The 62,175-nt window shown below is 38.8% G+C and overlaps 2 protein-coding genes across 2 annotated transcripts; both read left to right on the top strand.

The window, feature by feature from the left end:
- Nucleotides 1-4,272: 4,272 nt before the first annotated feature.
- LOC138307655 (uncharacterized) lies at nucleotides 4,273-17,752 on the top strand (the record flags this gene model as incomplete). The annotated part of the gene is given in 5 exon segments (XM_069248471.1): nucleotides 4,273-5,192; nucleotides 10,552-10,656; nucleotides 11,616-11,802; nucleotides 14,479-14,702; nucleotides 15,421-17,752. Coding segments are annotated over 5 exon segments (792 nt in total). The 3' UTR covers nucleotides 15,568-17,752.
- A 15,797-nt stretch (nucleotides 17,753-33,549) lies between these two features.
- Nucleotides 33,550-35,516, top strand: LOC138306896 (mid1-interacting protein 1-B-like). Its single transcript, XM_069247445.1, has one exon. It carries the CDS (start codon nucleotides 33,676-33,678, stop codon nucleotides 34,189-34,191), a length of 516 nt encoding a protein of 171 aa, XP_069103546.1. The 5' UTR covers nucleotides 33,550-33,675; the 3' UTR covers nucleotides 34,192-35,516.
- Nucleotides 35,517-62,175: the final 26,659 nt, after the last annotated feature.

Below are 62,175 nucleotides of genomic sequence, written 5' to 3'. Positions count from 1 at the left end.
TTCTGTACCATTACTATTACAATATATTTTTGCAGTGTTACCATTTGAATAACCTTAAATTGTCACAATCTCACTGAAGCCACGCTCTATATATAGTGCCACAATGGTGGAGGAACATAGTGTACATGGCTTCTGTATATATTAGAAAGTCCCATTCAATCATTTTACAGTATTTTGAAACATTTCTGCTGATTATCTATATATAATTATAATATTAATTGCCAGTACCAAGAGAACAAACAAACTGATATTTTTTTTCTATTTATTGAATCTACCACTACAGAACCTTTTCTCTGATCACTGATCATCAAACAGTCCACCCCCCCCCCCCCCCCCCCCCCGCGTCTAAGTAAATCTATATCAGGAGACAAAAGAGTTCCATCAAGTGTATTTGTGTCGCTTTGTTTTTCGCAGTTGAGTGGCTCTCAGGGGATTTGGTGCCATCAATATTTGATATCTTCAGGGCTATTGGAGATGATACAGGAAATATAGATAGGGATGGTGGGTTTGATCTCTGTGTAGAAATTGATTCCATTCGACAGCTTTAGCGAGATGTTGTCTGGTCCAATCATTGTACATTTGGTATTACAGGTGCGCAGGTCCCAGGTAAGTTGTGGGGATAAGTGTGAAATCAGACAGGTAAAAATGATGAGTGGAGAGAAAAGTTTATATGACAATAACTAGTTATCTATAAAAAGGATGTGTGGATGGTCACAGGTAATTAGATAAGACAGGTAATTTCTAGACAGGTGAGTTCATATATATTGGTGGTTGTGTAGACCGGTATGTTGATGGAGACAGTTTTGTTTGTTGGAGACAGGTATGTTGTTGGAGACAGGTAATGTTGATGGAGACAGGTATGTTGATGGGAGACAGGGTATGTTGTATGGGAGACTCTAGGTATGTTGTTGGAGACATGTATGTTGCTAGGAGACAGGTATGTTGATGGAGACAGTTATGTTGTTGGAGACAGGTATGTTGTTGGAGAACAGGTATGTTGATTGGAGACAGTTAATGATTGTTGGAGACAGGTATGTGTTGGAGACAGTATGTGTAGTAACAGAGACAGGACCTATGTTGTTGGAGACACAGTTATGTTGTTGGAGACAGGTATGTTGTTGGAGACAGGTATGTTGTTGGAGACAGGTATGTTGTTGGAGACAGGTATGTTTGTTGGAGACAGATATGTTGTTGGAGACAGTGTTATGTTTGTTGGAGACAGGTATGTTGTTGGAGACAGGTATGTTGTTGAGACAGAATATGTTGTTGGAGACACAGGATATAATTGTTGTGGCAGACCCGTGTATTTTGTTAGGCGACCGGAACTGTTGTATGGAGACAGGTATGTTTGATGGAGACAGGTAATGTTATGTTGGAGACCAGTTATGTTGATTGGAGACAGGTCATGTTGTTGGAGACAGATATGTCTGAGGAGACAGGTATGTTGTTGGAGACAGGTATAGTTTGATGGAGACAGGTATGTTGTTGGGAGACAGGTATGTTTGTTGGAGACAGCTTATGTTGTTGGGAGACAGGTATTTGTTATGTAGGAGACAGATAATGTTGTTGGAGACAGGTATGTTGTTGGAGACAGGTATGTTGTTGGAGACAGGAGCCTGTTTGTTGGACAGACAGGTATGTTGTTGATGGAGACAGGTATTTTGTTGGAGACTGTATGTTGATGGAGACAGGTACTTTTGTATGGAGGACAGTATGTTTTGGAGACAGTTTATTGTTGGAGCCAGTAAGTTGGAGAACAGGTTGTATGTTGGAGACAGGTATGTTGTTGGAGGACAGGTATGTTGTTGGAGACAGGTATGTTGTTGGAGACAGGTATGTTGTTGGAGACAGGTATGTTGTTGGAGACAGGTATGTTGATGGAGACAGGTATGTTGTTGGAGACAGGTATGTTGTTGGAGACAGGTATGTTGTTGGAGACAGGTATGTTGTTGGAGACAGGTATGTTGTTTGGAGAAAGGTAATGATTGTTGGAAGACAGGTAATGTTGTTGGAGACAAGGTATGTTGTTGGAGACAGGTATGTTGTTGAATGGAGACAGGTATGTTGTTGAGAGACAGGTATGTTGTTGGAGACAGGTATGTTGTTGGAGAACAGGTAATGTTGATGGAGACAGGTATGTTGTTGGAGACAGGTATGTTGTTGGAGACAGGTATGTTGATGGAGACAGGTATGTTGTTGGAGACAGGTATGTTGTTGGAGACAGGTATGTTGATGGAGACAGGTATGTTGTTGGAGACAGGTATGTTGATGGAGACAGGTATGTTGTTGGAGACAGGTATGTTGTTGATGGAGACAGGTATGTTGATGGAGACAGGTATGTTGTTGGAGACAGGTATGTTGTTGGAGACAGGTATGTTGTTGGAGACAGGTATGTTGATGGAGACAGGTATGTTGATGGAGACAGGTATGTTGATGGAGACAGGTATGTTGTTGGAGACAGGTATGTTGATGGAGACAGGTATGTTGTTGGAGACAGGTATGTTGTTGGAGACAGGTATGTTGATTGGAGACAGGTATGTTGTTGGAGACAGGTATGTTGTTGGAGACAGGTATGTTGTTGGAGACAGGTATGTTGTTGGAGACAGGTATGTTGATTGGAGACAGGTATGTTGTGGAGACAGGTTATGTTGATGGAGACAGGTATGTTGTTGGAGACAGGTATGTTGATGGAGACAGGTATGTTGTTGGAGAGACAGGTATGTTGTTGGAGACAGGTATGTTGATGGAGACAGGTATGTTGTAGACAGGTTGTTGTTGGAGACAGGTATGTTGTTGGAGACAGGTATGTTGTTGGAGACAGGTATGTTGTTGGAGACAGGTATGTTGTTGGAGACAGGTATGTTGTGAAGACAGGTATGTTGTTGAAGACAGGTATGTTGTTGGAGACAGGTACTTTGATGGAGACAGGTATGTTGTTGGAGACAGGTATGTTGTTGGAGACAGCTTATGTTGATGGAGACAGGTATGTTGTTGGAGACAGGTATGTTTGTTGGAGACAGGTATGTTGATGGAGACAGGTATATGTTGTTGGAGACAGATATGTTGTTGAGAGACAGGTATGTTGTTGGAGACAGGTATGTTGTTGGAGACAGGTATGTTGATGGAGACAGGTATTTGTTGGAGACAGATATGTTGTTGGAGACAGGTATGTTGTTGGAGACAGGTATGTTGATGGAGACAGGTATGTTGTTGGAGACAGGTATGTTGATGGAGACAGGTATGTTGTTGGAGACAGGTATGTTGTTGGAGACAGGTATGTTGTTGGAGACAGGTATGTTGATGGAGACAGGTATATTGTTGGAGACAGGTATGTTGATGGAGACAGGTATGTTGTTGGAGACAGGTATGTTGATGGAGACAGGTATGTTGTTGGAGACAGGTATGTTGATGGAGACAGGTATGTTGTTGGAGACAGGTATGTTGATGGAGACAGGTATGTTGTTGGAGACAGGTATGTTGTTGGAGACAGGTATGTTGTTGGAGACAGGTATGTTGTTGGAAGACAGGTATGTTGTTGGAGACAGTTGTTTGGAGACAGTTACAGGTATGTTGTTGGAGACAGTTATGTTGTTGGAGACAGGTATGTTGTTTGAGATAGATATGTTGTTGGAGACAGGTATGTTGTTTGAGATAGATATGTTGTTGAAGACAGGTATGTTGTTGAAGACAGGTTTGTCTGGTATAGAAAAAATATAAAATATGATTTAAAAAAGAAAAAACTATTGAAAAAAACCTCAACATACATTTTTAGTTATATTTTACAAATTGAAATTCATTTCACCTCTTGTGTAATGTTCAGTGTCATGTATACGTATTTGTAAACCAAGTTTGCTTCAGATATCTTACTATAATATGATACTTTAATAATACGTTTCCCCCAGTTTTGGTACTTTGTAGGTCTGTTCAGTTGTAGGTTCATGTACATATATATATGTGAGTTATAGAAATACAAATATTGCAATATAATACAATTGATGTATTTCACATATATATGATCTTTTTTTTTCTTCAAATAATCTTTGGTGCCATATTGAATGTCTTTGAAATATAATTAATGAATGTTTAAAAAAAGTAAGATGAGAGAGTTTGAGGCCCAGCCAGAATTATAATGATCGTACAGTTTAAAGAGTATATAATGTAACTGATTCAATCATAGCCTGATAAGTAGGCTTTAGTACAACAGGTCTACTCTCAGGACTTTAAATGTCGTCTCTGTCACACTGTTTTAAAGTTTACATATTCATATTTCAGAAGTCTTTATCCGTTTGGAGTAAGGTTGATTCAGCCGTGTTCTGTTGCGACACAAAAAGATGGGTGCTTTAACGAATTAAAGGTAGCCAATAGTCTAGTAATGGATACCCCAGATGATGGTGTTGACTCAATTCTTTAAAGTTTCTGCTGCATAACGATTCACATACACAAAGAAAGTGTAGACATTGGGAATGAAAAAACTTAGTTCAATACAAAATAGTGTCGACTCTTGGAATGAAAAAATGCCTGATATATTTGAACACAACAGGTGTATTTTTGAAACACCTGTTGTTGAACAAACAGAATGGGCATCATGAGTAAACATGATTGGTATATACTTGTATGTTATCAGGTAGATCAGCTGTATAAAACACTGAAATATTGACAAATATTTACAGAAGGACAGATTTGTGTTTTTGACTTTTTCATGATTCATAATTTGGAATATTCAGCATGACAGGGTTAGCTGTAACTCCGATACAGTGATTTACAGCGACAGCTCTAGTGCCATGTTCAGTGTTTCTGTTGATTAAGGATAAATACGCCAAAACAACAAATGTGTTTGGATGTTCGTATACCTTGAGGACATTCATAGGATATCATCACCATTGTTTAAGCCTTGGAGATATAAATCCAGGGTATTCATACCTGAGCAGAATTTGGAAAGTATCTGTGCCGAGGTCTGTGTGGATATTCGTTACAGGATGTACTGGATTTAATACTTGTGGGTGAATATTTTAGATGATTTCTGTTACGGAGCACATTTATTGTGTGAAATAATACAGTATAATATGAGTGCCAGATCAAGACTAGTTCCAAATCGCCGGTGTAAAACTGCGGCCGCCTACAGGCCACGGCGATCAAACTGTGACTCGTATTATACTAACTATGTACGTCAGACCTGCGGCAGAAACTTTGAGGTAAGTATGTAAATACAGCCATTTGATTTGCCAGTGTCACAGTTATATCACCATTAGCTTCCCAGAACTACACTTTGATTGGCTCACTGTCACAAGTTCAAGATTAATGATTGTCACAAATTTGAGGACTTTGATTGGCTGATTATCATTAATTCATGCCTTTAGATTGGTGAATTGTCACCTGAGTGTAAACATTTTTGTATTGCCACCAGTTGTATCATTTCAATGGGACAATTCTTCAATAGGTCACCATAATCAGTCAATAATCAGAGGTAACATAATAAAAAGCCATTGTGTCATGATTATAAAGCTAAATTTATTTCATGTTTTTTAGTTATAGTGGATGATAAAGATCTTTATTAAACAATAATGTATATGTCAACTCCCCCACCCCCAAAATTTATATAATGCACCCCCCCCCCCTCCCTGCAATCAAGTTAAGAGGGGTATACTTGATTCGGGGGTTGTCCGTCTGTCTGTTTGTAGACACAACTTTGTCCAGCAAACTCCTCCTAAACTACTTGACAGATTTTGATAAAATTTGATACACTGAACCCTGACATAAAGGGGAGTTGAGTAAACCTAGTGGAGCATTGCCTCAGAAAATCACAAGGGCACAATTTTCTATACTTTTTTGTAGGTTTCCAATCAATTTTAAGGTCGTATACATGCATTTATATATTATTTTTTGTCCAAAACAAACATAACAGCCATTCTTAATATCTACGGTACCGCTCACAGGACGTCAGGTTCACAATTTGTAGACTAATGTTGTATAAATGTCCATATAATATGAAGACCTTCATATGTATATGTAAAAAAAATAATGTCTCGCTGAGAATTTGATATGTTATACGGTTCACTTTTATTGCCTAGTAGGTAAGCGATATAAACAAGTACGATAAAAAGTGCAAAGAAACGTTTTATAAATGTTTGCATAACCATTACTTTGCTCCATTAGCAGTAATAGGCACCAATTGTAGCTCTAAAAAGATGACACCATATCCTTTGTCCTAAAAGTCTTTTGAGCTACAATTAGACTTTAGACCCCATCAAAGTGGTGATAATATTTTAAGGATAGGTCCAAGTTTTGAAAACCGCGCCAGTTCATATGACGCGAAACCGGAAGCTGCCGCCGAAGTTGTTTTGAATTCCAGAATAGTTTTCCCATATGTTAGGACATTCCACTTGGATATTTTTTCAACAGATAAAAAATTATCTACATAAAATATTGAATGTTTAAAATCATTAAAATATTTTTTTAATCAGATAAAAGCAATCAAGTGAATATGAGATGCTATCTCTCAGGTTTTTTACGGTTCCCTGTCGTAAATGGGAACGGATTTTCAAACACCGGATGTAACATTCGTCACTATAAATGATAAGAGGGGACTCGTCCAGATCGAAATTCCGGAATTCTGAAAAAATCGCCTACGGATTACATGAAAACTCAAAATTTTGAGAAAATCATAAAAAATAACAGACATAAACTACATACAATATCACACAAAAACAATATGAAACTAATGTGGAATGTTTTTTGTAGCATGATTTTCAAAAAATATTCAAAATATGACCAATCTTATCCCTGGATGAAACGGGGGGTAGGATCATGTGAGTTACAAACTAAAAGCTTTCAAAATTGTGAAATATGATCAAGATTCCCACACGTTTTTATATGATATTTGAAAAAAATATATTACCTTGCATGGGCATATCATATACAAAAATTGTGAAATTGAAATGGATTTTCATTTCCTTTTTTGGGCCTATATTTTTTTTTAAGGGCGAAAATATGGATAAACATGATAATTATGTATAGAAACGGTCCCCTTGGAAATAACGAAAATTACTTAAGCATTTGTTAAAACTACAATAGTTTTGTTTATTTCTTCTATCGTTAGAAAATTAAGGACATAAAATAAACAAGATTGAGACTATACATTCACCATAATATTACAGGAAAAACACATTTTTGAAAATTGTTTTGTTATTTTTGGCCAGCAGACTGTGTTACAGATGGTATATTTCAAGCTCAAATATTTCAAAAGTGGTTTGAATGCAAGAAAATAAGACCTGTTAAATAAAAGACATGGTGTTTTAAGGAGCTATCCTTAATGCAAGTCTTTTAAACAGGTGGTCCACAGTCAAACCTGTCTATATAATGACCACATAAGCGGGGGACAGTCACATACCTGTCTATAAAGACCCACCCAAGGGCCAGTCAAACCTGTCTTTAAAGACCACCCATGAGGGACAGTCAAACCTGTCTAAAAAAGACCACATAAAGGTACAGTCAAAAACCTTGTCTATAAAGGACCACAGTAAGGGACAGCCCCGAAGCCTGTCTATTAAAGATCACCCAAGGGACAGTCAAACCTGTCTATAAAGACCACCTAAGGGACAGCCAAACCTGTCTATAAAGACCACCCAAGCGACAGTCAAACCTGTCTATAAAGAACCACCTAAGGGACAGTCAAACCTGTCTATAAACAAGAACCACCCAAAGGGACAGTCCAAACCTGTCTATTAAAGAACACCACCTAAGGGACAGACAAAGACCAAAAACCTGTCTATAAAGACCACCTAAGGGACAGTCAAACCTGTCTAAAAAGACCACCATAAGACCTCCCAAGGACATTCAAACCTGTCTATAAAGACCAACATAAGGGACAGCCAAACCTGTCTATAAAAAACCACACAAGGGACTCAGTCAAACCTGTCTATAAAGACCACCCAAGGGACCAGTCAAACCTGTTCTATAAAGACCACCCAAGGGCCAGTCAAACCTGTCTATAAAGACCACCCAGGGGACAGTCAAACCTGTCTATAAAGAACACCCAAGGGCCAGTCATACCTGTCTATAAAGAACACCGCAAGGGACAGCCAAACCTGTCTATAAAGACCACACAAGGGACCAGTCAAAAACCTGTCTATTTAAGCAAGTCAAACACCCAAGGGACAGTCAAACCCTGTCTATAAAGAACACCCAAGGGATCAGCCAAACCTGTCTATAAAGACCACCCCAAGGGACAGTCAAACCTTCTATAAAGCACCACCACAAGGGACAGTTAAACCTATCTATAAATAAACACCCAATACGACAGCCAAACAATGTCTATAAAGACCACATACCAAGGGGTACAGTCAAATACTGTCTATAAATACCACCCAAGACAGGACAATCAAAACCTGTATATAAAGACCACACACAGGTTACAGTCAAACCTGTCTATAAAGGGCCATCCAATGGACAGTCAAACATGTCTATAAAAAGTACTACCCAAGGGACAGTCAAACATGTCTATAAAGACTACACAGAGGGGAAATCGGTGGTCTCGAATAGCCAAGTGGTCTTATAACACCACTACCAGAGGTACAGTCAAACCTGTCTATAAATACCATCCAGAGGGTACAGTCAAACATGTCTAAAAATACCACCCAAGGGACAAACAAACTTGTTCTTTTACAACCACTCAAGGGGTCTAAAGACCTGGTCTAACGTCTGTAAAGATCCAAAGTGATCGAGTCTTAAATACAACTCAAAGGAGGTACAGTCAAAACATTGTCTATAAATACCACCCAAGGGAACAGTCAAACCTGTCTATTAAGACCCCCAAGATACAGTTCAAACATGTCTATAAAAGACCACCCAAGGGACAATCTATCAACCTGTCTATAGCTAAACCACTCAAGGGGAATGTGGTCTCAATACCCAAACCTGGTCTATAATAACCACCAGACATACAGTCAAACCTGTCTATAAACATTCTACTACCCAAGGACAATCAAAAAGGCCTGTCTATTAAGGACCCAACCAAGATACAGTCAAACATGTCTATAACGACCACCCAAGGGACAATCAAACCTGTCTATTTACGACCCACCAAGATACAGTCAAACCTGTCTATACAACCACTACCACCAAGTGGACAATACAAACCTGTTTATAAACGACCACCCAAGGGGGTCAAAACATGTCTGCCTCTATAGGGATGTGTCAAAAGTGGTCTTAACACACAGACACACAGAGGATACAGATAATAACCTGTCTATAAATACCACCCAAGAGGACAGTCAAACCTGTCTATAAACACACAGAGGTACAATTCAAACATGTCTATAACGACCACCCAGGGACAATCAAAACCTGTCTGTAACGACCACTCAAGGGACATGTTGCACCTATAGCATAGTGGTCTTAATACACACAGATAGATACAGTCTAACCTGTCAGTTAGGATCACCCTAATGGCCAATCAAATCTGTCTGTAAAGACGACCACCCAAAGGGGACAGTCAAACCTGTCTGTCCAATCCCAAGGACCAAACCTGGGGAAACGACCATTCAAGGCTCAATCAAACCTGTCCAGTAATACGACCATCTCAAGGTTACAGTCAAACATGTCTGTAATTGAGACCACCCAAGGGACAGTCAAACCTGTCTGTAACGACCACCCAAGGGTCAAACCTGTCAGTCACAAAATGGACCAAACTGTCTATAACGACCACCCGAGATACAGTCATAAACAGTCTGTAACGACCACCCAATTGGACAGTCAAACCTGTCTATAACTACGACACCCAAGGGACAGTCAAACCTTGTCTGTAACGGCCACTCCAAGGACAGCTCAACCTGTCCTAATAAGACCCACCAGGATACAACAGTCAAACATGTCTTGTAAAGACCACCCAAGTGACAGTCTAACCTGTCTGTAACGACCACCCCAAGGGATCAATTCGGTAAACCTGTCTATATACACGACCACGTCAAGGGGAATGTCTGGTAATGACCTCAAATTTCTAAACCTGTCTGTAACGACCTCCCAATACACACAGAACGTACCCAAAGACAGTCAAACATGTCTGTAAATACCACCTAAGGTACAGTCATAACCTGTCTGTAACGACCACCCAAGGGGACAATCAAACCTGTCTATAACGACCACCCAAGGGACCCAAAACAAGTCAAAACCTGTCTATAAACGACCAAAAGGGATCAAACCTGCTGTAATGACCAAAAGGGACAGTCAAACCTGTCTCCAATACACACAGAGGGACAGTCAAACATGTCTATAAATAACCACCAAAGGTTACAGTACAAACCACCCAAGTTTTCTTAATGTTTGTTAACGACCACCCAAGGGCCAGTCCAAACCTATCTTTAAAGACCATCAAAGGTACAGTAAACCTGTCTATAAAGACCATTAATTGGATAAAGGAGAGTTGGTTGCTTAAGTCACATGGAGTTTATTGTGTTATAAATAGTCATTTGTGACAAAGTGGTTTCACTCATTAAGCAAGTTGAAGGTTTTACTGTTATATATGTTATATATACTGTTACATATGACATGTTTCAGGCCAATGGGATGCAGAATGCCGTGATGGTGTTGGGGATCCACCGCTCCAAATCTGAAGTGGACATCAACAGTGTGATATCTAACGATTCCACGACCTCAGTAAAGGTAAGATACTCTGTAAAACAACTTTCTTTTGTGTACAATTAACTTTCCCGATCAGAGTAAATAAGCAAAAGTTTTGCTCTCCAAATATAATAGAAACCTCTCTTAAATTTTGATATATTGATATTTCCATTTAGTTTTTTACATTCTTGAAAGTAACTATTCCCAACTTTGGTTTTCAAAATGAAATTGCAAATTTTAATATGGCACGAAAGAAAATTTTTCAAAAAGTAGGCCAGTGGGTTTTCATTGTTATCAGCAGTCTAAATACCATATACAATGTATCATGTAATCAATGTGTATACGTGATGTCTCATGTCTCCACCGGAAGATGTCACCGACCAGCCAATTTTGCGGTTTAGCGAGGGTTGTCAGATTATTCAGGCTTTATAGTTGATCTATATACTAAGAAGGAAAATGTCATACTTATTTCACCAGAATATATAGATGTCCAGATTACACAAGTGCCAGTTTAGACAAGTTATACTGTAATACATGTAAATAAAGTAAAATTGTAATTAATATGTATAATAAACATTTAGCCTTCATCGTCCAAAATAGTGATCGATCGATCAAGTTGTAGTTAACTTTTAACTCAGTAATTTGATAAATGAGGATTTTACAATTTGAGTTAATATTGAAAAATCATCATGGAAATATGTATACGTCATTATATCTTTACCTATGTCCTGATGTTTATTGGTGAATGGGTGGTGAAGTCGTTCAGCTGCTCGCCTTTCACCTAGCTGGCCATTCAGCGTTCGATCCCTGGCAAAGACGTGAAAAGGTTAGGGGTCATCTACCCAATCACTCGGGTTTTTTTCCGGGCGCTCCAGTTTCCTCCCACACTATTAAGACCCCTCGTGAACTTACATCCAGTCTATTGAGAGTGATTTATATAAGAGTTATAACTTGTTTCTCAAGCAATGTAAAATAAAGAAAGTTTATACTGATGTTGACAGCGATCACAGACCCACTTGTTTGTGTCAACAAAGCTTGGTGACCAAATCAAGCCGGACATGATCTCTCTCACCCGAGAGGAAGCCCGCGTAGCTACAACAACTGTACCCAAAAAAGGACTCATCAAACTGACTGCTCTGGAAAATGAACTGGATGGAACTTTTAACTTCGGATTACATGAGCGTGATGGTAAGAACTCAAAAAATAATTAAATAGACTTTAAGTGAGTGAGCTGATTTTTAACTCACCTGGCCCTAATAAGGGCCGGTGAGCTTATGTCATGGTGCGGCGTCCGTCCGTCAACATTTAATTTAAATCGCTACTAGTCATAGAGTTCCGCATGGATTGTGACCAAATTTTGCCACAAACATCCTTGGGAGAAGGGGAACAGAACTTGTATAAATTTTGGCTCTGACCCCCTGGGGGCAGGAGGGTTGGGGCCCAATAGGGGAAATAGAGGTAAATCCTATAAATTGCTACTTGTCCTAGAGTTCTGCATGGATTGTAACTAACTTTGGCCACAAACATCCTTGGGGGAAGGGGAACAGAACTTGTATAAATTTTGGCTCTCCCCCCCCCCCCCCCCCCCGGGGCAGGAGGGGCGGGGCCCAATAGGGGTAATAGAGGTAAATCCTATAAATCGCTACTCATCCTAGAGTTCTGCATGGATTGTAACCAAATTTGGCCACAAACATCCTTGGGAGAAGAGGTAACAGAACTTTTATGAATTTTGGCTCTGACCCCCTCGGGGGCAGGAGGGTTGGAGGCCCAATAGGGGAAATAGAGGTAAATCCTATAAATACGCTACTTGTCATAGAGTTCTGCATGGATTGTAAACCAAATCTGGCCACAAACATCCTGGGAGGAAGGGGGAACAGAACTTTTATGAATTTTGGCTCTGACCCCTCCCCAGGGGGGCCTAGGAGTGGCGGAGCCCAATAGGGGAAATAGAGGTAAATCCCTATAAATTACTACCCTAACAGAAATTATAAGGCCTCTGGCAACTCAGTTGCAGCAATTTAAGCAGCAATATAGTAGCAATATTTGCTGCAATACAACATACTTTTGTATGGGAAATGAGTTTGCCGCACACAGTAGCTGCAACCAGTACGTGCACATACTTTGTCTCACCACAGCAGCAGGGCACACTTGCCGCAATAAGCCGCAACATAGTAGCATGCAATATTGCCTAGCAATCGCATACTTTTCCGTACTTTCGAAGAGTTTTCCATTGCCTCTGTCCTTCACAACCTCTTGAATCAGGTAGCAAACCAGAGAAGAACAGCCTGGCCACGGTCTATATTTTTATTAAGTGGGGAGCCCCTGTTTTGAGCCATGCATAAACAATTAAAAATCAAATATATTCTGAAATTGGTACATCCAATATGGAGGGTTTGATATAAGTTTCTTTTTTTCAAAAATAAACATAACAAAAATGGGTTAGAGATTACAATTCTGGGCTCCTCCGGAAGTGCGTCTTGACCGGAAATGCTAGCTTTACTTGAAGGAAAATCTATGGCGCGGGTTTAGGCAAAAATATTGAAAAATTCACCTAATCGACCTATGAAATAAATTAGCTTATTTTGCCATTGTGAGAGAAGTGCTCAATTTAAGGTAGGTCTTAAGAAAAAAATTATGTACAATTTTCTGCAATTTTGGGCTAAAAATCATGATATTTTGCAATTTTTCAGGTATTTTTTTGTTGTTACCATGGCATTCACATGCATGAATAAGCGCAGAATATGGCAAAATCTGTATCAAAATATCAAATTGTAATTGCAAAAGTTGTGCTGATTAATTATATATATACTTTTGTACAGGTATTTTTTACAGTTAAATGACTATATCTATATCTCTAAGGCATGCGCCTTAATTTCATAGATTGTCCAAATCTACTGTTTTCTGCTACCTCAATGTTTGAATTAAAGGTCAACTGATTTTAACCTTTAGCAAAGGATTATGGGAGTACCCATAATTCCTTGTTATACTGCGGCAATATAGCAGCAATATTGCCGCAACATTGCCGCAACCTTCCTAAAGTTTTCTGTGTAGGATGCTTCTAGTACATTTTGCGGCACTATTCCTGCACACAGGTTTTTAAATAAAAGTTTCTTGCACAAAAGCCGCAATATTGCGGCAATATAGCTGCAACAAAGTATTAGTGCGGCAATAGTGCCAGAACGGTGCGGCTAGCCGCACTAACCTGCTCAATTGCTGCAGTAACTTGCTGCACACAGATCAGTGTGCTGCAATATAGCTACACACTTTAGCTTTCTGTAAGGGTACTTGTCCTAGAGTTCTGCATGGATTGTAACCAAATTTGGCCACAAACATCTGTGGGGGAAGGGGAACAGAACTTGTATAAATTTTGGCTCTGACCCCTCAGGGGCAGGAATGGCGGGGCCCAATAAGGGAAATAGAGGCAAATCCTATAAATCGCTACTTGTCCTAGAGTTCTGCATGGATTGTAACAAATTTTGGTCACAAATATCCTTGGGGGAAGGGGAACAGACTTGTATAAATTTTGGCTCTGACCCCCAAGGGGCAGAAAGAAATAATGAACCTGTATTCAGAACATGACTTGACATTACAAACCAGGTGAGCGATACAGACCCTCTGGGCCTCTTGTTCTGATAGATGTCAGTGTTATCTTGTTTTCCATTGTGATACCATACTACATGGTTATTACATACTGGTATATTTGATAAATGAAACAGAATAATGTCTAAAGCTATGAGAGAAATGAGCAATGCAGATTTTATAAATAACAGTGGTTTGTGGATAAAATCTAAATTTGCAATTGTGTCTTAGAGAATACCCAAACTTAACTATTACACACTCTTTCACCATGTATAAATTTTTTAGACACCTCCGATTTAGAAGAAATTGAACGCCAAAGACGTAAATTCAGTATGAATCAAGGAAAACAGAAAATGTTGATCCGACGCAAAGAGATCCAGGAACAAATACTAGCGGGGAAACAGATCTTGGAGGAAGAGGAAAAACAGAAGGAAGAACAAGTGGACCTGGAGAAAGCTTTGGAGGAATACACTGTGGGAGAACTCTCACAAAACATCACAAAATATGTCGTAAGTAAGGGGCTCACCATGGGGAAACTCTCCCAAAACATCAAAAAATATGTCGTAAGTAAGGGGCTCACCATGGGGAAACTCCAAAACATCACAAAATATGTCGTAAGTAAGGGGCTCACCATGGGGAAACTCTCCCAAAACATCACAAAATATGTCGTAAGTAAGTGGCTCACCATGGGGGGAACTCTTGCAAAACATCATAAAATATGTCATAAGTAAGGGGCTCACCATGGGGAAGCTCTCCCAAAACATCACACAATATGTCATAAATATAGGGGCTCAACATAGGGGAACTCTCACAAAACATCACAAAATATGTAGTAAGTATAGGGTCTCACCATGGGGAAACTCTCACAAAACATCACACAATATGTCATAAGTAAGGGGCTCCCCATGGGGGAACTCTCGCAAAACATCACAAAGTATGTAGAAAGTATAGGGGCTCACCAATGGGGAACTCTCACAAAACATCTCACAATATGTGGTAAGTAGGGGCTCACCATGGGGGAACTCACCAAAATATCACTCATATATGTTGTACAGTAAGTAGGGGGCTCTCTGGATTTAAATGTTATACATGTAGATAAACATGGAATCATTTTCAACAAATTTTATTTTTAAAAAAGCTTTTTGAAAAAGGATTGAATAACAGGCGTAGACTATATGAGTTCTATGTATAAACTTGGATTGATCATTTTGTCTTATCTATTTACAGGGTACCCATAAAAAGAAAACAAGGTCAGGTGTTCTAGAGGAAAAATCAAAGACCAAGGTGTATGAAGCAGAAGAAGAGCCCAAACAACAAAGGACAATAACTCTACCAGCAATCAACACCCTGAACATCAATGTTTTTGGTAGCTAGGACCAGGAATACTTTGGTGTTCAAAGGGTGATAACTCTACTTACAATCAACACCCTGTACAGGTCTTTGGTACATCAACTGAGACTAGATACATTTTGATGTTCAAGGACGATAACTCTACCTGCAATCAACACCCTTACTATCAACACTTGAGTATTCAATGGGCAATGAACATAGTCATGGTGTGTTTGGAACTAGGGTGTAAAAGACTCAGGTGTTCAAAGGGCAATAACTGTGCTGGTGGCCAACACCCAGAACATTTTGTTTGGTAGAGTTTATAAGTTGCATTGGTACAGTGGTGTTAAAAGGGAGATAATTATGTGATGAACATGCACTCTTCAGAGCTTGGCACTAGATGTGCGTCGTCATATTTAGGGCAAATTATTATACGCAATATTTAATAATGCCCATAATAGGGCACTTTTGAATTATGAAATAATTTGTTGGAACATTTGATTCTTTATCATAAATGACATTGATTTTCAATATTGCAGTATTCCTTTTTAAACATTTTTCTCCTGCCTTTGGTTGAGATAATTGTCACCCTTAATACATTATGCTCAAGCTGTTACAGTGATCAAGTTTCCGTCATTATTCTAATGTCTTCATTATTTCCATTTAGATACATGCATAATAACTAAATTGTGATGATCGAGGCTTCATGATCACAGGTCAAATAATTAGGTCACCATTTCATGATCAATGAAAAGGGAGGTCAAATAAACCAAGGTTATTTAGCCAAAGGTTAGTTTTTCAGACAAAGGTAACAGTCAGAGGTGAAGGTCGTTTAAGCACAACTCTGTCAGTGATCATGTGACTGAGTGCAAAGGTCACAAACTAAGGTCACTTGAGAGTCTTAGGTCACAAGGTCATATTACACATAAAGGTACATGTAATTTACAAGAGATCACTTTATCGGGAGTCAAGTTGTCAATAATCAAGGGTCACCATACGAGTTCGATCAGTATTCATTGACTTTAAAGAACAATTTTTGGTTTCATATCACAATATGATGAATTAGAATCAATTAATAGTGATCTTCAATTGGGCATAATATTTAGAAATTTAAAATTGAAAGATCACCAGTTTTGATAACGTGCATAAAAATACAAATTGTTCATGTCATTCAAATCTTGTGAATTATAGAGGGGTTGTTTTATCATTGAGGCCACCGTTAATATTAACATTACTTTGGTTATTACTTTAGTTGGAGTCTGAGTGGCAATAACTGTAAGATATCCGCTATATTTACTCTCCCATGCTATGAATGTGTTTTACAGTCAGAGTTTGTAAGTGAGTAGTTGTGATGTTCTGGTAAAGTACAGAAAATATTAGGAGTAGAAGATAGGCAAGTTTTTGTTTTTTGTGAGGTTTTTTTTTTTTTTTTTTTTATTTTTTTTTTTTTTCTGGATTTGGATTGGTGAAATGAGGCAGGTTAAAAGTCAAGAAATTTTGTGGTCAACTCATGATTGTCAGATTTTATTAAGTATCTCTTGGAAATTTTGGGGGAATTGCAACTATATCTGGAAAATATATACAATTGTAGGGTCTTTAAAAACAAGCAGCAAGTGTTTTTAGGTTTTTTTTATGCATAATTTTTTCAGCAATATTTGTAAGATTTTCATTATCACAAAGTTTTTAATTTTTTTGTCTTTTTTAATTATTATTATTTATTTGTTAATTTTTTTGAGGGAGGGGGTAATTTTAAGGGTTTGAGGGGTTAACATGATTTTCCATTGTGAGGATGGCTGATTTGATTCTAAATCAATGGGTGTAACTTAATGTACATCACCCACTTTTTAATTGTGTTTGGGTTTGTTAGTTTGTTTGTTTATTTTTATTTTATTTTTTTTTGTGAGAGAGGAATTATTTTTGTTATAAATGTGGATATGAATGTGTTATGTAAGGCCTAATGGGATCCGTATGGTGTGAAAGATGTCAATGAATACATGTAGTCTATACAGAATATATTCTGTTACTTAGCAAGCCAGAGAATGGGTATATACATGAGGCTGCACACAGTTTTTTACAGAATATTCATAAATCGATTATCTCCCCTTTGATACTTCCAGATTGCCTCATCGCCCCACATTATATGATTTATTGCCTCCCTTTGTACTCTAATCGGCCTCACTTTGTAAGATTCCTTTAATTGGCCTTCACTTTGTACTGTAATTGGCCTCACTTTGTACTGTAATCCTGTAATTGGCCTTCACTTTGTAAAGAATTCCTGTAATTGGCCTTCACTTTGTAAGATTCCTTTAATTGGCCTTCACTTTGTAAGTCATTTGTGTACCTAATTGGCCTTCACTTTGTAAGATTCCTTTATTTGGCCTTCACTTTGTACTCTAATTGGCCTTCACTTTGTAACATTCCTTTAATTGGCCTTCACTTTGTAACATTCCTTTAGTTGGCCTTCACTTTGTACTGTAATTGGCCTCACTTTGTAACATTCCTTTAGTTGGCCTTCACTTTGTACTGTAATTGGCCTCACTTTAGTTTGGCCTTCACTTTGTACTGTAATTGGCCTTCACTTTGTAACATTCCTTTAGTTGGCCTTCACTTTGTACTGTAATTGGCCTCACTTTGTAACATTCCTTTAATTGGCCTTCACTTTGTACTGTAATTGGCCTCACTTTGTAACATTCCTTTAGTTGGCCTTCACTTTGTAACATTCCTTTAGTTGGCCTTCACTTTGTACTGTAATTGGCCTTCACTTTGTAACATTCCTTTAGTTGGCCTTCACTTTGTAACATTCCTTTAGTTGGCCTTCACTTTGTACTGTAATTGGCCTCACTTTGTAACATTCCTTTAATTGGCCTTCACTTTGTACTGTAATTCCTTTACTTTGTAAGCTATTGGCCTTCACTTTGTTACTGTAATTGGCCTTCACTTTGTAACATTCCTTTAGTTGGCCTTCACTTTGTAACATTCCTTTAAGTTGGCCTTCACTTTGTACTGTAATTGGCCTCACTTTGTAAGATTCCTTTAATTGGCCTTCACTTTGTACTGTAATTGGCCTCACTTTGTAACATTCCTTTAGTTGGCCTTCACTTTGTCAATTCCCTTTAAGTTGCCTTCACTTTGTACTGTAATTGGCCTCACTTTGTAACATTCCTTTAATTTGGCCTTCACTTTGTACTGTAATTGGCCTTCACTTTGTAACATTCCTTTAATTGGCCTTCACTTTGTACTGTAATTGGCCCATCACTTTGTAAGATTCCTTTAGTAGGGCCTTCACTTTGTAAACTGTAATTGGCCTTCACTTTGTAACATTCCTTAATTGGCCTTCACTTTGTAAAATGCTAATCCTTTAGTAATTGGCCTTCACTTTGTACTGTAATTGGCCTTCACTTTGTAACATTCCTTTAATTGGCCTTCACTTTGTACTGTAATTGGCCTCACTTTGTAACATTCCTTTAATTGGCCTTCACTTTGTACTGTAATTGGCCTCACTTTGTAACATTCCTTTAATTGGCCTTCACTTTGTACTGTAATTGGCCTCACTTTGTAACATTCCTTTAGTTGGCCTTCACTTTGTACTGTAATTGGCCTCACTTTGTAACAATTCCTTAATTGGCCTTCACTTTGTACTGCTAATTGGCCTTCACTTTGTACTTCCATTAATTGGCCTTCACACCTTCACTTTGTAACATTCCTTTAGTTGGCCTTCACTTTGTACTGTAATTGGCCTTCACTTTGTAACATTCCTTTAATTGGCCTTCACTTTGTAACATTCCTTTAATTGGCCTTCACTTTGTAACATTCCTTTAATTGGCCTTCACTTTGTAACATTCCTTTAGTTGGCCTTCACTTTGTACTGTAATTGGCCTCACTTTGTAACATTCCTTTAGTTGGCCTTCACTTTGTAACATTCCTTTAGTTGGCCTTCACTTTGTACTCTAATTGGCCTTCACTTTGTAACATTCCTTTAATTGGCCTTCACTTTGTAACATTCCTTTAATTGGCCTTCACTTTGTAACATTCCTTTAATTGGCCTTCACTTTGTAACATTCCTTTAATTGGCCTTCACTTTGTAACATTCCTTTAGTTGGCCTTCACTTTGTACTGTAATTGGCCTTCACTTTGTAACATTCCTTTAGTTGGCCTTCACTTTGTACTGTAATTGGCCTCACTTTGTACTGTAATTGGCCTTCACTTTGTCACTTTGTAATTGGCTCTTCTTTGTAACATTCCTTATTTGGCCTTCACTTTGTACTGTAATTGGCCTTCAGTCCTTCACTTTGTAACATTCCTTTAAAATTGGCCTTCACTTTTGTACTGTAATTGGCCTTCACTTTGTAACATTCCTTTAATTGGCCTTCACTTTGTACTGTAATTGGCCTTCACTTTGTAACATTCCTTTAATTGCCGTGTCACTTTGGCATTCTTTAAGTTGGCCTTCACTTTGTACTGTAATTGGCCTTCACTTACTAAGATTGTCCTTTAATTGGGCCTTCACTTTGTACTGTACTTGGCCTTCACTTTGTAACATTCCTTTTGTAATTGGCCTTCACTTTGTACTGTAATTGGCCTTCACTTTGTACATGAAATTGGCCTTCACTTTGTACTATTAATTGGCCTTCACTTTGTAAGAATTCCTTTAATTGGCCTTCACTTTGTAAGATTCCTTTAGTTGGCCTTCACTTTGTTACTGTAATTGGCCTCACCGTTCACTTTGTAACGATTCCTTTAATTGGCCTTCCCTTCACTTTGTGTACTGTAATTGGCCTTCACTTTGTACTGTAATTGGCCTCGTCTTTGTAACATTCCTTTAATTGGCCTTCACTTTGTACTGTAATTGGCCTTTACTGGCCTCACTTTGTACTGTAATTTAATTGGCCTTCACTTTGTAAGATTCCTTTAATTGGCCTTCACTTTGTAACTGTAATTGGCCTTCACTTTGTAACATTCCTTTAGTTGGCCTTCACTTTGTACTGTAATTTGGCCTCACTTTGTAACATTCCTTTATTGGCCTTCACTTTGTACTGTAATTGGCCTTCACTTTGTAACTTCCTTTTAGTTGGCCTTCACTTTGTAACATTCCTTTAATTGGCCTTCACTTTGTACTGTAATTGCCACACAACATTTGTTAAAGATTCCTTTGTAATTCCTTTAATTGGCCTTCACTTTGTACTGTAATTGGCCTCACTTTGTAACATTCCTTTAATTGGCCTTCACTTTGTACTGTAATTGGCCTTCACTTTGTACTGTAATTGGCCTTTAATTTGGCCTTCACTTTTTGTACTTGTAATTGGCCTTTCAATTGTTCTCTTATTGCCTTCACTTTGTAACATTCCTGTAGTTGGCCTTCACTTTGTACTGTAATTGGCCTCACTTTGTAACATTCCTTTAATTGGCCTTCACTTTGTACTGTAATTGGCCTCACTTTGTAACATTTCCTTTAATTGCCTTCACTTTGTACTGTAATTGGCCTTCACTGGTGTAACATTCCTTTAACTGGCTTCACCTTTACTGTAATTGCGCTTCACATGTTGTACTGTGTAATTGGCCTTCACTTTGTAAGATTCCTTTAATTGGCCTTCACTTTGTACTGTAATTGCCTCACTTTGTAACATTCCTTTAGCTTGGGCCTTCACTTTGTACTGTAATTGGCCTTCACTTTGTACTGTAATTGGCCTCACTTTGCTAAGATTCCTTTGGCCTTCAAGTAATTGGCCTCACTTTGTAACATTCTTTAATTGGCCTTCACTTTGTGTACTGTAATGTGGCCTTCACTTTGTACTTTAATTGGCCTTCACTTTGTACTGTAATTGGCCTCACTTTGTAACATTCCTTTAATTGGCCTTCACTTTGTAACATTCCTTTAGTTGGCCTTCACTTTGTACTGTAATTGGCCTCACTTTGTAACATTCCTTTAGTTGGCCTTCACTTTGTACTGTAATTGGCCTCACTTTGTAACATTCCTTTAATTGGCCTTCACTTTGTACTGTAATTGGCCTCACTTTGTAACATTCCTTTAATTGGCCTTCACTTTGTACTGTAATTGGCCTCAATTTGTAAGATTCCTTTAATTGGCCTCATTTTGTAAGATTCCTTATTCATTAAATTATTAATTGACTTAATCTTATTGTTAGAGCTGGTTAATCAATTAAATACTGTATAACATTAATGAACATATCACCCCAGGTTAATGTATTTCAAAGTCTTGTTATTGCAATTATTATTTCATGCATCAATTCTATACAATAGAACAATTCTATTTACCCCTTTTATGACAATGTTCATACAACATTATTTTTGTATATTGATCATTTCTATATTATGATTATTTTAACACAAAGTAAATACATGCCATAGTGCTGTGATATTCACATTAATAATTTGTTTATTGACTAGCTTGTTATTTGTTGATGATTTCTTCTGTAACCGTATATCTGCTGTACATACATGTATATGTAAAGGAGTTCTGTATATAAACTGTATCATGTGTGACACACGATTCTCCTTAAAGGCATCAGATGCGTTGTGTCATGGTCATATGACCATTTATTTTTATCTGAATCTAATTCACCATTTATGCATACCTATTAAAATTTTGAAGAAAAAAAACTATATATCGGTTTTGTTATTTATGTTGGTTATATACATGAACGATAGAATCGTGCAAAGGGAGGTAACTCTGTTAGTGTTGTTAGCACAAACCCTGATGGGCAATATCCCCCGAGGTATGGCTGGTCGTCGGCTGCTGCCTAGTAATCTATCAAGCCTAACCGATGCCAACGCACCTGATTTTTTTTCTTGCACTAAATATTCCCTAAGGCTGAATTTCATACTCTTTCAAATACATAAAACTTTTGCAAATATAAGTTAGAGAGATCCACAACATTATACTCTTTCAATTGCTATTTGAAGTTAGAGATGCTCCACCGCCGACAGAACATGAATGATATTTATTATTTTATTTCCGCCGAATGAAATGTTCTAAAAATGCACATTTGAAAGAAAAAAGGGTCCCACACAGGGGCGGCGGGGGGGGGGGGGGGGGGGGGGGTGTTTGGCCCCCCCCTTTACGCCGAATGAAATGTTCTAAATCCTCCTGCACATTTTTTGTACTACGTTTTAGACAATTTTACGCTGCGCGGCGTGTTCCCTCAAACGTTCTGGCAGGTAATGTTCAAATCTTTAATAATTAAAATTCAATACACACGAACTAGACTAAAATGGCCATCAAGAAAATCAATTTATTATTATTTTGAGTTACACACAACAGTGTGTCGATGTTGTGAATCCGGTATGTTCAGATCGAGCTGGGTTGCATAATGGTATGACGACACTCACAATTATCATTTCTCAATGCAGGTAACTTTAAATCGGAAAAAAAATTATCGTGTAAAGAGCGCTTTAAAATCATCAAAATACATTGTTAAACTCATCTCAGCCACTCCAAATCGTAATATTTTTTCTCAATCAGATGCCCTGTATACGCATCCGGTGATGTTTTGTAAACCAAATGATGGTACATGTATAACAACAATTCTCTTTTGCATTTCTATATATTTTTGTTGTTTTTACCGATTGATAAGAGGTCAAATAACTGATTACGAATAATAATTTGTTGTTGGGAAACAATTTTGCTGCGTCAAGCCAAATATGAAAAAAAAAATGATGAAAAATTACCATTTTTGAACTTAAAATCTTTTTTTTTTTCATTTCATGCGTTCAAATCACTATATATAGTTGATAATTTGGTTCTGACATGTATTTGTTGTTCTATTGTGGTCATTTTGATACCTCTTTCGTCTGCTTCGGTTGAAAAATGTCAATGTATGACTATTTTTTTCAATTTTAAGTGAAATTCGAGATGGCGGCCATCTTGATGACGTCATAACCGGAAGTTCATCCCAACTTATACAATGTTAACATTTTGATTTGTGATCATTGGGTCACAAGGGTTCAGAAAAATATTGGTTCGGAGGTTTTGGGTGGTGCATGTGGGACCCTCCTAGCCCATGGCCTAATTGTACTCCGTAAAGTCTCCAGGGGTTCCGATCACTTACCGTCTCTTAGATAATAAGTGATCGGAACCCCTGTAGAATCGAGAATGACCCACGGGATGTCTGCAAATAATTAAATAATTTAATGATGATTTATCTTTAAATTATTCTGAGGAATATCTGTTTGCTAAAATATATCGACAGTCACCAGAGACCTCATACATCTCCTTGTCAAAAAGTATATATTTAGATAAAAAATATATTCGGCGGGGTTTAGTCTTTGGTTCAGATATACGTATACGTAAATTGGTGCATGGTTCTGTTGTTTTTAACTGTTTTTTTCTTGTTGTTGATTTTTTTCTCTCTTCGTTAATCATATTTGTATGTTTAACGTCAATGCTAATGCCTTACGCATGCTTTATAAGGTTTAAACCACCCTATTCTGTAGATGGACAATAGCTAGTACATGTGTATATGCACTCTACCGAATATATCTGTGTAGGCTGCGATTATATATATCTACCAACGTTTGATCCGTATCCAAGGTCAAGTTCACAGGGTGGAGAGTCAACAACGATAACCGCGACCTTCAGTGTGCTGTTACCCCTTATCTCGACTATTTATAGTGCTGTTAAAACGAGATCAAGTTCATCCTTCAACGAGGTGTATCTAATGTTGTCATTGCCCTCTGACTATATTGAATATCAAACCTGAAGTAGACACTACCTACTGCCACCTGTTTAAAACTATACAACCAAATCTGTCTTATAGAGAGGACCTCTCTAAAACTACAGCCAACCCTGTCTTAAAGAGCACCTGTCTATAGTACAGTCAAACCTGTCTTAAAGAGCACCTGTCTATAACTGTAGTCAAACCTGTCTTAGATACCACCTGTCTATAACTACAGTCAAACCTGCCTTATAGAGACCGCCTGTCTATAACTACAGCCAAATATGTCTTAAATACCACCTGTCTAAAACTACAATCAAACCTGCCTTATGGAGACCACCTGTCTATAACTACAGCCAAATCTGTCTTAAAGAGCACCTGTCTACAACTACAGTCAAACCTGCCATAGAGACCACCTGTCTATAGCTACAACCTAAACTGTTTTAGAGACCATCTGTCTATAACTACAGCAAAACCTGCCTTAGAGACCACCTGTCTATAACTACAGTCAAACCTGCCTTAGAGACCACCTGTCTATAACTACAGTCAAACCTGCCTTAGAGACCACCTGTCTATAACTACAGTCAAACCTGCCTTAGAGACCATCTGTCTATAACTACAGTCAAACCTGTCTTAGAGATCACCTGTCTATAGCTACAGCGTAAACAGTTTTAGAGACCACGTGTCTATAACTACAGCTAAACAGTTTTGGAGACCACCTGTCTATACCTACAGTTAAACCTACCTTATAGAGACCATATGTCTATAACTACAGTCAAACCTGCCTAAGAGACCACCTGTCTATAACTAGGCAATCTGCCTTAGAGACCACATGTCTATAATTACAGTTAAACCTGCTTTAGAGACCATCTGTCTGTAACTAGTCAAATCTGCATTAGAGACCACCTGTCTATAAATACAGTCAAACCTGTCTTAGATACCACCTGTCTATAAATACAGTCAAACCTGCCTTATAGAGATCCTCTGTCTATAACTACAGCCAAACCTGCCTTAGAGACCACCTGTCTATAACTACAGTCAAACCTGCCTTAGAGACCACTTGTCTATAACTACAGTCAAACCTGTCTTAGAGACCACCTGTCTATAACTACAGTCAAACCTGCCTTATAGAGATCATCTGTCTATAACTACAGTCAAAACTGCCTAAGAGACCACTTGTCTATAACTATAGTCAAACCTGTCTTAGAGACCACCCGTCTATACCTACAGTCAAACCTGCCTAAGAGACTACTTGTCTATAACTACAGTCAAACCTGCCTTAGAGACCACCTGTCTATAACTACAGTCAAACCTGCCTTATAGAGACCACCTGTCTATAACTACAGTCAAACCTGCCTTATAGAGACCATCTGTCTATAACTACAGTCAAACCTGCCTTAGAGACCACCTGTCTATAACTACAGTCAAACCTACCTTAGAGACCACCTGTCTATAACTACAGTCAAACCTGCCTTAGAGACCACCTGTCTATAACTACAGTCAAACCTGCCTTAGAGACCACCTGTCTATAACTACAGTCAAACCTGCCTTAGAGACCACCTGTCTATAACTACAGTATCAAACCTGTCTTAGAGGCCATCTGTCTATAACTGCAGTCAAACCTGTCTTAGAGACCACCTGTCTATAACTACAGTCAAACCTGCCTAAGAGACCACTAGTCTATAACTACAGTTAAACCTGACTTATTGAGATCATCTGTCTATAACTATAGTCAAACCTGTCTTAGAGACGACCTGTCTAACTATACAGTTAAACCTGTCTTAGAGACCATCTGTCTATAACTACAGTCAAACCTGCCTAAGAGCCTGCCTTATAGAGATCATCTGTCTATAACTACAGTCAAACCTGCCTTAGAGACCACCTGTCTAATTATACAGTTAAACCTGACTTATAGAGACCATCTGCCTATAACTACAGTCAAGCCTTTCTTAGAGACGACCTGTCTAATTCTACAGTTAAACCTGTCTTAGAGACCATCTGTATATAACTAGTCAAATCTGCCCTAGAGACAATCTGTCTATAACTACAGTCAACCCTGCTTTAGACACCATCTGTCTATAACTACAGTCAAACCTGCCTAGGAGACCACTTGTCTATAACTACAGTCAAACCTGCCTTATAGAGACCATCTGTCTATAACTATAGTCAAACCTGTCTTAGAGACCACCTGTTTAATTCTACAGTTAAACCTGCCTTATAGAGACCATCTGTCTATAACTACAGTCAAACCTGTCTTAGAGACCACCTGTCTATAACTACAGTCAAACCTGCCTTATAGAGACCATCTGTCTATAACTACAGTCAAACCTGTCTTAGAGACCACCTGTCTAATAACTACAGTCAAACCTGTCTTAGAGACCACTTGTCTATAACTACAGTTAAACCTGCCTTATAGAGACCATCTGTCTATAACTACAGTCAAACCTGTCTTAGAGACCACCTGTCTAATTCTACAGTTAAACCTGACTTATAGAGACCATCTGCCTATAACTACAGTCAAACCTGTCTTAGAGACGACCTGTCTTATTATACAGTTAAACCTGTCTTAGAGACCACATGTCTATAACTACAGTTAAACCCGTCTTAGAGACCACCGTTCTATAACTACAGTCAAACCTGCCTAAGAGCCTGCCTTATAGAGATCATCTGTCTATAACTACAGTCAAATCTGCCTTAGAGACCACCTGTCTATAACTAGTCAAATCTGCCTTAGAGACCACCTGTCTATAACTACAATGTATAGTCAACCCTGCCTAAGAGACAATCTGTCTATAACTACAGTCAACCCTGCTTTAGACAACATCTGTCTATAACTATAGTCAACCCTGCCTAAGAGACCACCTGTCTATAAATACAGTCAAATTTGTCTTAGAGACACCGTCTTTAACTACAGTCAAACCTTACTTAGAGACCATCTGTCTATAACTAACTACAGTCAACCCTGCCTTAGAGACCACCTGTCTATAACTACAGTCAAACCTGCCTTAGAGACCACCTGTCTATAACTACAGTCAACCCTGCCTTGGAGACCACCTGTCTATAACTACAGTCAAACCTGCCTTAGAGACCATCTGTCTATAACTACAGTCAAACCTGTCTTAGAGACCACCTGTCTATAACTACAGTCAAACCTGCCTTAGAGACCATCTGTCTATAACTACAGTCAAACCTGTCTTAGAGACCACCTGTCTATAACTACAGTCAAACCTGCCTTAGAGACCACCTGACTATAACTACTGTCAAACCTGCCTTAGAGACCACCTGACTATAACTACTGTCAAACCTGCCTTAGAGACCACCTGTCTATAACTACAGTCAAACCTGCCTTAGAGGCCATCTGTTTATAACTGCAGTCAAACCTGTCTTAGAGACCACCTGTCTATAACTACAGTCAAACCTGCCTTAGAGACCACCTGTCTATAACTACAGTCAAACCTGTCTTAGAGACCACCTGTCTATAACTACAGTCAAACCTGCCTTAGAGACCACCTGTCTATAACTACAGTCAAACCTGCCTTAGAGACCATCTGTTTATAACTGCAGTCAAACCTGTCTTAGAGACCACCTGTCTATAAATACAGTCAAACCTGCCTTAGAGACCACCTGACTTTAACTTCTGTCAAACCTGCCTTAGAGACCACCTGACTATAACTACTGTCAAACCTGCCTTAGAGACCACCTGTCTATAACTACAGTCAAATCTGCCTTAGAGACCACCTGTCTATAACTACAGTCAAATCTGCCTTAGAGACCACATGTCTAATTCTACAGTTAAACCTGACTTATAGAGACCATCTGCCTATAACTACAGTCAAACCTGTCTTAGAGACGACCTGTCTAATTCTACAGTTAAACCTGTCTTAGAGACCACTTGTCTTTAACTACAGTTAAACCTGCCTGATAGAGACCATTTGTCTATAACTACAGTCAAACCTGTCTTAGAGACCACCTGTCTAATTCTACAGTTAAACCTGACTTATAGAGACCATCTGTCTATAACTACAGTTAAACCCTGCCTTATAGAGACTACCTGTCTCTAACTCAGTTAAACCTGCCTTATAGAGACCATCTGTCTCTAACTACTGTCAAACCTGCCTTAGAGACCACCTGACTATAACTACTGTCAAACCTGCCTTAGAGACCATCTGTCTATAACTACTGTCAAACCGTCTTAGAGACCACCTGTCTATAACTACAGTCAAACCTGTCTTAGAGACCACCTGTCTATAACTACAGTCAAACCTGCCTTAGAGACCACCTGTCTATAACTACTGTCAAACCTGCCTTAGAGACCACCTGTCTATAACTACTGTCAAACCTGCCTTAGAGACCACCTATAACTATAACTGTCAAACTGTCAAGACCACCTGTCCCTACTGACAACCTGCCTAGAGACCACCTGTCTATAACTACAGTCAAACCTGCCTTAGAGACCACCTGTCTATAACTACAGTCAAACCTGCCTTAGAGACCACCTGTCTATAACTACAGTCAAACCTGCCTTAGAGACCACCTGACTATAACTACAGTCAAACCTGCCTTAGAGACCACCTGTCTATAACTACAGTCAAACCTGTCTTAGAGACCACCTGTCTATAACTACAGTCAAACCTGCCTTAGAGACCACCTGTCTATAACTACTGTCAAACCTGCCTTAGAGACCACCTGACTATAACTACTGTCAAACCTGCCTTAGAGACCACCTGTCTATAACTACAGTCAAATCTGCCTTAGAGACCACCTGTCTATAACTACAGTCAAATCTGCCTTAGAGACCACATGTCTATAACCACAGTCATACCTGCCTTATAGAGACCACTTGTCTATAACTACAGTCAAACCTGTCTTAGAGACGACCTGTCTAATTCTACAGTTAAACCTCCCTTATAGAGACCATGTGTCTCTAACTACGGTTAAACCTGTCTTATAGAAACCATCTGTCTCTAACTGCAGTTAAGCCTGTCCTAGAGACAACCTGTCTAATTCTACAGTTAAACCTGCCTTATAGAGACCATCTGTCTCTAACTACAGTTAAACCTGCCTTATAGAGACTACCTGTCTCTAACTCAGTTAAACCTGCCTTATAGAGACCATCTGTCTCTAACTACTGTCAAACCTGCCTTAGAGACCACCTGACTATAACTACTGTCAAACCTGCCTTAGAGACCATCTGTCTATAACTACTGTCAAACCCGTCTTAGAGACCACCTGTCTATAACTGCAGTCATCCCTGCCTTAGAGACCACTTGTCTATAACTACTGTCAAACCTGCCTTAGAGACCACCTGACTATAACTACTGTCAAACCTGCCTTAGAGACCACCTGTCTATAACTACTGTCAAACCTGCCTTAGAGACCACCTGACTATAACTACTGTCAAACCTGCCTTAGAGACCACCTGTCTATAACTACTGTCAAACCTGCCTTAGAGACCACCTGACTATAACTACTGTCAAACCTGCCTTAGAGACCACCTGACTATAACTACTGTCAAACCTGCCTTAGAGACCACCTGACTATATCTACTGTCAAACCTGTCTTAGAGACCACCTGTCTATAACTACTGTCAAACCTGCCTTAGAGACCACCTGTCTATAACTACTGTCAAACCTGCCTTAGAGACCACCTGTCTATAACTACTGTCAAACCTGCCTTAGAGACCATCGGTCTGCGTTGGATATCCGTATACATGACAATACACATGTATACATTTCTATGGGACGTAAACTTTGATTGTGTTAAAGTTAAACACGGGGCACTCTCTGCTCTAAAGTACGAGTGTAAAGATCAGAGTAGCCTGACCGACTTAGATCCGGACCCGTGTTTATCTGTCCCTATGGCAGAGAAAAACACAACACTTGTTGACGTACTTTTAAACTCACTTCTCATTGATCGTACCTCACAGTGTTTATGATAATTAAATATTATATCGACATACATATGTATACTGGTTTGTATAGAGATCATGGTATGTTATAACTGTATACATTAATTGTAGTAATCAAAATAATTATTTAATACGGTATTGAATTTGGTGATGCAAGTGTACTAATTTTTCAGTTGATGATGACTTCCATTTTGACTCCGAATTTTACCTACGTATTTGACGACATCACCTGCGTGTATCTATAAAAGTACACATATCGATAATCACAGAGACAATGAAGGATTATCGAAACAAGACATACTTACCAACCCTCCCTATTTTTGGAGAGAGACTCACAATTTTGAACCCACCTTTTGGGCCATTTTAGCAGGTCCAAACTCTGTAATATTCATAGTGTCAAAAATCTTACATAATACACGTTTATAAATACATGTACATATTAATACATGTTGTACGTATATTTAGATATATTACAGTTGTTTATCAAATCACACTGAGCTTTTTGGCGCCGATGTCCACTGATAAATGTACATGTACATTCGTCTGATTCGACGTTAATTTAAATTAAAAAAAAAGTATTTTGTTTTTCCAAAAAAATGCCAGAATGATTCTTAAATTAATTCAGTGTAAATCACACACTTGTACACACATTTGTACACACACTTGTACACACACTTGTACACACACTTGTACACACATTTGTACACACATTTGTACACACACTTGTACACACACTTGTACACACATTTGTACACACATTTGTACACACACTTGTACACACATTTGTACACACATTTGTACACATACTTGTACACACATTTGTACACATACTTGTACACACATTTGTACACATACTTTACATACACCACAAAGAGATTATTATTGCAGTACGTCAGGGGATTTCTCTACTTATAATTGAAGGCATTACAAAAGTTAATAAATGAAATCATTCTCCTCTGAATACTTTGTACTGAAACATTGTTGTTGGTATTTGTAAACTTAAAGGCCCACTACCTTTCCGAAACGGCTTTTAATTTTTAAAATGGAAATGTAAAACGAGATTGATAATTTTGTAGAGTCGCAAAAGTTATCAACTTACCGGTAATTCTACACTTATCATCACCTTCTGAACTATTTAATTTAAATAAATAAAATGTTAATTTTCATAACGCGGCTCGTCTTATGTTTCCCGCCGTCGTCCTAAATGCCGCGCGGTAGTTGATTATCACTGCGCCAGAAGGCAAAGCAGTGAAATGAAACCCAACTGTTACCATATATTACGCAGGATATCTTGCATAAGCTTCATGTTATAACTTCATCTTAGGCCATCGATATATATTTTCTTATGTTATCTATGATTTTTAGAAACCTTTAAATTTTGCTCCGGAAAGGTAGTGGGCCTTTAAAAAGGCACCCTTAATACTCCAGGGGTTACCATCACAGTCTTTATAACGTCAGTGATAGTAACCCCTGGAGTATCAAAGATGTTGTAAAGATATGTTTGTAGGGTGTCCTTGGTCCAGATCATGATATAAGCATTAATACATTTCGGATTACAACGTGAATAACAAGTAAACATCTAAATTACATTAAAGCAATACAAATTGATGATCACTTCTGAAAGATTTTGGTGTACAAAAACATCTTTCTACAAAACTAATTGCCTGGGCCCGGCACCAAAAAACTATTCTCAGACAGATTTTTTACTCAAGTATATGATTTTCCATAGGCTTGAGTAAAAAAATTATCTGAGAAAGTTTTATGGTGCCGGGCCCTGGTATGCTCGTGTTGCTTTACTGCCTATCGCACTTTTTCGCACGTTTGGTTTGAATCCTGTTAGGATTATGATGTCAAATAATAAAAACAAATATAGCCCTTTCAGGATTTTTATTTCATTCTTTACAGTCCTTTCTTAATTCTTTTTAAAATTAGCTTTGTTTCATTAAAGATGTTATGCCGCTAACTAAGGACATTTTCCCTATCAAAACAGGAGAAGACAAGTAACTATTTTTCTTAAGTTACAAAATTTACTTACATTTCTACTTTACACCATTACCGCCATTGAAAAGTTTGGGATTCTTATTTCAATTCAAGATAAAAAAAATATTGATAATTATTAATTACGTCCAGAAAAAAATCAACCTTATTAAAATCATATTGATATTCCGCTCAATATAGGATATAGCTATATATATATATATAGTGTCATAGATTTTTTTCGAGATGCAATTAAGTATTGTTTATGTTTATGTTTAACTTCAAGTAAAATTAAAAGCTCAAACTTTCCACTGATAGCAATGGTGTAAAGTAAGTAACTTTTGTACCTGAAGAAAAATACTAAATCATCTGTTCCTGTTTTAAATAGTGAACAAATGTCACTTGTCAGCGGTGGAGCATCTTTTACTACAGGGTCTACTTGTTTTCTCAAACAAAAAGTAGGACATTCAGTGCTCAAATGACTATACACGTGCATGTACACATGTGTCCACGATGAATACACTTGGACGCTGTCAACAAGTTTGAAAAGTTGTACTAGATTCATCCCGCAGTTATACTGTATGCCTATATGTACGTCTCGATTTTATTTCGAGATGAAATAAAATAAACCGTACCTGTAATTGTGGATTTTATTACATTTACCACGAAGTTCACGTAAGAGCAACATATTACACTACATACATTATACAGTACTTTGAACACATCATATCTAACATTGATAAAAATAGTGAAATTTTTGCATGTTCACCTTTTGTAGAAAAATTAAATATAAACGGCAATGTATTTTTGCAAATTTTTGAGTCTCGACCACTAGGAAACCCTTACACATCATTAATTTAAATTACTACATTTTGGATGAATATGGCAATTGTAGTTCTGTATACATACATGTAGATCTTCATGCACAGTTGCACGTGATTATGTAAATCAGAGATTAAATGTGTGTTATCTCATGTTTACAGTACATATTTATTGTCATGTCGTTAATAGCATTACGTACCACATTTCAAGGCCTAATACTAATTCTTACATAAGTACACGGTTAATCGTCACATCTAATTATAAAGCACACTTATATCCACCAGTTACTATTACCTTGACGGTATAATCTAACCACGTGGGAAACACCCCGGCATTCACCATGTGCTTATGTTTTGATTATGAGACATACCACGCGACAAGGTGATGTTTGCCGACCAATCAAATCGTAGCATTATCACCCGACCTTGACAACAAGTCGACTCGTCTGTTAATCTGTAATATAAAATAAAATACCGGACGGACTTAAATAGACAGCGTCAGCGTTCCTAATTTTAATTCAATGGAAATAAACGGCTTTACAATTGCTTTGAATATATTTTAAATGCTACTAATTTATCTTTTCATTAATGTTTTCCCTTTTCGTTACGACTCTTGGACTTGTTCTACCTACTAGTGGTATCGTCCAAACCGGAAGTCGACTCCTGACACATTATTAATCAGCACTGTAACCCGGCGAGTTGAGTGGGATATATTATACCGAACTCTGAGCAAAACATCACTACATTATTCCTATCCTGGACCTAACACATCACAATGGATAACCGAAGTTTAATTCTAAGTAATGGCGAGACGAACCAGGACTCGCTAATGTCTGCTCTCAATAAATTTGTGCACGCAGTGGATTCAATGGACGATACGGTTATGATTCCAAACCGACTCAAAGATATGGAGGTTACTGCTTCAAATATTCCCGTGGTAGCCGAGGAGAACAACAATAAAGCTGTGTTATCCACTGTGAAACAAGGTACGGACTTGTATAGCTTTTACTCTCTTTTAAAAACTGTAAAAACAGATCTGACAGTCGGGACACACCGAGTGCAATCAGCTGTACTGAGTGATTCGGATGAGGCCCTCGAGGGGGAAATCGAAAATAACCACATAGACGAATCGGCTAAGAAAACAGCTGCGGCGTTTCAGCATCATTTATCGGGTATATTTAGACTTCTCCATCAAATGACAGAAACTGCTAATTATCTAACGAATCGATACGAAACAGAAGTGGGTGGAAAGTCAGCTCAGAACCCCACATTCGCACCTTTCGCAATCTGACCTTAGCTTCAGAGGACAACACCCTTAAATTCCTTGACAACCGGGATGGATGTGGGAAGGATTTTTCAGATACCAACAGCCTCTCATCAGAATTAGAGAAAAACTTCGACGAAATCAGAGATATCACTGAACACTAAGAATGTCCATCGGGTTATTATATATATATGAACCATCCGTCATAGCATCTCCAATCATGTTTGGACCAAGACGAACTTGTTCCGGACATTGATATACAAATTGAATGATCTGTGAGAAAATAAACAACGCCTTAATGTATTATGAAGACTTTTCTTATGGCTAATGTAAAAATGTTATAAAATTTTGCTGAAATATGTGTCGTATACATGTATTGTACGGAACTCTGCTTTGCTGACTTTGAGTGTGATTTTAATTCCCTAGTATGGTAGGCCCCGATCGATCTGTGTTATTATAGTGAAGTATATTTATATACAGTGCTTTGCAATATACTATTTTTTGGTTCTCGTGCCATATTCAGTGATAACTAGTTTACACTTTGACAATAACTCCAGAGACGATTTGTGTGGAACCGGAACTGTATTAAAATCATTTGCCCATGACGAGTCGGCGAGCCCCCTTGAGTTCCAATGTTTTGAATCTTCGTTGCCAAAATAGACGAAAGTACACAGTAGCGTGTGTTTGTTATGGTGTTGTGAGGAGTGCAGGTGAAGTGTATAGTGTTAATAGACTTTAAAAAGTCCCCGAGTTGTTGACTGATTTATAAATCGTCAATGATTCCAATCAATAAAAGCCAACCTTCAATTTAACATATATATACATGTAATTATAACTGTATTATCGCCACGACGACAAAAATACTTTCTAATAATAAATACCGGAATAACTTACAGAATGTGTACGAATTAGAAAATAAATTACCATCATTTATCCACCGATGAGAAATTTTTAAAAATATTGTTATGACGTTTTAATTAAAATTCTATTAAAATTTGATGCGGTATATACATGTATTTGACATCAGAAGAAATCATTCTCACTTTGATTATAAAGTTAAGATTTTCCATCAAATGGATAACGTGACGTCAAAAAATTGATCTATGCTTTCGAGTAGATGGGTGGTCAAGTGTGTGTGTGTGTGCATGAACGTGATTTTATTTATTTATTGATAAAATTTGAGTTGTGTTCATTTGGTATGTGACGGTTTAATATGACAGGTATACGTGTTGATATATGTAAATGAGTTTATATCTGTTTTGAGAATTTTTGTTTATTTATAATTGGATAATTCTCAACTTTGCCTTGTAAAATGAAATTATTTATATGTCTACATTAAATACTTAACTAGTGGTCAGATTTAGTTCTTGTTTTGCCATTGAACGATTCACGGTGTCACTTAAGTTCTCTGACCCCAGAATTTGTCAATTACTTTTGGAGCACAATACTCTTAAGCCATTTATTAGTAGTAATTTAACGTATCATATTCTGAAAGAGTCGCTGGAAGGAAGGGAAGTAACTCCGATAGAATATGGGCCGATAGGATTGGTGGCGTGACAGGCCTAGGTTTGATGGGTTGATATAACCACAATGTTTACGTCAATGTCACATTACCTGTACTGTAGGGGTTACGGTTATACAGAGGATGGGCCCGCTATATGACGCTCCTACTGATAAATACTGTAAGTCAGAGGCAACCGTCATGTATCTGGTGGTATGTTGTACTAGAGCCAAAATTACAAAATTGACTCAACCCTACAGCGTTCAAACATCAGCTGAAACAACGATTATCTTTGATTGTCAGAGAAATGGATGTTATACATTCGTGTAGGTTGTATATCCGCTATGATATACAGTGCAGAGTAGAGAATCTTACATTCCTGGCTATATATTTACATTTTCACTGCAGTCTCACTATGTGACCCTACCAGTCATTTAGACAATGAACATCAATAGCTTATTTTGACGACATTATCATTGTGACGTCACAATTGCCCTGCTAGCGATCACCGAAAACGGCTGTTCAAATGGCTGTTCCATCCTTAACGATAACGAAAGACTAATTCACTATATACATGTAGATGAAAAATGCCTTGGTATGTCAACATAATATTGTAACCAAATGTAAACATAAGCAGTGAACGTCTTTCAGTTGGCATTCATAGCACAAAATGAATGCCAACTGGACAGAGGCAAATCCAACATGAAGCTCTAGCGCGCTTCGTGGAATTTGCCTCTGTCCAGTTGGCATTCATATTGGCTATATGGGTGCCAACTGAAAGACGTTCAATGCTTAAATAACATGCAAATTAAATAAGTTTACAAATTGATATACCACGAGCTTTATACATGAGAATTATCGCACAAGACAATCATATGACGTCACATCGACTATAACGTCGAAAATTGCCCGTGACGTCACAATAGTGTGTCTTACGATATTGGAAATAGAGGATCTTACATGAGTGGCTGTAATATATGTAAAGGCTCGTGGCATATCAATTATTGATCTCGTTTGATAAATTTCATAACATGACTGAAGGCAAGGCCTTAAAGGGCGCAGTCAGATGTTTCAGTAACCATTAATTATGCAATGTGAAAAAGTTCAATTTATCGAAATAACGAAGCCGAATTTTCTAATTTTTTTCTTCATATATTCACACTCTATCCTTGTCCCCAAACCCCCTTTTGAGAAGGAAATCCACATAAGAGAAGGAAGATTTTTTTTATTTCAGTAACAGATATTCCGTTTTTGGTCAGCTGATTATATTGGAAGGTGGTCTATCACTTGAACACTTACAAATAAAGAGCAATAAGCACTGAATTTCTGCCGGATGAAGATTACGCTTGTCGGATCATAAAAGCGTTTGAACCGCTTGATTATATAATAAGCTGACTTCAAAGCATTGTATTTTCGCTGATGGGATTTTTTACAGTGTGTAAAAAAATGGCAGCCGCAAACTGAAGCTGTCAGTGGGTAGGATTGAATTTTGAAGATTGAGTTTTTTCTTATTTTTTCACGTATGTGTTACCTTAGAAGTTCTTCGCACTTCATGCTCTTCGAGCACGAAGGGCTGCGCCCTCATAAAATATAGTCACGAGTGTGACATTTTATTTATCGCATAACTTTTATTTCGTCCTTGATGTGACGTGTCCGTCTACTGAAACAATCATGCGACGTAATATATAAATTATGACGTCGAAACTACATATGACATCATAATAGTGTTTTTACACATGTTTATGACGATTATGACATGGCTGGGCGATAAACATGTACACCAGACTTTGTTCTGACTCCTGGTGATGTGTAGGTTCTAAATATTTGTGTGGGTGAACTGGTGTATTCATACATCGGCAGTATATATACGTCACCTGAATCGTAATTAGTCTAGTTCCGTAACATTTTACCAGGTACCTCCTCTGTCGGGCGCCTTCTACATCTACCCTTTGATGCACGAGCCAGTAACCGAATGTATATTATGAGCAGAAAATGTCTGTTATAGAAATAGTTATTTATACACATACCGTACAGTGTGATAAGGGTGACACATCGTTGATCTATATTACAGACATGTAAAGTAATCGAAAAGAAAATTGGGAAGGGGTGGTAAGTTAGATCAAGCATGGCATTTAAATTTTGTACGGGCAAATTACATTTGTTTCAATGACCACCGACTATACAAAGCGACGTGACAGTTTTGCGTTGATCATCTCGGTAGAAATGGTCAGAAAATACTTTTTGATAATATTTGTAGATCTTATTCTTAGTAATAGTAAACAGGAGACCTCGTACATAGGTGAGTTATGGTTATGGAAAAAATTGGATCAATTTCGGTACTCTATTATTTAAAAATAGGGAGATACATGAGTTTAATGTTCGATCTACCCCATCACAGATTCTAATGGAAATTTTCAATTTCGTTTAAAGTTATGGCTTTATGAATCGGGAAATTTACGAAAAATATGCTAGGTAGACATTTCCCTGTCCGGTCGAAATGTCGTCTCGGCTCTAATGGGTACCTCAAAAACCAAGCCAAAATCACAAAATCTACGCTTGTGGTGGTAAAACAGTACCCAGGAACTGTGTTCATCCACATTCTCCTTTGGAGGTGTCATGACCCGTACTTTGAAGAAACTCCATTTAAAACATCGTGTAGCTCACTTACTTAAACCGTCACCGCCATGTTCATTTTTCTCTCGGAACGCTTCTCGACTTTACATATTCTGTACTACATTATGCAAATCCATGTTATGTTGTGCTTGTGTGTAAACTCGAGAAACGTTCCGAAAAACAAATGAACATGGTGGTGACGATTAAAGTAAGTGAGCTACACGATTTTAAATGGAGTTATTCAAAGTACGGGTCATGACACCTCCTAAGGAGAATGAGGATGAACACAGTACTGTGGGTAATGGTTTCCTACTCGAGAAACTGTTTTTGAAGGTAATCCCATTAGAGAGACCCAAACAAATGACCCTAGCATATTTTCGTAAAATTCTTTCCCTATTCATAAAGCCATAACTTCGTAATAAAACACCAATTTTGGTTTATAATCCAAGCACTCAATTAAAAAAATGGAACCGTTATTCTCGACCGGTAAGAGTTCATACCCTTGATACTATAATATATATTATTAAAATATACTGTTAAGTTTAAAAATATCGTGCCATTCTCCCTGAGTTTCATACCCTTGATTCTATAGAGGTTACACAAAAAAATATCGTGCCATGGCCCTGTGATAAAGAGTGCGGTTGTTGGATATGGAATTTATTCCACACAAGAGAGTTATTTTTTAAAAGTTACAAAAGACACGAGCTTTAGCTTCAACTCTCAGGACATTGAATAAACACTGCAGCTGTTGATTAACAATTTGTTTTATACCACGTGGTTTATACCACACGTGGTATAAACTCTGTACGCATTCTGATTGGCTGACACGGTGAACTTTGACCAAACAACTTCTTTCCGTCATCATTGTCAACGTCATCAATAATTCAAATGACGTCATTCTATGTTGTGATGGCCGCTTGACGTCCAAAACTGCTGTTGGAAAGCGTATGTGCCGTGGTCATTATGTCAAAATACGTGACATTTTCATACATGTTAAATTGACCTTTTGTACTAATTATACATCTTGCCGGACCAGAATTTTACTGATGAGTTTCGTAGTTTTAACGTGTATGAAACAAACTTGATTTTGACGGTAATGGCTTGATGATTATCTGGCGGGAAATAGACGATGCCGTGTCGTGCGAATGCTTTTACATGTATACACGTAGTCCGACATTGAGTTTTATTTTCTGGAAGCAATTTTGAAGATTTGAACTCAATATAAGACGTTAAATGAGTATTTTTTGACCCGAAAGATGTTCCCAATTAGAAGAATTCGATATCGACGGATTCTTTATCAAACGATGACTTTTGAATACTAATTAGAGTCTTTTTGCTGATGAAAATATTACAACACCTTATTTGCATATTTCGGTAAATACACGTTACCGTATCCCTGTCGTATTTCTATCGGCTAAAACCGAATACATGTATTATTGTGGTAGAAACAGGTCACACTACTCGTGGTTGTTGAATATTGAATTTATTCCACACGAGTTAGTTATTTTTTAAAAGTTACAAAAGACACTCGCTAAAGCTCGTGTCTTTTGTTACTTTTAAAAAAATAACTAACTCGTGTGGAATAAATTCAATATTCAACAAAGCTCGTGTCTTTTGTAACTTTTAAAAAATAACTAACTCGTGTGGAATAAATTCAATATTCAACAACCACTCATTGTGTAACCTCTATCTATTGTGGAAGAAACTGTATAGCATACATACAATGTAGTTACTGTTCTAATTTTCTCTTATTCAACTGATGTAAAGATTTTACGTAGAAAATAAAATTACGATACTGGGTATGACATAAATTGTATTGTAAGAATATTTTAGTACTGTGTATATGCGAACTTTGTATCGAGGGCAGTAAAGAGAGGGTATTATTGAAAGTGTTACTATAAATAACAAGTTGGTACTTAGAGATCGGTTATATCGATGATTTAATATCCGCGTGGAACTGATACAGAAAGTACACTGAATGTTTCTACGGAAACAGCTGCACGTGGAGTAGTGAGTCACAATTTTGTATGTCAAGACGAATACAAGAGGCCCATTAGACTTGTGTTACTCTAACAGTTATATTCGTTTACCAGTTATTAAACTTGTATAATTGTTAAGTTTGTGGGGTGCTGTTGATTAGAAGAAATGGGTGGATACCAGCTATGGGGCGTAGTGGTAAAAACGTACTTGTATCTGGAAGTCGTCTTCGATACGCCAGGGGTTACTATCACTGACGTTACATTCACCCCTGGAGTACCTCAGGCCATTCCAATTTGATTTCTCGTTCGTCGGATTTCCCGCTCCTATTTTCTGAAAATGAAATAAAGATAAAATATTTTTTTTACTGCTCCCATTTTTTGTCCGGGAATCTGACGATGTCACGTTAAAAATGATCGATGATGCTGAAAGTCAGTCAGGGTTCGATCCACTGACATCAAAATGTCTGATAGCCAGTAAGTAGCCATACTGTAATTAAACACAAAATTCATATAAATTTATTATTCAATTTCTGTACGTAAGTACAACTTGAACCGGTCTCTATGAAAAGGCAGCCTTGATCTACTTACAATCTATAGACGCTGATTGATACAAGTATAATCGGCCGGACAGTCATGCATTATATGAGACCTTGACACAAGGTAGCAGTGTTTACCAGTCATAGCCGACATGAACCATGTCACTGACCGTCACCAACGTTAACCCTTAGTCGGAAAATGTTTACCCCAGGGCCGTCTGTATACCTGTTTGGACGTCTCACTTACTCATTTAAAAACTAAATTATTAAAACAGCCTACACTTCGCCAATAAATTGCGATATATTTTACATTTAAAATATAGCCGGTAAGAACAAGTACCGTATTTAATCTCTGTTTTGTTTGTGAAGTTGTGTCCTTGAAGCATATCGCCAAGGTTCAAGGGGGGGACACAAGATATCATCGAGTCAACAGCAGTGAAATGTTTACACTTTCTTTGATGTTACAATTGATTATGCACGTCAAATTGCTGTGGCTTGGTTAGGGTCATTTCATAGAGTGTTAGTAAAAGCTTGAAGGTAGTGTAGGAAAACTGAAGTTTTTTCTAGAAAGTCATATGCATAACATATCCGCTCACCGACAGCAGTCACATCTAGCGTCCAAGAGTTGGAGGTCGTACATAAAAAGTCTTGACCACCACAAGTAATGGTAGAATGTCTTGTCCACTCGGACACCGTGGTCCAGAGAGAGATCACGGTGGAATGGCACACACATCAAACGATCGACAACTAAACCTAATAGAGAAGCATCCTCGATACTCCAGGGGTTCCGATCACTTGTGATCTCTAGATCTAGAGTATCCAGGATGATAGAGAAGTAGCTCAGTAGAATCTGAGTCGAGCGTCGCCAAAGAAGTGAGGGATACCTGTAGTGGGAGGATACCATTTGGACACAACGTGTGTCCATATATGTAGTTGTCATAACGAATAAGAAGAAAAAATTATCATAGCTCGTTTATTTCATTTGAGAAATCAGATCAAAATTATTTCCCGGAAGTATTGGTCAGATCCCCCCCCCCCCCTTACGTGTACCTCCTGATGTTTGGTGATGTATATATGTACACATGTGTCCGTTATAGAGGTAGGTCAATATATAATACCATCATATTACCTATGTAATTACTGAGTGTGTTATGTGTAGATATAAGTAAAGACAAGTAGACACGACATATTACCACACGTACATTTATGACAGGTAGTCAAATACACGGAGACAGTACAATGTAAATCAATTTGAATACTAGTTTTCTTATATTATGGTTATAGCACAAACATGAACAAGCCATACAGATATCATTATGATTCAATCTAGTAGGTAAATAAAATCTCATGCGATTCCAAATCTATTGAGGGATTGTTTCCAAGAAATCGCTGCACACGTATCTACCAATCAGAAGCGACGTTACAAATGGCGACGTCATTTTTTTTACTATCTTTTATTAATTTTTCAAAAGGTTTATTGGTGAATTGCGCTTTGAGACAATTTTATTTATAAAAGCGTGTGTTGATATTTATGTCGATAAAATAATTATATTTTTCAGCATAATAATTTCTACATGCAACAGTCTAAATCTTTATCTCCATGAGTTACTTCCCTTCGCTTCACTCCGTCAGTGATTTGTAATCATTAAGATGATTTACATGTATCTGATTAATTAACTTGTCGCTAATTTACAAATTGTATATACATTTTGTTGTCTAATATTAACGTCTAAAACTCCAGTAAGCTTTCAGATTACTGACCATAGTCTACTGGTTAGAGGTAGTGAAACTCAGTCCAGATTTTTACGAGCAAGACATGAATTCTCGCATGTTATCTTATAATAACACTATCAGTAGAGGAAGGAAACAAGATATCCATGGGCCTTAACGGTCTTATGACTCATGGCACAAAACAACAAAGTCACAGTATAAAGTAGTAGTTAACAATTAATATAAGCAATACAAAGAACTCCTTTTCTGAATATGTAGGTTTCAGAAATAGGTAAAGATCGTTTGTTGAACAAACTTGGTAGCCCGTCATTCATATATGGTTTTCAAGGATGAAGGACAGATTTTAAAGCCAAATTTCAGCAAATCTCCCAATTTGGACCCCTGCCGTTCTATCTCAATGGATTTTATCTCGTCCTCCTCAATCATATTTTATAAAGTGATATAGCGCTATAAAAAGGGCAACAGTTCTACTATACAAGAAGACATATCAAGACTATACCACAGTCTCCGAAAACACACACCTACACTTCAGTGGGTTTTTTTATTATTATTTTAACGTCCTATTAACAGTCAGGGTATTGTAAGGATGGCCTTCCATGTATGCAGTGTGTAGTGTGTGTGAAATGCAAGCACGCTACATACCGCACACCACATATATCGGATGCCGTCTTTGCATGACTGGTCTTATAGGACGTTAACTAACCAAACAAACAATACAGGGTGTTTAAGATGCTCCTGTGCCAACTAATAGTATTTCATCTCTTCAAAAAACTTGAGCAGACGAATAAGCATTTTTCTGCAATTACAAGCGTTACTTTCTTTGCAACATTACCACCATTGAACAGTTTGAGCTTCTCATTTAATTTATGATAAAAATATTAGAAATAATTGCGTCCCGAAAAAAATCCATATCACTCTGCCCTATATGGAAATAAGTGCTTGTGCCGCTTGCGCCAAAATGCAAAACAAATATTTGATTTTTTTTTTAATTTTTGTATTAGACACATAAAAACACAGGTTACACATATGTTATTGTCTGTCGGCGTCGGAGCATCTTTAACGGTATACATATGCATGCACCTTGCACAACATACACGCAGCACACCGCATACATGGGAGGCCGTCCTTACATGGCCATAGCTGTTAATAGGACGTTAATTAATCAAACAAACAAACAAACTTTAACGGAATAAATAATTAAAAAGAACTACTTTACTTCCATGCGGAAGCACACTTCTTATTATGTCTATGAGAATCAGCAATTTTTCGAGACGACGGCTTTTTATAGTCATTACGAAGGTTAGGGTTCCTACGCAACCTTGAAAACTAGGGGGAAAATGAAATGAAATAAAAATAGGATAGGGATAATCTGAGGGGAAAAAAGAAAATTTGTTGAAATACCTTGATAAAGCCTTGGATTTTGTTACTTGCTTTAATTTATGAACCTGTCCGATCGGCAACAGGCTTATATAGGCTCAACTTCGGAGGTTATCCAATGATTGATTGGAAAATGCTGCTTGGTTTTTCTCAAAACACTTGAAAAGTCTCGTCGTGTTGTCCCAAAAGTTACTTTTCGTTTTTAGACTGGTTTACTCGGACTGGAGAAAGTTTATTTCAGCGTAGAGTGTAGAGTAAAGAGACTCCAACTAACGACCGATTTCAGCATTATGGCAAAATCTGTCGGTTAACACAGACAACTGTTTGAGAGCAGTTTCTGTGTATCTTGCCGATTTTGATATCATCATGTTCATTTTGGTATTACCTTAGTAAAGGAGTCCTTTACTGATTCGAACTCCCTTTGTATGTCGGCAACATCAAGGACTGGACTGTTTGTGTACCACCTGTAGGTAGGGCGTTAGAATTGTAGGTGAAAAGCCCGTCAAATTGATTTATTTTGTCAGTTATTCACAATATTTTTTTTTCTCAAAATTACATGTAGCACTGAGTTTACTAGTTGAAATGCGCCAATATCAACTATTATTGAAACAAGTTTGACACATAATGTATCAATTGCAATACTTTTAGTATAGAGCTTGAGCCAACTATACAATTGTATCTAATTGCGCATGTGCAAAGTTGTGTTTGTGCTGAATACATATTCAATGGCTTCAGCGTGTGGGAGAAATTGTTTTCACATGCTTAGCATATCTTGTCAGACATTTATGGTATTATAAATAATGTCAACATAGCTTGTTACATTCATATCGGGACCCTGCAGGTAGGGCGTTAGAATTGTGCCTGCTGCCCCTATTGCATGATCGTAAAAGGCGACTAAATTTAGGATCTTATCTTTTCTTTTCTTCCTAACTGACTTTATCTTTCCTAATGCCTTCCTTGGCACCGCCTCACTTTTGGCCTTGCGTCGAGCGTTCGCCCCTGTGAGGAAGGCTAATACTAACTCGCGAGCACGCTGTTTGCATTTCACAACATCTAGGTGTGATTTTGTGAATTTTCAGTAACGTCTCGCGTCGTAGGGTTTTCGGAATGAAAATTCGCTGTCCTCGGTACACTAATCCATCGATTACGCTCAACTTGTCGCTGAATGTCGAATATGGCGACAGCTCGCGCTGTTTCGTTTCCGGCCATCTGTGTTCTATTGCATGTATAAGTCTCTGGAGAGTCTCATCCTTCGCTGTCTCCGATTTTAGCTGCGTCAGCTTTTCTGGTGTAACACTTACGTTGTGCGGATTTCGGGTGTTGCGACTTCGAGTTCCTCGTCAATGAGGTTTTCGGGCATTTCTGGGAGGTAAGCTCTACTGAGAGCACCAGAGATGTACATTTCTCTGCAAAGCTTGTAGACTAGTTCTATGTCGTACCGTTGCAGGCGCACATGCTTGCGTTGAGCAGATGAAGGCGTTGAGTAATTATGGTATCCGCGACGGGGGCTGTGGGTCTGTTTCGGACTCGCACTTGTCGATCAAGATGTAGTGATGGGGGAATTTTTTTTTTTCTTTTTTTTTTTTTTTTTTTTTCGGGGGCATCCGTTATACAACCGCTAACATGTTCACGCTCTATCTGTGGCATACACGTGGTTGGTGTTTCGGTGAGGGCTCCGAGATCCATACGCGACCGGTTGAACTGACTGAAGTAGGACTGCGCCCTAAGCCCTTCTTTGAGCTGGCGTCGACTATTGACGGGGTGACCTCGTTCTCTGACATCGTAGACATGTAGTAATTTTAAAAAACAGCGTCCCTGTGTAAACCAGAGATTGTAAGATGTTTTTATAGTACTGTTTTCCTGCCCTGGGCCCCAGTTTTGAATTCGATGTCGTTTCGGAGTAGAATCCTCAATGGCGCGGAAACTTCGTATTGTTGTTAGAATAACTTTTTCCTAGAATACTGCAACCCTCCGTTAGGAATCGCCTTACACCACTTGTGGCGATCGGTCGCAGCATTTCCCTTCTTGCCCTGCCAGTTGCTCGAGGATCAACGTTCAACCGGTCCGTACTGAATTGTTTGTCCACTCATACCTCACCTCTGTTTTACGGAGTTAACATGTTTGTTTGTGGTTTTTTGTTACATTCACGTGCTCGTTGTAACATTAAACGTAAGCTTTCGGTCGTTGTTGTTTGTCATCCTCGCCCTCATTATCCAGGATATCATCAACAACTGCTCTCTACTCCTGATATACCGTGTCGTAGATTTATTAAATTTTTCTCTGCACCGTAAGTTCTCTACGTAACCTGTTAATGCCGATAGGCAGGCAGCAGTAATCGGTAAGCGGCCAAAGGGAGTGTGATATTGTGTAACATAGCTTTGAGATCGCCTCAATCCACAGTTTGGATTTTCGCGTTAGGTAGTCGGGCTACCACATCTTCGATTAGTCTCCATATTTACACTTTGATACTCTTCACAAAACTTCTGCATTACGTTTCAACGTTTTATTAGATTTAACACAGTTAATCAGGAACTTGTAGTCGATAAATATACGTCCTTGATTAGACAGATGAGATTTTCCTTCGGTGAATGTTCCCACACATCGCGCATGCACACAGGGATTGTTTACCTCGCCGAAAGATAATAATATGAAATAGTGACTAGGTCGTTTCTATTTATTTTTTAGTTTTTTCTTCATTTTGGAACAAAAAACGGTTATACAAACTTTAAAATTTTGCTATTAACACAAAGTACACAACTTTTATCATTATTTTCAGTTTTATAATTCGTTTTGATCTTTTATTACATGATTTTTTTTAACGATTTAGTCCCTTAAAAAGACAATAAAGTTTCTTCAGTAGCCTTGTTTATTCTTTATAGATATTTCTCATAAATGGATGAGGTGGTGAGTGGGGGACAACATACTTTCATTGACACTTGGTCTTGATATGTTTAAAATGTGATTCACCTGGAGTTGTAGAATACCTTTCGTATAAACGTGCTCGTACACTGTTATGCCAAGTATAAAACAGCATACATTATGTGTGTATAGTTGTACATATATTTGGGGATACTTGATAGGTTCTATAGATCTCTACCAGGTATCGAGTACAGTGAACGTACATTTTCTTGTATTTGTGTCTGGTTTTATAACTATGTTTGGTAACTTGTTATCAGTCCAGTGTACTAGTAATTATTCCATTTTACACAGTTGTGCGGTGCGAAGTTTAGATGCTCAGGAATCGCCAGATTAGCAAGATAAAAACAGACAAAATAAAACAAGGACCAGGAGTATCTATCTACTTTTTAACGTTTTTACCATACTTACGTCGCACCCACAGTGTTATTGAAATGTGTGTAAATAAATCTAAAGAGAGGACTGGTCTGTTAACTCTGTTTACATATGGAAAATTCTGAAAAACTATGCCTGTTCTGTGTTGTACACCAAAAATTGTTAGATATTGTGACAACACGATGTTTTAGGTCAGTGGTTATGCAGGGTAAATGCTATTTTTATGGTTAAGGAATGTTATCACTTACGGTTGATAGATTGATAGATGCTTAATACTGCGTTATCTGATTAACATTACCTAGCGTACTGTTTTATTGTGTAAAGTGTCAAAGTAAACGATGTGATTGAAGCACATGTATTCTGCTACTCAGGGCGCAGCACATTATTGTTATGTCAGCTGCGGAGACTAGCCGATAGCTTCATAATTAGTTTCGTTTTTTGTATTGCTAGTGGCTTTTTTTCTCGGTTGTTTGCAGACGTTGTTTTGTAACGTGTGATGTGAAGGTATAGTGTAGTTATTAGAGTTATATTACGTGTATTAATGTTTATAGAGATAAACATTGTTTTGTATGATTATTGATGTTGGTTAGAGATTATCCAGCGAGTGATCCAGCAATTTCCAGCGAATCCAGCAATCGCTTCACCTGCTTATATTCTATAGATGGACGTGATCTTTGAAACCAGCCAGTCTGCGTCTGTCTGTGTCCGAGGTCGGTTGTTTGTTGTTGTTAGTGTGTAGCGATGGACAGAGAGGTGATTTCCTCGGTTCCTGAGCTTGTTAATGTTTGTGTATCATGTTACATGTAGTTTATATGTGTGGGGATGGATTTATGGGATTATTCATGTTAATTTTAGGAATTTATTTGGTACTGAGAAGCTGGAAATACTTTGTAAAGATGCATCTGTTACTTTTACGTTAGGCTCAGTTGTTATTGGATTAGATTTATTTATTGATGTGAAGTCTAGATTGTAATGAAGATGTCAATTGATAGTTGGAATGGAATCTTGAGTATGTTTGGAGATGGTGAAATATTGCTGATATTGTGAGCCTTTATTTTATGTGTCTTATTAATAAATGTCTAAGTTTGTACCTGTATTTTGGAATCCTGGTTGTTTCTTAGAGGATTTAAGAACTATTCAGGTGAATCTATGGTGTAACTAAGTCGTCAATGGTTAGGGTAGTTAGGCAAGAGTCTTCTACCCCTCAAATACTTATGTGGCGGTAGCCGCGCTACAACTGGTTATTTTCAAGTCGGTTCAGGATACAGAGTCCTGACCACTTGACCGTCACATAGTATTTTTGGTGGCAGCGGCGGTCGTCCCCGCCGGTGTTTTGGTTTTTTTAAATATATTTTTGATGATACTGGTGGTCGTCCCTCATAGTATTTAGGCTTTTGGTATTATAATATTTTTGGTCATAGCGGTAGTCGCCCATGCCAGTATATGTATACTCAGTACATGTATGTGCAGATTTTAGTATTTTTGGTGTATTCTAATATTTTTTTTGTGATACCTGTACTGTAGACGACATGTGGTTTATATCAATTGGTATATAGATCTACTGTACTATTCAACCTTTCAGAGTGAAAGTATTTATTTTTGTATATGTTTTTATGGAGAAGGTACATAATTTTTTTTAATGTATAGGTAGTATGTATATGCCTATGGAAAGTTATAAGTAATGATTATCGACAATGTATATGTATGTGTAACAGTGTAAGCCTTTGCGTCATTATCATTTCTGACAAACTGAGGCCTGTCAAATGGTGTGATATAATTTACATATAGTAATACATAAGTCCAGTTTTTTTTGTGGAGTTGGTTTTCTGTGAAAGAAATATGAAGAAATAGTGAAATGAAACTATAATGATATTTTGAGGACAGTTATGTGGTTATAAATTAGTGATGTACTTTAGTAGGTTTTTGTGATAAGTAATGTAGTTTTGATGGCCATAGTTTTAGGTTCTTTTACCTTTAAATGAGAAGTTTATATAGACTTGGTGTATAACAAGTGTTTATTATTTTTTACAAAGTGAAGAGAAGTTATGAGAAATATATAGAAGTTATGTGAAATGGAGATATGTGAAGAGAAGTTATGTGAGCAATAGATATTCTGGGAAATGAGAAGACAGAACTTGAATTTGTGGTTTTTCTTGAGAATATGAGATTTTTGAGAAATAGAGGAAGTTATATCATCAGCATTAACTGTTGATATGTGATGATGTACAATATTTTTTTATATGGACTAATGGTGGAAAGTGGAAATGTGAAGATTTTTGTGATTGTTGTTAGGAATTATGGAATGTCAAATATTATGATTAGCCAGATATGTGATTGAGGTCCACATATTTTGAGTTAATAGCTGATATGTATCGCTCTAACTGTAAAGTGCTAATGAGGTTTAGGCTCTTGGCAGATTATTTTGATACAGACACCATGTATTTTCTAAGGCAAATGTGAAATGTAAAAAAAGGACAAATTTCAGTAGAAATATTACTTAGTCCGAAATGTTGTTTTGTTTATTTATTTAGAGACTGGATGTTGATGTAACAAGCCAGCCATCGGGTGATAGAAATGAGACATCCGAGAGCTGACATATCATATGATTGGAATTTTGAGACATAGATCCTGAATTTGAAGTATTACCTATATAATAGAAGTAGATTGTTTACCGAAGACTGGATGTATATCATATGAGAAGTTGCATTAGAAGATTTTAGAAGATTCGTTACATATTTGTATGTTTCCACAGACTAGTGTGTGTTCACTGGCAAAGTGGGTTATATAAATTTCCTTATATCAGCATTGGCACGTGCTGGTAAAGAGGGTTATCAAACTTCCATACACTAGTGTGTTTCACTAGTAAGTGGGTAAATTTCCTCAAATCAGTATTGGCACATACTGGTGAAGAGTGGTATCATATTTCCATAAAGCTGGTGTGTTTCACTAGTGAAATGGTGTAAATTTGGACAAACTGTGTTTTCAGTGTCCTAAACAATTCCACTGAATTGGCAGTGAGCAATAAAACTCCTTGAAGATGCCTGGGAAAAGAACCAGACAATCCAGGAGAAGACAACCTGACCCATTTACAGATGTTTCTGATGAAGAAAATGTTGCTGTAGCTGACATTACAACTGATGAAGATCATGGGACAGCAGGGATTGCTCTTTCTCACAAACCTAAAGAAATTAATACTGAAGATACAGGGAATGAAGAAGGTTTACCATTGAACCAGACCTTGAAGTGTTTGGCAGAAACCATGATGGCCATGCAGTCCATATTTGAAACCAGTTTGACAGCTATTAAAATGGCAGTGACAGGAATGCATGAAACTTTGAAGACCCAAGGATACATTTCCAGGGAATTGGATCATCCTAGAGGGAGGAGTCCAAGAAGATCTGCCAGAACTTCCCGTTATCGATCTTACAGCGAGATCAGTTCATCTTATTCAGATGAAGAGGGGAGGGGAAATGGTAATTCCAGATATTCTACAGACACTGATTCAGAGAGTGGATATGTCTATGGCTTCAGATCAGGAAGGAATACCAACACTAGACTTCCACCTTTCACAGATAAAGAGACTTGGAAGACATGGTTAAGCAGGTTCGAGACTGTAGCCGACAGATGTAGATGGGGACACGAGGAACGTCTGGATCAGCTATTACCTAGACTACAGGGGAAAGCCGGAGACTTTGTGTTTGATCAACTTACTAAACGGGAGCGTAACAACTATAAAAACACTGGTACGAGAACTTAATAACAGATACAGAGTGATTGAGTCATCGAAAACCTATGCAGCTCAATTTAGCAGAAGAAATCAGAAACCTAGTGAGTCTGTAGAGGAATATGCAGCCGAACTTAAGAGACTGTATGATAAAGCTCATAAAAGGAGAGATACATATACTAGGACTGAAGATTTACTCAGAAAATTCTTTGATGGTGTATACAATGAAAAGGCAAGTTTTGAAGTCGAATTTCATAAAGACCCTAAGAACATTGATGAAGCTGTATTCCATGTTGTGAATTATATAGAAACGAAGAGAATGCCTAATCGTAGAATAGAAGATGATGATCAGAATGCCAGAAAGATGAGAAAAGTTGAAGTTGAACAATGCTCAGATGCAAGTGAAGATGAATGGCAGGATGAGGACTTTATCAAGAACCATAACTCAGTCAGGGCTGTGAATACTGTAAATAAGGAGAAGAACAAACAGAGAACTGAAGTCAGTAATGAAAGTCAGAGTGCTGAGGGAGTTGATGATGAAATGAAGGATATATTGGTGAAGGCATGTGAACAAATCACGAGTAGGATGAACAAGATGCCCACAAATTTGGATGACAGAAGATGTTACACCTGTAATGAAGTTGGACATATTTCCCGTAATTGCCCATTGAGAAACCAGTCTCAGAATTGTAATATGGATGGTCAAAGGTTAGGAGGACAAGGAAATTCCATGTATGGACAGCAATGGTACCGAGGGAGAAATGACTTTAGTCATTCCAGGGACTTTTGTTTTGGACAACATGCATATGGTGGAACCTTTGGTACATATAACTCCACTGGAGAGAAAACTGCTGCTACTGGTTGGATTCCTACAAGACAGAACAATTTTGGTGGTGAAAAGACTTTTAATGGAAATATATGAGGCTCATGAACTTTTACATCAACTGTCAATTGCAATTGATAACTGCACTGTTAAAATAATTGCCGCCAAGTTAAAATAATTACCTGTATTGAGGAAGTGATAGTGAGATACATGTATACAATGTAACAATAATTTGTATTGTTTTCTTCATCAGTTTCAGTTAAAACTAGGACTCATTTGTAATTTTGTGTAGTCCTATAAATGCGATACAGGTTCATGTCTATATGCCAGTGCTTTACTCCTAGCTACATCTAATTTTTTGTTATATTTCGTGTTCATGGGGACATTGAACACGTTAAGAGGGGGGTAATGTGACAACACGATGTTTTGTCAGTGTATGCAGTTAAATCTATTTATGATAAGGATGTATCACTTACGGTTGATAGATAGATAGATGCTACTACTGATAACTGATTACTTACGAGGTCTGTTTATTGTGTAAAGATGTCAAGTAATCGATGTATTGAAGCACATGTTTCTGCTACAGGGCGCAGCCATTATTGTTATGACAGCTGCGGAGCTAGCCGATAGCTTATAATTAGTTTCGTATTTTGTATTGCTAGTGCTTCCGGTTGTTGCAGACGATGTTTTGAACGTGTGATGTGAAGGAAAAGTGAGTTATTAGAGTTATATTACGTGTATTAATGTTTATAGAAGATAAACATTGTTTTGTATGATTATTGATGTTGGTTAGAGATTATCCAGCGAGTGATCCAGCAATTTCCAGCGAATCCAGCAATCGCTTCACGTGCTTATATTCTATAGATGACGTGATCTTTGAAACCAGCCAGTCTGCGTCTGTCTGTGTCCGAGGTCGGTTGTTTGTTGTTGTTAGTGTGTAGCGATGGACAGAGAGGTGATTTCCTCGGTTCCTGAGCTTGTAATGTTTGTGTATCATGTTACATGTAGTTTATATGTGTGGGGATGGATTTATGGGATTATTCATGTTAATTTTAGGAATTTATTTGGTACTGAGAAGCTGGAAATACTTTGTAAAGATGCATCTGTTACTGTTACGTTAGGCTCAGTTGTTATTGGATTAGATTTATTTATTGATGTGAAGTCTAGATTGTAATGAAGATGTCAATTGATAGTTGGAATGGAATCTTGAGTATGTTTAGATGGTGAAATATTGCTGATATTGTGAACCTTTATTTATGTGTCTTATTAATAAATGTCTAAGTTTGTATCTGTATTTTGGAATCCTGGTTGTTTCTTAGAGGTTTTAAGAACTATTCAGGTGAAACTATGGTGTAACTAAGTCGTCAATGGTTAGGGTAGTTAGGCAAGAGTCTTCTACCCCTGAAATACTTATGTGGCGGTAGCCGCGCTACCACTGGTTATTTTCAAGTCGGTTCAGGATACAGAGTCCTGACCACTTGACCGTCACAATATCAATACTTATGACCCTTCTAAAATCATGTCATTTGTACAAGGTCAAGGAAATCAAAATGTCCTGACTCAGTCAATGAAAATAATTCAAATTCTTCAATTTCTGCTCTTAGTATAATGTATTACGCCTTGTACTGGACTCGTCAAAAGGATATCTCGGACTAGGCCTACATACAAGTGCAAAAGTTGACACAAATGAAGCTCGGTGCTATTTTTAGACGGCAGTCGTATATGTAAACAGTTGATGATCAGAACCTATCAAAAACAACCGTACAATCAAGCAATACACAATACACGTTGTTTTAAAATTTAATCCATGCAGTGTTGCCTAGCCTAACGCTTGATTCAGTCGCTGTCATGATCAGACTTGGTACTGCAGTAGGCATACGAAAAACAATGATAATAAGCAACAGCAACCTCAAATATAAGATAGCGAACAATACTAACATACGCCGATAGTAATTGGCCTAGCTTAAACAAGTGACATACATAACTAAGCCTTCTTACTAATACTTATTGCCGATTGTAACTTGAAAAGCGAGACGGCTTTCAACATCAATCGGAACCGGTTCAAACCGGATACACAAGTGACACAGCGTTACCATGCACAGTATATTCTTTCTACCAGGTGGCGCTAGTCGTATAGCATTCCTTTGTGCTGTTGAACGCCCCAAATAGCACCGATTTACACAATACACGCAATCCCCAACAAATATTTTGATATCATTGCAAGACTTATAAAACGTTTTATCAATTTAAGTAATTATATAATAAAATGAACAGAATTTTCCTCAATACGATCAATTTGTGAATGGTCCACTCGTCGATCCAATCGGTCAGAATAGCTTTGAAGGAAGGCGACCCACAAGTCCCGAAATCTCGTCTGCCGCGGAAATTTACCTGCGAAATGCTACCAATTTCCAAGACCGATGTTGTGGTCGTTCTTCATAATATTTTCAAAAACCAAAGATACCGATTTATTCAGAATTACTGAAATTTTTAATGTGTAGAATCTCAGTTTGTCAACTTTTAACGTTTGTTCGTTAGGTCGAATTAAACAGAAACTATCAATGAAAATGTTGATTTTTGCATGTTTGACTAAAAATTTCTCCCTCGAATGAGTTTTCGTAGTTATGAAATTATGCCAAAAGATAAATCACGCCAAAATTTTTCAGCATGCAAAATTTCAGCAAATTCGTACCTATCGTTTCCTTATTACCCGGTTATAAGCGTGTTGGTAGGATAAATCAGCCATGTAAACATTTCATTCAAGAACTATAACTCCGTTATTCGTTCTTTCTCTTCATTCAATAATTCTAAAGATTAAAGTCTCTTTCTGGTGGTTTTATCGAAGGATAATTCAAAGTTAAACTTTATTATTTTTACATCGATTGAGAAAAAAGTTATACAACTTATGTAAATCACTCTCGATGGCCCGGATGTATGCGCTTAAGGGCTTAGTGTAGGAGAAAACCGGAGTGCCCGGAGAAAATCGAAGTGATCCGGCAGGTGACCCCTGACCTTTTCACGAACCCCGGTCGGCTAGATGAAATGCGAGCGGCTTAACCACTACACAATCCGATCACCTTTAAGGATACAGATGAGTAGGGTATCGATATTTGTTTCGTGTTGCAGGGAGGGAATGAGATGTAAAAAGTATAAAGCTTGATATATCTCTAATAAAGTGAGAGTGATGTTTAATTTGTCTGTAAAATTAAGATGATTACATATCGAAAATGGTGTGAATGGTAAATGCATTATTTACAGGATTTATTGAATACATAAACTGAATACAGATCATTTCCTGCTCAAGTTTCATTCAATGCGAAAGACGGAAGTCATATGATAAAATGAATTTTACCACAATAGGTGGTGTTATTCAACTCTTATGGTATCAAATTAACAATACAGCTATAGATTTACAATTTGTTTATACCACACGTGGAATAAATTTCAGATTCAAAAACTCTTTATTGTGTAACCTCTATTTAATTTCCCGTTCAAGCTCCATGATGATACAATATTTATTCTAAATAAAAATGGCTATTAATAACAACAACCAGTAAATACCGCCACACATATAAATAATTCACACAAGTCCAGGATGCTAACAGGAAGTCTAGCTCCCGTCAACAATCATGCATTTTTGCCACAATAGCGAGCTGCTATTCAACTCTCAGGGTATCTAATAAATATTATTAAAAAAAATCTTATCGCGTTTTCATTGGCTGAAAGAGTTAAACGTTTTTTGTGGTGTCAATTCACAGTTTTTCTATGGTATCAATAATCGAATGACGGTATACTGCTTTAGTCATGTAATAGGGATGTGTGTTCGTTAATTTTCGTATGATTATCCCTATTTCTATTAACACTGCTGTTTTACCTATCGTTTCACGTGAACCGGTCCAAACAAGAAATTTTCACGTGGAGATGTTCAAATAAATTTCATGTGAATTTGTTCACGTGAAAATATCCACGTGATTTTCTCATGAATTTCAAGTGAACATATTCACGTCGAGAAAATATTATCGTGGATTTCACGTAAAAAATCAAATTCGCGTACAAGCAACTTCCTGTGAAATTCACGAATAGATATTGCCTGTGATTGTTTCGGTGATTTGTTTCGTTTCGTTTTGGTTGGTTAACCTTATTTGTATTGACACCGTTTTTTGTAACCATGGTTAGGACCCATTTAGGATATCCACATATTCCATTGCCCAAGGTATATACGGATAATATTTCTGCACGTGGTTTTTCACACGAATTAAACGTGAAAATATTAACGTCAAAAATATACCTGACATGGTCTTACATCTGTTGAGCAATGTGGAAGTCTGTCTGGCGTATAGGTAAGTGTCATCGCAAATTCAGAGAAACATACACTGTCTATCCCTATTCAAGCTCAGCAAAATAATCCTTAAGAATTTACTCAGCCGAGAATTTTCTCAAGTTGTTTTATTGTGGAGTATTTGAGTAATTTCCTCAGTTGAGTTAATTCTTAACTCTATAATTCTATAATTTTATTTCTTTCTGGTGCCGGTCCCAGGTCTCAAATCCTTAAAAACTTGTAGAAACATAAGTCAGTATACCGCGACACTTTTATGTATTTTGTCATTGTAATCACAATGATGTTTTAGTGTTTGATTTTGTTGTTTTCCTATCAAACCGTTCCCTATTATTGATTCTTCTTTAACAATAATGATTTTTATCATAATGAGATGATATAAATTGCGCGTGAGATGAGTTTGTAACATTCACATTTAGGCTCCCTCCAGGTGTTCGAAGCCGTTTATTGTTTGCAAAATTGATTCCAACCACCCAAAGCCGTTTTGAAGGTAAATAAAAGTGATTACTGCTCACTGCTTGAGAAGGATTTTATCAATATCTCTTCGTCTTCGCGAATAATGTGAAGGGATTCGGTGTACACTGGGGGCAAATAATGTGACAGGATGGGATGTACTCTGGGGCAAATAATGTGTCAGGTGGGATGTACTCTGGGGGCAAATAATGTGTCAGTGGGGATGTACTCTGGGGGCAAATAATGTGTCAGGTGGGATGTACTCTGGGGGCAAATAATGTGACAGGATGGGATGTACTCTGGGGGCAAATAAATGTGACAGGATGGGATGTACTCTGGGGGCAAATAATGTGTCAGGTGGGATGTACTCTGGGGGCAAATAACTGTGACAGGATGGGGTGTACTCTGGGGGCAAATAATGTGACAGGATGGGGTGTACTCAGGGGGCAAATAATGTGTCAGGGTGGGATGTACTCTGGGGCAAATAATGTGTCAGGATGGGATGTACATGGGGGCAAATAATGTGACAGGAATGGGATGTACTCTGGGGGCAAATAATGTGTCAGGATGGGGATGTACTCTGGGGGCAAATAATGTGAGGGTGGGATGTACTCTGGGGGCAAATAATGTGTCAGGGTGGGATGTACTCTGGGGGCAAATAATGTGACAGGATGGGATGTACTCTGAGGGGGCAAATAATGTGACAGGTGGGATGTACTCTGGGGGCAAATAATGTGACAGGATGGGATGTACTCTGGGGGCAAATAATGTGTCAGGGTGGGATGTACTCTGGGGGCAAATAATGTGTGACAGGATGGGATGTACTTGGGGGCAAATAATGTGACAGGATGGGATGTACTCTGGGGGCAAATAATGTGACAGTGATGGGATGTACTCTGGGGGCAAATAATGTGTCAGGGTGGGATGTACTCTGGGGGCAAAATAATGTGACAGGATGGGATGTACTCTGGGGGCAAATAATGTGACAGGATGGGATGTACTCTGGGGGCAAATAATGTGTCAGGGTGGGGTGTACTCTGGGGGCAAATAATGTGTCAGGTGGGATGTACTCTGGGGGCAAATAATGTGTCAGTGGTGGGATGTACTCTGGGGGCAAATAATGTGTCAGGATGGGATGTACTCTGGGGGCAAATAATGTGTCAGGATGGGGATGTACTCTGGGGGCCAAATAATGTGTCAGGGTGGGATGTACTCTGGGGGCAAATAATGTGACAGGATGGGATGTACTCTGGGGGCAAATAATGTGACAGGTGGGATGTACTCTGGGGGCAAATAATGTGTCAGTGTGGGATGTACTCTGGGGGCAAATAATGTGTCAGGGTGGGATGTACTCTGGGGGCAAATAATGTGGACAGGATGGGATGTACTCTGGGGGGCAAATAATGTGTCAGGTGGGATGTACTCTGGGGGCAAATAATGTGTCAGGGCAAATTGTGGGATGTGTACTCTGGGGGCAAATAATGTGACAGGATGTGGGTGTACTCTGGGGGCAAATAATGTGTCAGTGTGGGATGTACTCTGGGGGCAAATAATGTGTCAGTGTGGGATGTACTCTGGGGGCAAATAATGTGTCAGTGTGGGATGTACTCTGGGGGCAAATAATGTGTGGGATGTACCTGGGCAGTCAGTGGGGATGTACTCTGGGGGCAAATAATGTGACAGGATGGGATGTACTCTGGGGGCAAATAATGTGTCAGGTGGGATGTACTCTGGGGGCAAATAATGTGTCAGGATGGGATGTACTCTGGGGGCAAATAATGTGTCAGTGTGGGATGTACTCTGGGGGCAAAAAATAATGTGACAGGATGGGATGTACTCTGGGGGCAAATAATGTGTCAGTGTGGGATGTACTCTGGGGGCAAATAATGTGTCAGGTGGGATGTACTCTGGGGGCAAATAATGTGTCAGTGATGGGATGTACTCTGGGGGCAAATAATGTGTCAGGGTGGGATGTACTCTGGGGGCAAATAATGTGTCAGTGTGGGGTGTACTCTGGGGGCAAATAATGTGTCAGTGTGGGATGTACTCTGGGGGCAAATAATGTGTCAGTGTGGGATGTACTCTGGGGGCAAATAATGTGTCAGTGTGGGATGTACTCTGGGGGCAAATAATGTGTCAGTGTGGGATGTACTCTGGGGGCAAATAATGTGACAGGATGGGATGTACTCTGGGGGCAAATAATGTGTCAGGATGGGATGTACTCTGGGGGCAAATAATGTGACAGGATGGGATGTACTCTGGGGGCAAATAATGGTGTCAGTGTGGGATGTACTCTGGGGGCAAATAATGTGACAGGATGGGGTGTACTCTGGGGGCAAATAATGTGTCATGTACTGGGGGCAAAAATAATGTGTCAGTCTCTGGGGGCAAATAATGTGTCAGGATGGGATGTACTCTGGGGGCAAATAATGTGTCAGGGTGGGGTGTACTCTGGGGAGGCAAATATAATGTTCAGGGTGGGATGTACTCTGGGGGCAAATAATGTGTGACAGGATGTGGGATGTACTGGGGGCAAATAATGTGTCATGGGTCAGGGATGTACTCTGGGGGGCAAATAATGTGTCAGGGTGGGATGTACTCTGGGGGCAAATAATGTGTCAGTGATGGGATGTACTCTGGGGGCAAATAATGTGACAGGATGGGATGTACTCTGGGGGCAAATAATGTGACAGGATGGGATGTACTCTGGGGGCAAATAATGTGTCAGGATGGGATGTACTCTGGGGGCAAATAATGTGACAGGATGGGATGTACTCTGGGGGCAAATAATGTGTCAGGGTGGGATGTACTCTGGGGGCAAATAATGTGTCAGTGTGGGATGTACTCTGGGGGCAAATAATGTGACAGGATGGGATGTACTCTGGGGGCAAATAATGTGTCAGGGTGGGATGTACTCTGGGGGCAAATAATGTGTCAGTGTGGGATGTACTCTGGGGGCAAATAATGTGTCAGTGTGGGATGTACTCTGGGGGCAAATAATGTGTCAGTGGGGATGTACTCTGGGGGCAAATAATGTGTCAGGATGGGGATGTACTCTGGGGGCAAAATAATGTGACAGGATGGGATGTACTCTGGGGGCAAATAATGTGTCAGTGTGGGATGTACTCTGGGGGCAAATAATGTGTCAGTGTGGGATGTACTCTGGGGGCAAATAATGTGTCAGTGTGGGATGTACTCTGGGGGCAAATAATGTGTCAGGGTGGGATGTACTCTGGGGGCAAATAATGTGTCAGGGGGATGTACTCTGGGGGCAAATAATGTGACAGGGATGGGTGTAACAGGGGGCAAATAATGTGTCAGGGTGGGATGTACTCTGGGGGCAAATAATGTGTCAGTGTGGGATGTACTCTGGGGGCAAATAATGTGACAGGATGGGATGTACTCTGGGGGCAAATAATGTGTCAGGGTGGGGATGTACTCTGGGGGCAAATAATTGTGTCTCAGGTGGGATGTACAATGGGGGCAAATAATGTGACAGGATGGGGATGTACTCTGGGGGCAAATAATGTGACAGGATGGGGTGTACTCTGGGGGCAAATAATGTGTCAGTGGTGGGATGTACTCTGGGGGCAAAATAATGTGACAGGGTGGGATGTACTCTGGGGGCAAAATAATGTGACAGGGTGGGATGTACTCTGGGGGCAAATAATGTGACAGGATGGGATGTACTCTGGGGGCAAATAATGTGTCAGGATGGGGATGTACTCTGGGGGCAAATAATGTGTCAGTTTGGGATGTACTCTGGGGGCAAATAATGTGTCAGGTGGGATGTACTCTGGGGGCAAATAATGTGTCAGGATGGGGTGTACTCTGGGGCAAATAATGTGTGTCAGGATGGGATGTACTCTGGGGGCAAATAATGTGACAGGATGGGATGTACTCTGGGGGCAAATAATGTGTCAGGGTGGGGTGTACTCTGGGGGCAAATAATGTGTCAGGGTGGGGTGTACTCTGGGGGCAAATAATGTGACAGGACGGGTTGTAGGACACGGTGGGGGCAAATAATGTGACTGGATGGGATGTACTCTGGGGGCAAATAATGTGTCAGGGTGGGATGTACTCTGGGGGCAAATAATGTGTCAGGGTGGGATGTTACTCTGGGGCAAATAATGTGTCAGGGTGGGATGTACTCTGGGGGCAAATAATGTGTCAGGATGGGATGTACTCTGGGGGCAAATAATGTGACAGGATGGGGATGTACTCTGGGGGCAAATAATGTGTCAGGGTGGGGTGTACTCTGGGGGCAAATAATGTGTCAGGGTGGGGTGTACACTGGGGGCAAAATAATGTGTCAGGGTGGGGTGTACACTGGGGGCAAAATAATGTGACAGGATGGGATGTACTCTGGGGGCAAATAATGTGACAGGATGTGGGTGTACTCTGGGGGCAAATAATGTGTCAGGGTGGGGTGTACTCTGGGGGCAAATAATGTGTCAGGGTGGGATGTACTCTGGGGGCAAATAATGTGACAGGATGGGATGTACTCTGGGGGCAAAATAATGTGACAGGGTGGGGTGTACTCTGGGGGCAAAATAATGTGACAGGATGGGATGTACTCTGGGGGCAAAATAATGTGACAGGGTGGGATGTACTCTGGGGGCAAATAATGTGACAGGATGGGATGTACTCTGGGGGCAAATAATGTGTCAGGGTGGGATGTACTCTGGGGGCAAATAATGTGTCAGGGTGGGATGTACTCTGGGGGCAAATAATGTGACAGGATGGGGTGTACTCTGGGGGCAAATAATGTGACAGGATGGGATGTACTCTGGGGGCAAATAATGTGTCAGGGTGGGATGTACTCTGGGGGCAAATAATGTGTCAGGGTGGGGTGTACTCTGGGGGCAAATAATGTGACAGGATGGGATGTACTCTGGGGGCAAATAATGTGTCAGGGTGGGATGTACTCTGGGGGCAAATAATGTGACAGGATGGGGTGTACTCTGGGGGCAAATAATGTGTCAGGGTGGGATGTACTCTGGGGGCAAATAATGTGACAGGATGGGATGTACTCTGGGGGCAAATAATGTGACAGGATGGGATGTACTCTGGGGGCAAATAATGTGTCAGGATGGGGTGTACTCTGGGGGCAAATAATGTGACAGGATGGGATGTACTCTGGGGGCAAATAATGTGACAGGATGGGATGTACTCTGGGGGCAAATAATGTGACAGGATGGGGTGTACTCTGGGGGCAAATAATGTGGTCAGGGTGGGGGATGTACTCTGGGGGCAAATAATGTGTCAGGGTGGGATGTACTCTGGGGGCAAATAATGTGACAGGATGGGATGTACTCTGGGGGCAAATAATGTGACAGGATGGGGTGTACTCTGGGGGCAAATAATGTGACAGGATGGGATGTACTCTGGGGGCAAATAATGTGTCAGGGTGGGGTGTACTCTGGGGGCAAATAATGTGTCAGGGTGGGGTGTACTCTGGGGGCAAATAATGTGACAGGATGGGATGTACTCTGGGGGCAAATAATGTGACAGGATGGGATGTACTCTGGGGGCAAATAATGTGTCAGGGTGGGATGTACTCTGGGGGCAAATAATGTGTCAGGGTGGGATGTACTCTGGGGGCAAATAATGTGACAGGATGGGGTGTACTCTGGGGGCAAATAAT

The sequence above is a fragment of the Argopecten irradians genome, chromosome 14 (assembly GCF_041381155.1).
Source record: "Argopecten irradians isolate NY chromosome 14, Ai_NY, whole genome shotgun sequence".
NCBI classification, from domain to species: domain Eukaryota; kingdom Metazoa; phylum Mollusca; class Bivalvia; order Pectinida; family Pectinidae; genus Argopecten; species Argopecten irradians.
The sequence above is the reverse complement of the archived record's forward strand: the minus strand, read 5'-3'. Positions and strand labels throughout refer to the sequence as shown.

Bases quoted from the DNA above. Each gene is read 5' to 3' on its own strand.
- LOC138306896 (XM_069247445.1), top strand. From the start codon at position 33,676: ATGGATAACCGAAGTTTAATTCTAAGTAATGGCGAGACGAACCAGGAC.